At 36.6% G+C, this 51,845-nt stretch overlaps 11 protein-coding genes across 14 annotated transcripts; 6 read left to right on the forward strand and 5 right to left on the reverse strand.

Moving 5' to 3' along the window:
* Window positions 1–4,950: 4,950 nt before the first annotated feature.
* Window positions 4,951–9,284, reverse strand: LOC145239578 (palmitoyltransferase ZDHHC16A-like). Of its 2 annotated transcripts, XM_080102938.1 has the most exons (7): window positions 8,968–9,284; window positions 8,715–8,909; window positions 8,489–8,606; window positions 8,235–8,426; window positions 8,071–8,173; window positions 7,802–7,996; window positions 4,951–7,052 (listed from the first exon to the last, which is right to left on the reverse strand). In XM_080102938.1, the coding sequence occupies exons 1-7, from the start codon at window positions 9,139–9,141 to the stop codon at window positions 6,926–6,928; spliced, it is 1,104 nt and encodes a 367-aa protein (XP_079959064.1). In that variant the 5' UTR covers window positions 9,142–9,284; the 3' UTR covers window positions 4,951–6,925. The 2 variants fall into 2 exon arrangements, with proteins under 2 accessions (XP_079959064.1, XP_079959065.1); XM_080102939.1 differs by lacking the exon at window positions 8,235–8,426.
* Window positions 9,170–13,000, reverse strand: LOC145239577 (N-sulfoglucosamine sulfohydrolase-like). 2 transcript variants are annotated; one of them, XM_080102936.1, is made up of 3 exons: window positions 11,750–13,000; window positions 11,120–11,451; window positions 9,170–10,657 (listed from the first exon to the last, which is right to left on the reverse strand). In XM_080102936.1, the coding sequence occupies exons 2-3, from the start codon at window positions 11,409–11,411 to the stop codon at window positions 9,408–9,410; spliced, it is 1,542 nt and encodes a 513-aa protein (XP_079959062.1). In that variant the 5' UTR covers window positions 11,412–11,451; window positions 11,750–13,000; the 3' UTR covers window positions 9,170–9,407. The 2 variants fall into 2 exon arrangements, with proteins under 2 accessions (XP_079959062.1, XP_079959063.1); XM_080102937.1 differs by lacking the exons at window positions 11,120–11,451; window positions 11,750–13,000 and adding an exon at window positions 10,818–11,102.
* A 1,608-nt stretch (window positions 13,001–14,608) lies between these two features.
* Window positions 14,609–15,376, forward strand: LOC145239003 (uncharacterized). Its single transcript, XM_080102300.1, has one exon. The coding sequence runs from the start codon at window positions 14,609–14,611 to the stop codon at window positions 15,374–15,376; it is 768 nt and encodes a 255-aa protein (XP_079958426.1).
* Window positions 15,377–15,926: 550 nt separating this feature from the next.
* Window positions 15,927–18,049, reverse strand: LOC145239228 (PRELI domain-containing protein 1, mitochondrial-like). Its single transcript, XM_080102519.1, has 3 exons — window positions 17,893–18,049; window positions 17,147–17,372; window positions 15,927–16,404 (listed from the first exon to the last, which is right to left on the reverse strand). Exons 1-3 carry the CDS (start codon window positions 17,988–17,990, stop codon window positions 16,075–16,077), a joined length of 654 nt encoding a protein of 217 aa, XP_079958645.1. The 5' UTR covers window positions 17,991–18,049; the 3' UTR covers window positions 15,927–16,074.
* A 4,015-nt stretch (window positions 18,050–22,064) lies between these two features.
* Window positions 22,065–28,441, forward strand: LOC145239004 (H(+)/Cl(-) exchange transporter 4-like). The gene is made up of 12 exons (XM_080102301.1): window positions 22,065–22,089; window positions 22,556–22,816; window positions 24,644–24,828; window positions 24,952–25,077; window positions 25,149–25,436; window positions 25,505–25,753; window positions 25,819–26,172; window positions 26,238–26,424; window positions 27,444–27,653; window positions 27,712–27,897; window positions 28,028–28,253; window positions 28,351–28,441. Exons 1-12 carry the CDS (start codon window positions 22,065–22,067, stop codon window positions 28,439–28,441), a joined length of 2,388 nt encoding a protein of 795 aa, XP_079958427.1.
* On the reverse strand, window positions 27,889–29,779 carry LOC145239277 (uncharacterized). Its single transcript, XM_080102580.1, has 3 exons — window positions 29,550–29,779; window positions 29,052–29,189; window positions 27,889–28,898 (listed from the first exon to the last, which is right to left on the reverse strand). Exons 1-3 carry the CDS (start codon window positions 29,699–29,701, stop codon window positions 28,643–28,645), a joined length of 546 nt encoding a protein of 181 aa, XP_079958706.1. The 5' UTR covers window positions 29,702–29,779; the 3' UTR covers window positions 27,889–28,642.
* Window positions 29,780–30,128: 349 nt separating this feature from the next.
* LOC145239732 (uncharacterized) lies at window positions 30,129–32,427 on the forward strand. Of its 2 annotated transcripts, none has more exons than XM_080103127.1 (5): window positions 30,129–31,223; window positions 31,283–31,422; window positions 31,612–31,763; window positions 31,854–31,982; window positions 32,081–32,146. In XM_080103127.1, the coding sequence occupies exons 1-5, from the start codon at window positions 30,420–30,422 to the stop codon at window positions 32,083–32,085; spliced, it is 1,230 nt and encodes a 409-aa protein (XP_079959253.1). In that variant the 5' UTR covers window positions 30,129–30,419; the 3' UTR covers window positions 32,086–32,146. The 2 variants fall into 2 exon arrangements, with proteins under 2 accessions (XP_079959253.1, XP_079959252.1); XM_080103126.1 differs by having other exon boundaries at window positions 30,132–31,223; window positions 31,854–31,978; window positions 32,081–32,427.
* Window positions 32,428–33,818: 1,391 nt separating this feature from the next.
* On the forward strand, window positions 33,819–36,067 carry LOC145239731 (putative methyltransferase-like protein 25). The gene is made up of 3 exons (XM_080103125.1): window positions 33,819–34,787; window positions 34,887–35,019; window positions 35,504–36,067. Exons 1-3 carry the CDS (start codon window positions 33,869–33,871, stop codon window positions 35,913–35,915), a joined length of 1,464 nt encoding a protein of 487 aa, XP_079959251.1. The 5' UTR covers window positions 33,819–33,868; the 3' UTR covers window positions 35,916–36,067.
* Window positions 36,068–36,121: 54 nt separating this feature from the next.
* On the forward strand, window positions 36,122–38,180 carry LOC145239735 (DNA-(apurinic or apyrimidinic site) endonuclease 2-like). Its single transcript, XM_080103129.1, has 6 exons — window positions 36,122–36,236; window positions 36,305–36,388; window positions 36,448–36,637; window positions 36,724–36,867; window positions 37,190–37,259; window positions 37,329–38,180. Exons 1-6 carry the CDS (start codon window positions 36,122–36,124, stop codon window positions 38,178–38,180), a joined length of 1,455 nt encoding a protein of 484 aa, XP_079959255.1.
* Window positions 38,181–38,250: 70 nt separating this feature from the next.
* On the forward strand, window positions 38,251–43,646 carry LOC145239730 (sodium-dependent multivitamin transporter-like). Its single transcript, XM_080103124.1, has 13 exons — window positions 38,251–38,396; window positions 38,465–38,666; window positions 38,741–38,858; window positions 38,924–39,030; window positions 39,092–39,207; window positions 39,279–39,419; window positions 39,564–39,776; window positions 39,839–39,919; window positions 39,981–40,108; window positions 40,168–40,340; window positions 40,406–40,480; window positions 40,539–40,659; window positions 40,717–43,646. Exons 1-13 carry the CDS (start codon window positions 38,257–38,259, stop codon window positions 40,833–40,835), a joined length of 1,734 nt encoding a protein of 577 aa, XP_079959250.1. The 5' UTR covers window positions 38,251–38,256; the 3' UTR covers window positions 40,836–43,646.
* Window positions 43,647–45,493: 1,847 nt separating this feature from the next.
* Window positions 45,494–51,210, reverse strand: LOC145239733 (charged multivesicular body protein 3-like). The gene is made up of 6 exons (XM_080103128.1): window positions 51,052–51,210; window positions 49,293–49,353; window positions 49,039–49,218; window positions 47,158–47,279; window positions 46,198–46,309; window positions 45,494–45,969 (listed from the first exon to the last, which is right to left on the reverse strand). The coding sequence occupies exons 1-6, from the start codon at window positions 51,094–51,096 to the stop codon at window positions 45,842–45,844; spliced, it is 648 nt and encodes a 215-aa protein (XP_079959254.1). The 5' UTR covers window positions 51,097–51,210; the 3' UTR covers window positions 45,494–45,841.
* Window positions 51,211–51,845: the final 635 nt, after the last annotated feature.

Genomic DNA, 51,845 nt, shown 5'->3' on the forward strand with positions numbered 1-51,845 from the left:
ATTGCCAAAAGAACTCTATAAAGTTGATACTATAGGCAGCAAAACTTATAAAAACACCTAATATTTTTGCGGACAACGTTTTTTTCATTTACGATGTTTTCATTTGGCGATATTAAAAGTTAAGGCATTAATTTTACACACAGAAAAAGCTCGGTTTTTGCGTTTTAAAAAAAAGTTTGGGCCAAAAACGAAATATTGGCAAAACTGCTTATTCCCCCGAATGTTGAAGTCAACCGGAAACTTCGGTGCATTGCTAGTTATACCAATTACGTTAAACTACTTTTTACTACACAGTGTATACGAAATAATTACCTGCAGTATTTTATTAAAACCTCAAGATTATCTGTTTGAAACTCAACACAGCGCAGTGTTGAGGCCCAACTTTGATGCGTATACGTGGTATAGATATATACCGCGGTCATGGTTTCATGTGTTTTGACATTAAAGCGTGTCAGTTTTGTGTTTGCACTCCTGGTCCACCCTAACAGCTCTCATGGCTATAATTATTGCATCCAAGTCTATATAAAATAAAAAGGCTTGACTGTCATAGCAGACATTTGCTGGACCAAAAACATATGTTTAATGAGCAAATACGTCTACTCTAGATAAGTTATTTGCGTCCATTGATTCTAAACTCTAAACCAGGGTTCTTTAACAGGAGCGATACGCGATATTATTATGTCCACCGAGGGGGGATTGTGACAATTTTGGGAGTTGGGGAGCGATTTCACTTCAAAGGAGGGCGATTTCAACATTAGGCTACTTATTGTTTTAAAAATATACAAGAACTGTAAAGATCAACTAACTTTAACTTACAAGCAGATTTTATTCGTCTTGCAAACAAATACAAAGCATATGGGGCGCATAAACTTAAACATAGTGCTATTTGAATAAATTAGTTTTTCTGACGATTGTTTGTGTTTTTGTAATCTTTTTTAAGGTTATGTACACTGACAGGCCATACCGTTTACATACAACTGTTACGAGCTTTTAAACCTCAGACTTGTTTCGCTTTCACACAGTCCTATTAGCGATTCCCAAACTGCGAAGTATTTGTATCATTTGAATTTGGTAAATCTGGTGTGAATTGATGTGGAATGTGTAGGATTCTCCTATATTTAGCTCTTTGCGCAACCTATCGGGATATATCTAAATGTGAGGCTGACGAGTTTGGGGTTGGTGAGTAGCTCTACCTTTACTGTTTACACGTATAAAAATCGCATGATCTGGCATAAAGCATGGAAGCAGAACATGCAACCCCACGAAATTTGAACCACAGGGTTACACAAATATGCGCAAAGAGCGCTTCGTCAAAACAAAACTTTAGAAGGGAGCAAAAGTTTTGAGGGCAAAATCTTATACATCGAAAAAAATAGATATATCTATATCCGTGGTATAAACACCGCTACATGAAACGCAAAAGGTGCATTTCTAAAATTGGTCTACCCGGAAACGCGGGTAAAGCACCGTATTAGCAAAGAATTCTATGACTATTAGGGCTACCGACCAACAAACTGCAGGCAAATAAAAAATGCGAAGTGCGCCGGCCGTAATACTGTGTATTGTGTAAGAGAGTGTGATTTTCACGCATTAATGGCTAACGCAGGTCAAAAAAGCAACGCTGACCCTTTGACCACATTGTCTACGTGAGGGGTCCGCAAATAGTGGGTCGCGACCGATATTTGGGTCGCGAGACTTTCCAGTCTGGGTCGCGAAATATTTTAAATTTCCCATGAATATAAGCATCGCATCTACAGTATTAATGAATTTCGGCTTTTTTCAACCTTTTAATCATTATTGCATTGTTACGTATCACTACGTAACTCTGACATACAGTCTATGTAACAATGCAAAAAGTTAAGCGCACCTATGCAAGCATGCGTTCTCTGATTAGCTGTGTTCCCAACACAGAGCTCACAGTTCTCATTTGTTAGAATAAATACGTTCGTTTACCTACTGTTTTATGTGAAAATAGCAACTGACAATAGCATAATAGCAGTCTTAATGTTAGTATTTAGTTGATTAGTATTTTCCACAAACTTGATGCTCGGGTCGCGAGAATTTAGAGCAATTTTTTTAGGGTCGCGCCAAAAAGAATTTGCGGACCCCTGATCTACGTCATGTTTGGTTGACTGCTAACGAGTTGTCAAGGCTAAATAATATGAAATCCGTCACTTGTAATTTCCTCACATGCCAATTGCCAAGGCAGAAATATAAAATCAATACTTTTGCTACTTCGTTTAGTAACTTTATGTTGTAGCTTTCTGCTATACTTAATTCAAGTCAGATCAAGTAATGCAACTTCATTAGGCCATCTGAATAGCCATGGTTTGGGGCAAAACTCGCGTCTTGATCATTTTTTGGAATTGCTAGCGGTACGGTTTTAGAAATAGGCTGTCCTAGTCAAGAACAACAAGCCCCCTTTATAACAGGGCTGGGTGGTACGCGAAAAGCATAGGGTTGAGAACTACTGCCCTAGAGAAATGGGTTTATTTGGACAAGAGAAATGGATTCACTACACAAGTTGTATTGTAATTGCAATCAAAGGCTGGAAGCGGACAAATATTACATGCTGAGACTCGATCCATTTAAGTAATATTTATTCAGTTGGTAAGGTTGTCTAACATTGCAAGAACTCTGTTAAATAAATAGAAAAGAGTTAAACAACAAACATTACAACAACAAAAACAGATGCCGCAACAGAATAGTTTACACAGTAATCACAATAATACAGCTGAATAAAGTTTTAAATCAACCAAATATGTGGCTGCATTTTTTCAGAGTTAAAATAGTGTAAAATATAACATGACATCGTTTGGGATACATAACATATATCAATGACCAAAAATATTCAGTTTTACTAACATTAACACCATGTGGTTCAACCCCAACACAGCAAATTCGTTCACGTTTGCCTGCACGCGCTGCCCGGACAATGGAATAAACCGCGATTTTGGTTATAAATGCCGTTTTAATGTTAACGTTTGGATAGGTAGGAGCTAAAGGAAAGTGTCAGGTTAGATTAGGCTGGAAAATGACAAAGTGTTTGACTTTAACTTGAAGCGCTGGGACCAGCGGCCCTTAATTGCCGGCCAAACCAAAATGGCGGCCCCGACCTCGAGCCTTCCCGCGGACATTAAACATATGCTAGACCAGTGGTTCTCAACCTTTTTTACTATGCGACCCCCTTTAGAGATTTTCTAACACCACGTGACCCCTTTACACACGCACACACACACAAGAAGTTTAACTACCAGCATGTGTTGATTGTGTTCATCACACATTTGCAATCTAACGTGTCTGCAATAGTTCGGCGTTTTGCTGTATCCCGGAAAACCCCTATTTTTCACTAACCATTTCACTATTTCGTGTTTTTTTTATGTTAAGAAAAACCAAAACCCGCAATTATAGAAGTATACAATCGCCAATATTGTTGCGCCCGTTCTAAATCAAACGGTCGTGTGAGTTACTATATGCTAAAGTCACAGGGAAAGTTTTCATGTTAAGGATAAACTCATTCCCAGTTGGGTTGCGTCTTCGCGACCCCCAGGTTGAGAAACACTGTGCTAGACCGAATAGACATAATTAATTAGCCGGCAAATATACGTCGTACTTAGAACTGAAACATAGAGTTGCAAGTTAATACTTCACTGTGTTTGTGAAACATTACCTTTACAGTTCAAAATAAAGTTTTGGATTGTTTTATACTTTTGCGTTAATTGCTAATTAGCCTACCGTTTTTCTTCAATTGCGATTCTGTTTGAATAAGACTTCTTCAAATATATCTGTCGCTGATAACCAAATAAACCAACAATGTAGTCAACGGATTAGGCTACACAAGTGGTGTTTTCTGGAGTTTATCTCCAAGGAATCTTGAGACAGCAGTTTGAACTATAAACTTAGTGAGGCTCATAGCGCAAACCTATTGCGTTGTTAATTCGTGAAAGTAGCATTCCCAGTACCTTAAAGCAGTGCTCTTCAACCGGGTATACTGTATACCCAAGTATATACCACATTAAAACTAGGGTATATGACTGAAGAAAGGTATACGAAGGGAATACAGCTGAGGTCAGTGTTACTAAACGTCGCTATTTTTATGAAATGCAGGAAGACATAGCATGGTGACCTATGTGAGACTGACCTACTTGTTGTAAATATTATTGCGTCAGGTTGCGATTGTTGTATCAATAATGGGAATTATGAAGCAAATAATCACATACCTGGAGTATCAGTTAAGGTTGAACAATGTACTTTCTGAAATTTTACTTTTAATATTCCTGGAGTAAAGGATTGTGAATAAAAAAAATGAGAACACGTCAACACCACACCACATGAGAACAAGTCAACACCACACCGCATGTCCAAATCGCTGAAAGAATGCAGCAACAAGCCAGCCATTAAATCAACTTCTTACGTTTACACACTTTTGTATGCTAAATTTCCTGGACGTAGCACAGGGGTGCACAACCTTTCCGCTGTGACGGCCGCATCGTAAATCTTTATTAACAGTGCCTGATAGCCAATTTAATTTCTAGCTTGTTACGTAGAACAGTCTAGGGATCAGACTTTACTGTTTATAACGTCACCATCTAAATTGTGACGCTAATGATGCCTGTTTTCGCATTGTTTACCCATAATAGGCTCACAAAAAAAGTCTCAAACATGCGGCTTCTGGGCTGTTAATATTTTTTCCAGCCCCTCAAACTAGTTTTGCAAATCCAAATATTTCAGTTTACATGTTCACGGCCACAGGTTGTGTACTCCTGGCCTTGCATAACAATAATTCACGCGACCAGGCAAGTACCTATTGGTTGACTGTTACTTTCTGTGCACATTTATAAATTGCTATGTGTAGGGTGTACAAAGTTGCTCAAAAATTGTAAAAGGTATACAACGGGGAAAAAGGTTGAAGAGCACTGCCTTAAAGAACTCACACGACCTACAACTCTGTCTTGTTTCCAGTCGCCTTTCATTTTATGCCAAAATAATCAATTACAGTTTTTTCTGTCAAAAACACACTCAAAGTTCGGTGCAAAATAAAAAGTGAAATATCACTGACGATGATTGCCCAAGCGTAATTGTTGCATGTTTGGTTAAAAACAATATGTCGTTACTGCAGACGATAAGGGCCAGTACATTTATCAAAGTTAATAGTTCGAAGAAAACTCTAATACTATTAGATAAGTTCAGCTGTAACAACGATTACGCTACATTTCCTGTTCGAGTATGAATTTGGATTACTTGAGACTCAAAACCCAAAGTCCTTGCAAATAGGCTCCATACATCGAGACAACAATCAATGGACATGGTGTAGAAAAACGTTTAAATCGAAATACTCGATTTTTGGGCGCAATTAACTATAGGCTAATGGTGTTAAGCCAAAAACAGAGGAAAAACAATTTCAAACGATTAAGTGTTTCACTCACTGCACCACGTTATAACCTGTGTTAAGGGAAAAAAATGTTCTAAATCAGGGGTGGGCAAACTTTTCAGTGCAAGGGCCGCATTCAAAAGTTTATAATCTTACCGGGCCGCATAGTATTTCACCAACGACCGCCAATTGCTTGCTTGTTGTTTTGTTTTAAAACAACTGATGCAAAGAATAAGGTTTGTATCATATATATACCATTTAAAGTCGCCTAATATGCTCTGATTAACAATTTCTAACTTGTGCATAAATTTAGCTGAACGGAGCTAACTGTTTATGACGTCATAAACTGTATTGTGACGATTCCAGTGCCTTTTTTTCGCATTGTTTGCACATAATAAGCGGATAAAAAGCCTGGCACATATGGTTGTTAGACTGCTAATCTTTTTTCCAGTCCCACGAAATCTGTTTCAGCAGTTTAAAAATCAAAATATTTAGCAAAATATATTGCGGCCGCAGGTTGTGCACCCCTGCGCAAAATTATTACATAGTATATTTTCAGCTTTATGCAAATACGTTTGTTCATGACTGCACAAACATTGGTTGAAACGCTACAATTGTAATTGTTTAAAAAAAACAAGCGTTTGTTGCAACAAAGGCTGAACCACGTTTTTTGTTAATCAAGTCCGAGTGCCAACATTAAACAAAAAGTACTGCAACGACCTAAACATGATCCAAAGTGACCAAAGTTTGGGCGTCAACAGTGCAAAGTGGGCTGTTTTTGAAAACGTGAATCGCTTTTACTTTTATCGAACGAAGAAATTGTGTCAAGTGACGATTTGCATAATAACGTGGCAGAAACAACAGGCTAAAGCACGTGAAAAGTATCTGTGTTTAGTTCCAAAGTATCGAACGGGTACAGATACTGCATATGGCATTGGTATCGGCAAGTCGCACCCCCGGTATTTTTAAAACTCGCGCCTGTGCTCATAGTACTATTCAGCGTTACTCGGAAACATTTGGCGGGCCGCATAAACTCCTTTGGCGGGCCGTAGTTTGCCCACCCCTGTTCTAAATGTATGACTTCAGTCACCACACTCAGGAGAGGTTTGATTTGAATAATCACAAAGGTTTTATTTTTTAATTTTACAGTAGAGATGTACCGAATCGGCTTAATTTGGCAGTTTTGCCGAATGAACCAAATGATTTATGACGACACGCGAAGCCGTAAGCTACGCGTTTGACATGAAAATATAAGCTTTTCTGAGAGGCAAACAGAGGTGCTACACAACAGGATAGGTGTGTTTCATTGTCATTTCAGTTTTATGGGGTTAATGGTTGTTTTGGTCATGACTGCCAGCTTGTCAATGAATTGCTTTTTGTCTGGAGTGGATAAAACGGCAATGTTTTACAAATTATAATAGCTGACGCGACTTAAGTTATGCAAAATAAGCAAAAAAGACACGTTTTACGCTTTGACTTAGCGTTCGTAAAATGGCGTATTCGGGCGAATGAATTTGGCAAACCGAATATTCGATACCTCTTCAGTTTTTAGCATCATACGCATGATGACAAATTATTCGTTTCAAAGTGCACTGGGTCAACTGAGGATGCCATCGTCCAAACTATTCCGTCCTCATTTGGGGCATGTGTTGATGGCAGAAGTACATGTAACACAAACGATCTGAAAATATTAGCAAATCATTCAAAGTGCTTTTCTATTGAATTTTGTCAGCAATAAATACAAACCAAATAGTAGACTATTAGTATTTTGACATTACAAGCCAGTGCCATAGAAAAAAAATCATGGCACCATCTTAAATCTATTTCAAGCAACATATAATGATGAATCCAATAAGACAAAAAGATGTAACAAAATTTAATGATCATCCATGGAAAAAAAATTGTTTGAAAAAGTGTCTCATATGTTTATATATAGCATAATAGCAGTCTTAATATTAATATTTAGTTGATTAGTATTTTCCACAGACTTGATGCTCGGGTCGCGAGAATTTAGAGCAATTTTTTTAGGGTTGCGCCAAAAAGAATTTGCGGACCCCTGATCTACGTCATGCTTGGTTGACTGCTAACGAGTTGTCAAGGCTAAATAATATGAAATCCGTCACTTGTAATTTCCTCACATGCCAATTGCCAAGGCAGAAATATAAAATCAATACTTTTGCTACTTCGTTTAGTAACTTTATGTTGTAGCTTTCTGCTATACTTAATTCAAGTCAGATCAAGTAATGCAACTTCATTAGGTATGTTTAGTACAACTCATATGTTTAGTACAACTTTATCTTGTTCTATTTTTAATACTGACAACACCATTTAATTTTGTACAAATTTAAGTAAATGTGGTTTTTGGACATTTCTTCAAATATTATTCAAAAATTTCAAAACTAAAAATTACACTAAAGTGGTAAAACTTACCTAAAATCAGTAAAACCAAGTAACTTTTTCCAATTGCCCATGTACCCAAAGTTGTAGGGGTTCAGAAATTTGAGGCGTAGTTTTTTAAGTCTGAATCTTTCCCGGTCGTTGATTAACTTTTCAATGCTAGTTTCACCCCATGTAATTAGTAAAATATGCCATACAGTTAGGCAACCTAAAGCCACAGTCACTGCACTGAAACAGAAAAGTACACAAAACATAACCAGTTGAAAACACAAATTGAATGTAAATTACAACAAACTACATACCTGCATAAAATCCATAAAAAAACTGTGCTACTGTTAAAAAAACGATCCTTCTTTGCACAGATGTTGATGTTCAATGCATGACGGAGTTTAACTCCATGAATGCCTAAAAAAGAGATGATGTGCTTCAAAGATATTGCAGAATCACAAAAAATATGATAATATACCTTCTGCCACATCAGATCCAAAAAACGAATAAATAGATTTTTTAATATCAAAAAGCTTTTCAAAAAATCGAAAGCAATCTCTGAACAAGGCCCAGCTTGAAATTGAGACATAAGTTGTTCCAAGCAACATAAATATGCAAAAGCAAATGAAATAGCGATGATTAAAGTGACCAACACAATTGTTCAACCATGCTGCAAGTACAAATACAGGTAATTGGACTTAACGCAAGAAAAATATACAAATATTGTCTTACGGCAGTGATGATCCATTTTCAATCTACATTTCTTACAAACGGAACAGTGATGTGTTCTTGCAGGCTTTGGTGCAATGCATCTTTTACAAATTGATGTGACAGGAATATTTGTTGAGTACTAAAAGCACAAGTTTATTGAAAGTAACTTATATATCAAAATGTAGCTAAATCATTTAAAAAAATATAGGTATCATATAGTATCATATATATATCATATTTCACTTACATTAGGTGGCACTCCTGGATCAGTGGTTACTGCTTTGTAATAGTTAAAAAGTATCATAGCCAATAAATAATGTCCATAAGCCACATGAACATATGCATATATTGGTGAGTGTATTTCAAACACAAATGGAATCACATTCATGTAGAATATGACTACAACTGAGGTAACAAGGCATATCACAACGGTCACAAATGCCTGAAAAACAAATTGGATGAAAACAACATTTTTTAGTTGTTCTTGTGCACCCACTTACCACACCAAACCATCGAACTGCAAAATCCACAAAGCAGAATACAGGTTCAAATAAAGATTCTGTGACAGAGCTGAAACTGTTAAAAGTCAATGATTTGTGACACAATCTCAAATACTGCAAATATTGTTTAATTGAGTAAAGACAGCTACAGCATGTGAAATGTATTTCACGCATAGCTTTTTCATGATATTTTTGTTGTCTGAAAAACAAATGTAAGCTTCATAGTTCACTGGCACCAACATTAAAAAACCTTCTCCAGTCAGTTTTTAGAAACAGTACACAATCAACATGAAATCTGCAATGTAACAGTGGCAAACACAAATGGTTTAATATAAAAAAAACTGTATGCAGTGCAGAAAAAATGAAGTGTATAAAATATATAGTATGAATTATTGCACAATGCTACATTTCATGACAGCAGTTCTGTACAACTATACTGCTTATAACTCATTGTGTAAGGGCATACACACTGGTTTGGAAGCATAAGGACCAGCGTCTTCCAAAACACCATCTGGGGCACATCGCCATGGGTCCCATGTTATATCCTGCCATAATTTTAATTTAGTTTCTAAGATGGATTTTGTATCCGCATAGACTGGATCCAAAGCCAAATTGTTTTTTTCCAGAGGGTCATTTGCCAAATCATACAACTCAACCGGACTTCTGTAATAATAGTCTTTAAGAGTTTTAAACCAATGTGTCTCTTGGCCTATTATGGTTCTGTTTAAAATGTCCTGAAATGCAGGAGAGATGTAAAAGTCTTGGTCAATAGGAAAGGGCATTAGATAGTTTAAATTTTGAATCAATGTGAAATTATCTTGCTGAATTGACCTCATTGGATAGTACATTGTCACTTCATGTAGACTGTGACTTCCGTAAACAGTGCTTGTAACATATTTTTTCAGTAACGACTTTCCGGTTAACTTCACATCCCGGCCTAACAGTTTGTAATCAGGATATTGCAAGCCAAACCAGTCCAACACAGTTGGTGTAATGTCTAACAGAGACACAGATGTATCTTCAGTTTTTCCCCAGGTTTCTTTTTTGGTTGGAATGGATACAAGAAAAGGTTCACTTCTTCCTGATTTGTAAAGATTTGTTCGGCCATTTAAAAATGGAATTCCATTGTCAGAGGTTAAAATAACCATGGTATTATTGAGGTGCCCAGCTTTTGTTAGCTCCTTTATTATCAAGCCAACACCTTGGTCCAATCTTGAGATGGTAGTGTATTGCGCAGATAGGTCTTGCCGTGTGGCAATAGTATCCTGGACAAAAGGTGGAACTACAACTTCATCAGTACTGTAATACTCTGGTTTCCAATCAACTATTTGCCCCATTTTAGGTTCACCATTGCCAAACTTTTCACAAAAAACTCCGTACTCTGGGTGAGTGTGTCCACATCTGTGCGGATCATGGAACCCAATGTAAAGAAAAAACGGCATGTTACTGGGCTGAGTTTTAAAAAAATTCTCTGTAAGCTGCTTCATGTGGGTAATATTACGCCCAACTTGGAGGATTGAGTTATTTTCCTCAGTCTCAGCAAAGTCAAATGGATACACTTCTAATGGTGCTACATGCTTTTTCCCAATAATGCCTGTTCTGACACCCCCAGACTTAAGCAACTTAGAAAGACTTTGAACTCCATCAAATGATTCGAAATGATGGTAACCATTGTGCAGTCCATACATTCCTGAAATATAAATTATTTAACTTAATAAAACCATACATTTTCTGGTGTTAATGACATAGTAACTTTCTGCGCTTTGAATTGTTATGTTATAATTTTTACTTGTAAAACATATTCTGTTAACAAAATTAAAACTATTAGCACAAAACATCTGCATACACACAGTATATAGAATACGGCAGTTTCCAATAAGACCTCAGGAATACAGGTTCAACATGTCCCGCATACTTTGGTGTGAAATTTCTGCATGCAATTCAAAAAAATTGGTGTGCAAAAAAGTTTCGAACAACTTGCACATGCTGTAACTGTACAAACTGGGTGTACACAATGATATTAAGTTTCAGGCAATTAAAACAAACTCTGTTGCATTCCGACCTTGTTTGTGGTAGTTACTTTTTTTAATAACATACTTGAAAGGCATGAACAAAACCAATGCAAACACATGTGTTATGTTATTGAACTTGCCATTTTGATGCTCAGGAAGTCCACTAAGAATTGTTGAACGACTTGGAGAGCAACTGCTCACAGTTGTGAATGCGTTGACATACCTAGTGCTGCGATGTGCGAGTTGAGAGATGTGGGGAGTACGTATAACATTGTTTCCGTAACTATTGAGCTCAAATCCCAAATCGTCAGCTACAAGAACCAATACATTTACAGCTTGTTTGTCCCTCGTAACTTCGACAGAAGTGACTAATTCCAAGCCAACAAAACAGACGCAAAGCAATCCCAATTGTGCAACCGAAACGTGTTTCATTTCCTAATCCCTTATCCTCGTTCTACGCAAAAATTTTAATCTGCAAGAAAAAACACATTATGTAGGTCGCAGAACGCAACATCACAAGTTACACAACTAGCATGCTATGGTTAACTTGCAAGTATCACACATTCTGTTGATCCGTTTGTAACAACATAAAACGTATAAATATCTGTGAAGTGAACTTGTAAGATACATTCAGGTATCCGTAATTGTTTTTTGTAGGTGTGTTGTCTTTATATTTTGCTGAATTTTGTATTTTTAAAAATTTCAGCTAACTTCGACAAGCACTTGTTTAACCAATAAAACCCGGGTGATGTGTGAACTAAAGAAGCTACCAGTGTGCTTGTTCGTTTTCCGGTAGCAAGAGAAGATGATCGTTGCAGTTTTTCCGCAACAACTTTATGTGAAATGTGACCCCAAGCCGGTAGACGTAGAGCTACTAATCAGGGTTGCCAGGTTAAAATTTTGCAAATCGACCAGACCGTAGGCCAGAACGCTTAAAATTCGCCCAAACTTTCAATTTATGCTAAATTTCTAAAACTGCTCGTTTAGCGCCCTCAAGTGGCGGAAAATGTGTATTATTATTTTTGAAAAACGAGACTCAAGTAAACATTTATTCAGAAAACATGGCATGCGCGACACCAAGACTATACGAAAAAAATAATACGAGTATCAATTGTCAAAATCAGTCAGCAGATTGTTAAACAAGTTTTGTGCTTCCTAATCCTAATGTACTACCTTTGCCATGCGCTGCAACAATTTCACCCAAGTGGTCAACTGAACGTATGGCACAGTAGCAGGCTATACCAACAGCTAAGTGTAACTCAGCTTCTTTAACTTTTGTGCTGACGTCAATACATTTGAATTTCAGCGGTCCACTTAAGGCAGCTGCTCCTATAAGACTTGAATGCTTCTTGGACTTTTCGTGGTCAGCCAGTCTACTATGCTTTGGAGTAATTTTTACCTTGCATAGTTTGCAGTACGCATCTTCTCCGGTAATTGTAGCTCTTCCCACCCATTTGAACTGCTTCTCCCATTCAGTCTGATACTTTCGGTTGGAATCATACTTAGATTTCCACTGCTTACTCATTTTGGACAGTTTGTTTGCAAGGCAATTTGAAAAATTACTCAAAAATGTAATACAGGTAGTCCGGACAAGGGACAAGTTATATAGCATTTTAAATTTGCCGGGGGGTAGAGGGCTGTTGATAAGTTATCCAGACAATGATAATGGCGCTAACCGAATGGAAACCATGAAGTCGGAGTAAGTATTACAGTTCAGACAATGATACTAGACACAAAACCGGATAAAGTCGGTGTTATTCAGCAGCGACGGGATTCAGAGCGTCATGTTGCGCTGCAATATCGTTCGAGACACGGCGCTTATCGCGATAGCGAAGAGAACAAAAAGGTCGGGACCGAAAAGCGTCAAATCCTGCTGAGAAGCGTGCTCGCATGATAAAAGTGTGAGAACGCCCAAACTTTCGGCCAGACGGCCAGACCGAATTTTGTTCGCCCAAGGGCTCTGAATCAAGGCCAGAATGAGCGATTCTGGCCGAAAATAGGCCAACCTGGCAACCCTGCTACTAATACTGAGCTTCACCTTTGGCCCGACCTGATAACTTCTGGTAGGTGGCGCAAAAGAGCATAGGCGTTTATGGTGCTGACTCAGCAATTATTCTTACCATAAACCCAAATTGCTGTAACAGCACCATAAACGCCTATGCTCTGTTGCGCCACCTACCAGAAGTTATCAGGTCGGGCCAAAGGTGAAGCTCAGTGTTAGTAGGTCTACCCCCCAGCCGAACCCCTCCCGATGACGCGACAAACTCTGAACTAATTTTTCTTTCTTTTTGGTCTTTTTGATACTTACTGTGGACAGCGCCCTTTCTTCCTGAAACTATCCTACAGGTTTTCTTTTCCTGTTAAAGTTTAACAGTTAAACCCCACCCTCTATCCCTAACACGAGTGTTTTGATTTAGGTTCCAGCTTGATTGGTGCTCACTGCTCAGTCATATATGCAGGGTTGACATCGCCATGCATTCCAAAATTAAGGACAACCGAAAAATCAAGTTTTCATAGGAACGAAACAAACGCTTTTAAAATAGGCCTTACCATACGTCCTCTTTTTGGTGGACGTGTCCTCCTTTTTAACAAAAACCAAGTTGTCCTCCGAGGACAAGAAAAAGTGCCCAAATGTCCTCCTTTTTAAAGAATTTCTGATTTATTATATACATCTGTGACAATTATGCCTTTGAAAACAGCCAAATATACATTTTTAGCATATTTTTTTGCAGAATGCACGTGAATATTACATTTTTTAAATACAACCTTATTTTAGTGTTGTGGCGTGATAAACTTTATCCAAGATGTTGTATACCGTCTAATTTCTGAGGCTTTTTTGGGGGGGGAGGGGCCCTTAAAGTATTTTTCATGTTCTTTTCAACAATGTGTCCTCCTTTTGGGGGGATGGAAATATGGTAGGCCTATTTTAAAACAAACCTTTGTATTATCTGCGCCATGCTATATCATATGCCATTTTTTGGCCAGAAACAATCTGTTCCAACAACTTCTTGTTTGTAGAAAATACTTTGTGCATCTCACGACTGCTCAGGTCTAGGTTTCTTAGTAGCAATCTGACGTCATTTTATTAGGTTTGCTCCTTGTAATTGTTGAAAAGGACTCAATCCACAAACAAGGACATTTCTTCAAAGGACAATAAATTTTCCCAAGAATTGCTCTTCTAAATAAGGACAAATCTTAGAAATAAGAACGGTAAGGCAACCCTGCATATATGTGAGTCATATTTTACTGTCAACAATGCGGGCTAAAAATCAGGGGGCACTAAACTACAGCCCGCGATGTCATTTCTTTCGGCCCGCGAAGGTATTTGGTCTTACATAAATCTTAGAAAAACTAAAGCTTGATGTAATCGTAAAGTTAATTTACTGCGAAAGAAATTCCGAAACATGTGGGATTAATTTCACCTATAGTTTCACGGGACGCAAAAAATAAATCAAGGGCTGTTTGTTACATCACAGACAATTGAGGCCAAATGTTTGTATATTTTTCAAATTATATTAATGCTTAATCATAAACATTACTGCCAAGGTAGTGGTGTATATAGAATACATCGTGTAGACGTTTCGACAATCTCTAAGACCAGTGTTGAATGGTGCCACTTTCTCGACGTCATGGTAGAAAAAACAAGTGTAGGAATTAATACCTGTACCTACCGGAAGCCAACCAACACTGGTCTTTACACCAAATGGGAAAGCTTCGTACCGGCTCGTTATAAGCGGAATTTAGTACTGTGTCTTCTCAACAGGGCGTACGGAATCGCTAATTCATACACAATAATGCACGAAGAATTTAAGAAGGTCAAGAAAATGCTTGGAGCGAATGGTTATCCCCACAACTTTGTGGACGGGTGTATCAAAGGGTTTCTGAACAAAAAACACCAATCGAAGGTATTAAACAACGACTCAAACGAGGAGAGATACGTGGTTGCAAGACTTCCATTTCTCGGCCCAGTATCTTACAACATTACGCGTGAATTGGGGCATTTTGTTCATCGAACCGGGGCCAACATCCGCTTACGTCTTGTCCATGAAACGAACAAACTTTCACGGCATTTTCCTATAAAAAAGCGCCAGGAACACATCAAAAGAACTAACGTTGTTTACCGGTTGGTTTGCAACTGCGGCGCTTCATACATTGGGGAAACGCGGCGAAATCTCGCTGTAAGAATTAAAGAACATCGCATGGACCAAAAATCAGAAGTGTGCCGGCACATTTTATCGAATCCGACACATAAAGTTAATTTTGCCGAGCCGGAGATTTTGGACGCAAACCAAGACCGCGTGAGACTGTTGTTTCTCGAATCGCTTTTTATTCAAAGGCATGAACCCGAGCTCAACATCGACACAGTTTCCATGCCCTTGCGTCTGTTCAACACCTGACCCATATCTCCGGTTTTTATCTTTTCGTCTACGCCACCGTTCTAAACGTCGTTCCACAGCTTGATTGAAAACATGTACTGATGATGACAACAGAGATTGTCGAAACGTCTACACGATGTATTCTATATACACCACTACCTTGGCAGTAATGTTTATGATTAAACTACTTTTCAAGTCCGTGCATAGTGTTCCTAAGTATATTAATGCTATTTTACTAAAAAATAGTGTTTTGATCGGTAGAATGCAACAGCATGCTAAAACACATTTTAGCGCAAGTTTGGTTACACCAATGGTATTTATTGAAACTGTTTAGCAGTTTGTTCACTCAGATCAATGATACTATATGTTGTATAGTATCATTGCTCAGATAGCGTAACCCTAGTAAAAACATTCAACTTTTGTTTTCAACAAATTTTGTTCAATCTCAGCAACAGGTTTCCATCGATTACAATGAAATTGTAAGAAAAAAACATTATTGACTTTGCCATTGTATATGTGCGAACAACTATTTTTGTAATTACGGTATATACGTATAAACAGACCACAGCAATAAAGTTAAACCCATTTTATTTGAACTGTTACATATTGAATGCACATTTTTAACTGTTTTCTAGTAATTGTACTACAAAACAATATTATTGGAATGGTGCACATGCACTAGTACACTTTAAAAACAGGCACTGGAATGCTACCATCTGTCATGACTTTTCAGTAACAAATTTTTGAGCCATGGAAGCAAGATTAATAGCCTGTTGCTTTGCCTTATCTTTCGCTTTGTCCTTTGCTTGTTTGATAGACTCCATAGTGTGTTCCTTGTTATAAGCATTGCTGTTATTACTAGTAGAATGCAACTGCAACATAGAAACATATCCCAGGTGTGCTTTCTTGGCATTTGATTTCCAGCGGGTTAGGCCAAACTGGCGCAATACTCGTCTGAAGCCTTTGTAGGATGAATCAATCCAACCTTCCCGAGTTATCATGGTGGATGACATTTCTGGCTCCCTAATTGTCATGCATTCCTGTACGTCCTGAACAATAGTTTTTTTTTTGTGATATCACTACAAATATTCATGTTTGAACATTTTTTAATTTACTTTGTATCAAATTTGTAACTTGTAATTCATACAAACTAGTAACTTGGGTGTGACATCATTAGTATAAGCATCTTATCAATCAACATTGGGGCACACTAAGATAAGATAAGTAGACTACACAAGGGGTCAGTCCACCCAAAATTATGTGCTTTGTTTGAGTTTGTTTGACAATTTGTTGTGCAAGGCCTTTAAATGTCTTTAATTTCTCATAATGTAAAGTATGCATTAATCCTAACATGTAGCTGAAATCAGTCAAAGCCTGTTTAGGCATCAACAATAAAAAACACATTGTTACTGCCAAACAAACAGTAAGTTACTGAATTCACTTCTGTTGTTATATAGTTATGGACATGAGAAGAACAAATACCACTGACTGGTCGATAGATGTAAGTTCAGAAAATCCACTTAGTCGTTCACCCTTTGGTTTCAATTACGAGTGTTGACTGGTCGATATTAATGATTTTGAATGTCTTGGTTTGTCATGCAAACCTTTTTTTCAACTGCACTGTTAACCCAACAGCTACAAAGGACAATATATATAATATATAATACCACATGCCAAATAAATCAGTGACATTGGACATGTTCATATACATCAATTGTGAGAACCCAGGATTATCGAAAACACATAGTATGTGCACAATGTTTTCTTGTTACCCCGGTCTCCTGCACTTACCATCATTTGCTTGTATGAAATATTCCATGTGTAGACTTTCATTGTTTTTGTTACAGGGTCAACAATTGATTCTTCAAGAATTGGAACCATTTGCTTGAGATTGGCTGAAAATACCCATCTTCCCCAATGTGGAAGGGGGTTTGTTTTGCTTAGAATTCTCCGGGTGTATAACTTTCCATCAGGAGTTATACTACGTTCCAATACATCCTCAGTTAAAACATGCTTGCTGAAAAACAGGAATTTTAGTGTGGATTGCTTTTGTCGTACTGCAGTTTGTATTACATCAAATGGAGATTTTTGTTATTTTACTTACTCCAGACCTAGGATGCCTTTTTTTACAATGAATGGCGTTGAAGCAAAAGAAATGACAGGAAATATGATAGAACATTTTATGCAACAATTTTTACACTCTTTAATATTGCCCACATGCAATTTGGGTTTTTGATTTTAACAGGTTTTTCATGAGAATGACAGAAGGTTAAGTTTATTCACAAATTCTGTTTCAATTAAATAATAAATCACAAAATATATTATTAGCTGAGAAAATATTTTGGTGGGTAGCAAGAAAAGAAAAGATTGGCAGATTGGCCATGATATTAATAAATTTGACACAGTCCAACCATATACTGTAGCTGTACTATAAAAATCAAACAAACAAAACAACACTGACCCCCCCAAAATAGACAAACAAGTCACTTTAAAAAACAACTTATCATCAGCTTCACAAAAGTTTTTTTTAATCTTACCTATATTGATTTGGGTATTTCATCCAAAAACTTGAAACAGCATTATGCCACGAAGTGCTAATTAGGTTGCAAATGGATCCATATTTAGATGTATCCATTATCCGAATTATTTTATTGTTGTTAGTGTGCAACTATTGAATCAAATTTAAGTTCACATCTGAAAATATTTAGACAATCTTTAGAAATCTAAACTGAAAGAGTTAATTCGACAGTAACACAACACCCAAACTCGCCTATTTGGTGTTCTGAAGTCTGAACACCATGAATCAGATTCACATCTCACAACACGGGACACGGATCTACAAACTAACACAAGAACTCACAGACAAGTTTGCTAATTTCCTAAAAAGTGGCGCAACGGAGCATTGATGACTTATGCCTTATGGCAGTGGTTCTCAACTCGTTTCGGGCCATGAACCTACGTAAACAAGTATCGGTTAAAGTCATTTCGTTGGCAAATATTGTTTAAGACCAGAAATGTGACTCTACGAGGTGAAACTTCTTGCTCGAACGTACATCTGTGCCAATTTATAGAAAAATATTAGGCTCGGATAGTCTTTTTATTTCTTTCGTAACATTGGATTAGCGATGTATGCATTTGTATATGTGCGACCTACGTAAACAAGTATCGGTTAAAGTCATTTCGTTGGCAAATACTGTTTGAGACCAGAAATGTGACTCTACGAGGTGAAACTTCTTGCTCTAACGTACATCTGTGCCAATTTATAGAAAAATATTAGGCTCGGATAGTCTTTTTATTTCTTTCGTAACATTGGCTTAGCGATGTATGCATTTGTATATGTGCGACCTACGTAAACAAGTATCGGTTAAAGTCATTTCGTTGGCAAATACTGTTTGAGACCAGAAATGTGACTCTACGAGGTGAAACTTCTTGCTCTAACGTACATCTGTGCCAATTTTTAGAAAAATATTAGGCTCGGATAGTCTTTTTATTTCTTTCGTAACATTGGCTTAGCGATGTATGCATTTGTATATGTGCGACCTACGTAAACAAGTATCGGTTAAAGTCATTTCATTGGCAAATACTGTTTGAGACCAGAAATGTGACTTTACAAGCTGAAACCTTTTCTCCCATACCTCAAAATGTCGATTTGTACGTACCTTGACCACTCTCTATGGTTTAAAAAAAAATGAAAAATTTTTTTTGGAAACTGTACGCAGTGGTGCGTAACGCTTATTAATAATTTTCGCACTTACCATTTCGGCGAAATGATGATGGTCATAAAAGCATAGATAACTTAATTTGAATTAAGTTATCTATGATAAAAGCCTATGCTTCGCTACGCTACCTTTTGGAAATTAGCAGGCCTGTCTGTGAGTTCCTGTGTTAGTAGCTCTACCCACAATACGCCGGTTTGGGAATTTTCGGTAAGTGGTGCAACGGAGCATAGGCGTTAACCACTGATCTATTCAACCACTGATCTATTAACCACTGATCTAGAATAGATCAGTGGCGTAAGCCGTTGACGGTGACTATAATTGCCGAGTCAGCAATTTGCTGAGTTTTTGTGTTGTTGTTCTTCGTCTACCCAGATTCACAGAGTTGTTTTATAAATTCCGTTAGTTGGCGTAAATAACACAGTTATTAAATTTGCACTTAGACAGGGATGGGAACTAATTTAAAAGTTTGTGTTGCGCTATTTTTTAGTTGGTAGAAAGTGTGACACTATGCGACAGCACACTTAAATTCATAGAACGGTTTTGGACGTGTCTCGCCTTTGCTTGCCATTAAAAACTCCAAAACACCAAGAGTCAAATTGACGCTTTTACAATACAGAAGCAGGACGAGCACATGTACTGATTTCGTACAGACGAAAAATAACGTCGGAATCCACTTATATAAATGGTTTTACTTATTTACCAATTCAAAGCGTTACTTTAGGTTTTTAAGCACACGTGCTTACCCTTAAGAAATGCACAAATCAGACAGGCAACAGTTCCTGGTAGTTGTACTCAAAACAGATGTAACCGGTGACCAGCCATGTGCGAATCTAGGGGGTGAAAATAAATAAAACTTATGCCGGCCGATAGACTGCAGAACTTACCTCGGACAGAAGTAATGCGCCATACACAAAGTATCCTTCACCTATCAGCGTTTTGACATTCGTTTGCCCACGCAGTGCTGTGGTACTTCCATTTAGTTATATTCTGTATAGTGACGTAAAAAGCTTGCTTTGTACGGTAATGGTCAACCGAACACAAAATAAGTTTAAATCAAATAATTTGACGTTTTTTTTTTTTTGCTTTCAGATGTTTTCATTTTGTTGTTTCTGATAAATGTTTGCTTTTTTAATGTTTACCAAAGGCCTTTGTGACTCCCAATAAAATGGCAAACGACCTTCACAGGGGTCGCGAGTCGCGACACAGGTTGAAAACCGCCTGCGCGTTGGAACTTCGTTCAAACTTGGTTGGCACACAGTAGCAAACTCTTGTTTTACAAAAACTTTGCACTGTAGTAGGTTAGTAGTGCGTTTAATTAACAAAGTAAAAGGGTTTAGGAATATTTTTATTGTGTACTTTTACATCAGATAAACAGGAAATGGTCGCAACTCCTATACACGAGTACGCTTTGTTTAATCTAAGTTTGTTTTTCAATAATTTGACAGTTTCATCGGTCTGCTCTAGTCTAAGATACGCCATTCATTTACACTGAAAAATATTGACGGTTAGGGCTAAAAATTTGTTTTTAAGTATTATAACATTATAATTCAACATTACATTATTATTAGAAACTAGCCCTATTGGGCGGAAAAACCGCCACCCGAAATATTTTGCAGTAAGCCCAAACGTGACATACGAAGCAGCCGATTAAGCGAAGAAAAGAAATGCTTCCACTTGCCTTTATTATGTGACGTGATAAAACGTAAAAATGCAAATGCAAGTAAAAATGCAAGTAAAAGTAAATTGGCACATTACAGTGCAATGCAAATCGTCCCCACTCTGGCACTGCAAAGAAATAAAAGCAAACAAACACTGATGCTCCTGCAGAGCCATTAATGGTACAGCTCACATATGAAACAACAGAAGAAGTTTGCTATTACCGATAGGTGGTGCAAAGAGCATTTGCAAATATTTGAAAGCAAACTGCGTGAAAAAGCTGATGTTTAGGGCTATTAGGGTTGGTGTGAGGGATTCTAAGAAAATAGCAATAAACCCAGCAGATAAACATATAGTTCACAAACCTATATTTCGTTCCTGGCCCCTTCCAGTCACTAACAAAACACAAAAATGTCGGCTATTTGTAAAAAGAATGGTCTACAATGGTTATATAGAACACATTTACCTCGCTGAAATGCTCTATTCGCCACGAATGATGTGAATGTGTGGTTATTAATGAAGCTATCTTCCGGTTTCCGCATCTATGGTGGCATTCAGAGGCCGTTAGTGTAACTTCATTCGTTAGTGTAACATCATTCTAGCCAGAGAGGTCGCTTTCTAAAGGCAGAGAATAACATAAGGTACAAATAAAAAAAAAATACAATCGTATAAAAAATGCCAGGACTTGAAGTAAAAAATCGAAATGTTTCTTTTAACTCATTGGGGAAAGAAGAAACTATACCACTTCGCAATTTTTGGACCCAAACTTGTAAGTAAAAAACAATAAAGCATGTTATGTACGCCGTTGATTTAAAATGAAAATATTACCTGATTTAAAAACTATTACCGAAAATAAAGCTGAAAACCTACTGCAGAACTGTGCTCTATAATGATATAATGAGTATGCTGCGAACTGTTTCAATTATACATGCTGCAGCAAATAATAAGAAGTTGCAACTATCTCCAAATTTTAAGTGAAATTTAAATTTTGCCTGGAAAATCAATTCATTGAAATTTTTCAGGCAAACCTGAAACATTTATATCAAAATATATGATTAAGTCAGTGGTACTGATGTAGTGCGATTTGCTTTTTATTATTTTATCGAACCAAGCTTTGACTTATAGATCAATAGAAAATTAAATCCAGAAAAACATCGTCATAGGAAATTATGAACATTTAGAAATGAGGTACTTTTTCGAACCCGATTTTTATTTATGGAAAAAAGTTTGTCTTTGTTATTTTTTATAGCAACATCTTTGACTATTGAAGCAACATTATTATTTGTCTTAGAAAAATATGTGACAAGTACGTCATGGCATTGCTTGCAGCCTAAATGCAATACAATGCGGCACTAACAGGTACTAACATTAGAACTCACAACAGACAAGTTTGTTATCTACAGATAAATGGCGTAAAGAGCTCAGTTTTTTTAAACTAACAGCGAGATTGAGATAGGGTTAGGAATTAAATGAAAGGTTATGAACAAGGTTTATAAGTTGGTTTTATTCTTATTTTGATTATAAAATCTCACCCCAACTCTAATAGCCCCAACAACCGTCAGCATTTTTACACAATTTGGTTTTCGAAAATGCTTTTTCCCATACCTAGCGGTATTTAGCACCCTTTGTTTGATATAAGTTTTTACGTTAGTAGAATTTGCATTTATGCAGGGTTGCCACTCATTGCGATTTTTACCAAAATTTTGGGATTTCAAAAATGAGCTTATGATCTATGAAAAACCCTGCGGATGTTTGGTATTGTTTTGCTGGCATTTTATGCAATATTACTAGTTCCAAACATATAAACATGTTTGTGTTATCCAAGCTATCACCAGTCCACCACCGAACATAAAAACCTTTTCGCAATCGACCAGCAACTCCAGATGTGATCATGGCGATGATATTGATGACATTGGAACATACGATGATTTCCACACGATTGATTGGCTTCGGGAAATGTCGCGTAACCGGTTGCGCCACCGACAAATATACCAGAGCACGAAAGAATCCTGTTTTGATAAAACTAAAAGTTGGCACGACGCGTCTTCGGGTTGGATTTTGGTTTTGCTTATTGGCCTTGCAGCAGGTAAACTTTCACGAATTTTACATTTTATTTCAAACTACTTTAAAATTTTAACAAGAAAATGGTCGAACGGTTTTATTTGCCAAAATTTGCAACTTGTGCCACTGTATTGTCAATAAATCAAAAAAGCCCTGATTTTCTCAAAGATTAATGTTATACTTTTGCAAAATAAAGCTTGATTTAACAAACAGCAGGATATTGACCCATTTCCAACAGCAAGATGCAAATTTAAGCTTGCTGTTCACAATTACGCGTAATAATCATCCAAAAGCAATTTAAGACATTGCAGCAGTGATTCCCAACCCTTTCTGTGGTCGCGTGCTACTTTGAGGTTACGCATCGTCACCTCATACCTATACTTAGAATGAAGTATTTTTAATCAGACTATTTTCATTTAACTGCTGCATTCTGAATTTAAAAACGTAGTGCAACAAAGAGCACAGCACACTAATGTGCAATCTGTTAACTGCTTGCTTGCCATCAGGCTATTAATACGGGGCAAAACATCTTTTGACACAATATTACGTAAGTCATGTTTTAGCTTCCCTTCGACATTGTACGAAACTAATTTAAAATTTAATACATTCAATTCGCATTTTGCGCTTGTATTGCACCTTAATTCCATGGAAACCAGTGAACTGATTGGTGAGCGCCTAATCGCTTTGGTTATAACTATGACGAAACAATTCCAGACAAAACATTTTCTTCACAAAAAGCGATCAGCTTCCTAATTTTGCTCCATTGTAGCAAGTGATACGCAACCCCGTGTTATAAGTCTAACACAGGGGTTCTTAACCAGGGGTACGTGTGCCCCTTGGGGGTACGAAGCACTAAAGCAGGGGTACAACATGCAGGGTGAAATCATGCCGTATTTAGGCATATTTGTAAAGAATGCGTAACAAGTTACTTTGTTATATGTGTAAAACGGTTTGGTTTTGTACTACTTACAATACTGTTTTAATGCATGCATCCAACACGCAAGTTATAAATAGCTATTATTAAAATTATGTTAATTCCCATTATTACAATTTATTAACTTCCGTCGGCTATTTTAGACAGGGGGTACGAGAAAATTTTATGAAAGCTCAAAGGGTACGAGCGCTAAAAAGGTTAAGAAACACTGGTCTAACACGTTTAACAAACGTTTTACGTCAGAATAAGCGGTTTGTGTGCAAAAATTCGGAATGAATAAAATACCAAAAGTTGTTCGCGTACCACCGGTTGGGAACAACTGTATTACAGACAAGTAAAACACACCACAGGATGGTTTTTGAACAGGGGTATTTTTGTTACGTGTAATGCAAGAGGTAGAACTGCTAACACTGGAACTCGGCTGACGCCCGGTTTGGTAGGCGGCGCAACAGAGCATAGGCGTTTATGGTGCTGACTCAGCAATCATTCTTACCATAAACCCAAGTTGCTGAATCATTACCATAAACGCCTATGCTCCGTTGCGCTACCTACCAGAAATTCCCAGACCGTTGGCCAGCCAAATTCCAGTGTTAGTAGCTCTACCAATGCAATAAAGGGCATTGTTCAGCAATGGAACTATCCATTTTAAATTTTGCTTTGTTTTATACATTTTCACAATTGGTGCTGTTCATTCGCGGTGTCACTTGTGAGATGTTATATGCTCTTGCCCCTCTAGAAACACATCGTGACCAGTATGAGGCGTTGAGAAACGCTACATTTAGGGCCGTAATTGCTACCGTTATCAGGTTTAATTTTAAGACTTATAATTCGCGCCAACTTCGAAAACGTAGTGGCTTTAACAACCGCAACACATTGACATATTTTGGTTAGGATTTATTGAATACCTTTTACACTTAGGTGCGTTGGCTGGAATTATTGACATTGTAACGAAATGGTTGTCCGACCTAAAACTGGGAATATGCAGCAGCCACTTTTGGTTTAACCAAGCTTCGTGTTGTTGGAATTCTTTAAGTCCAACTGCTACAGCAACGAACTGTTCGGATTGGAAAACTTGGGCTCACATATTTTCTCTCAGTTCCACGGTACAGTTTAAAATATCAGACATGTGTATTTCTTTTAGTACAATTTTAAGAGAAGTTTGTAGTATAGCATTTTATTTACATACATTTCGTAATTTGCTAATTTGATGTTGTTTTCTGATTTAGAGTCCTCAAAGTATGTACGCTTTTAATTACGTGGCATACATCATTATTGCGATCTTTTTTTCAACTTTGGCTGCTGTACTAGTAAAGATGTTTGCTCCCTATGCTTGTGGGTCTGGAATACCGGAGGTAATTGCTGATGATTTTGTATTTTTGTAAAAAAAATTGCTGTGCAGATATCTTATAAGCACACATTTCAGGTCAAGACTATTCTGAGCGGTTTTATTATTCGTGGTTACCTAGGAAAATGGACGTTGCTCATAAAATGTGTCACAGCTCCGTTGGCTGTTGCATCGAACTTAAGCTTGGGAAAAGAGGGCCCATTGGTTCACATCTCGTCTTGCTGTGGAAATGTGTTTGCCAATCTTTTCCCAAAGTATGCCAAGAACGAAGCTAAAAAGAGAGAGGCATTATCTGCAGCAGCGGCGGCGGGTGTGTCAGTTGCTTTTGGTGTTCCCGTAGGAGGCGTTTTATTCAGTTTAGAGGAGGTAAAAAATATTTAATTGCATTTTGTTAAAATTTAAAAAAATACAGTCACTTTGTCTTTAATTCTTAGGTCAGTTATTATTTTCCAATGAAAACGATGTGGCGTTCATTTTTTGCTGCACTGATTGCGGCGTTTATCCTCCGGTCACTTAACCCATACGGAAGCGCACATTTCGTCATGTTTTATGTGACCTACAACCGGCCTTGGCTTCTTTTTGAACTGATTCCTTTTGCACTGCTTGGAATACTTGGTGGTTTATATGGTGCGGCGTTTATTCACGCCAATCTGGCTTGGTGCAGATTCAGAAAAACTTCCAGGGTAAAGCATAAAAATGTGTTAATAAATGTAATGCACATGTGTCATGTGATGTACTTTTTTTAAAGTTGGGGAAATACCCGATCATAGAAGTGATGTTTGTTACTCTTATAACAACAGCGGGTTCATATCCGAATCCGTACACAAAAATCGACGCCAGCACCATGATTTTTCAGCTTGTGAGCGAATGCAGTCCTTATGTTAGAAATAACCTGTGTGATTATTCTATAGAGGTAAGTTTCGATATGCTCAGTATGTATTTGAAAATGTGCGGACAAATAACATGTTTTCTCGCACAGGGTGTAAACGTCACAAACATACACACTGCCCCTGTTGGTGTTGGTTTGCAAACAGCACTAAGTCAACTTTCTATTGCCTTTATTTTCAAATGCATCATTACTGTGTTTACGTTTGGCTTAAAAGTAAGTTTGTTTTTCATCCAATGCCACACAGAAAACGGTATTTGACAGTGTCATTTTCGCTATAGATTCCAACCGGACTGTTCATACCAAGTTTGGGCGTCGGTGCTCTCATGGGACGCATGGTTGGGATCGGAGTGGAACAGCTTGTGAACAGATATCCACATTGCCCATTGTGGGAAAGCAGTTGTCATTCAGGTCACACTTGCATTACGCCTGGATTGTATGCGATGGTTGGAGCTGCTGCAACCCTGGGTAAATCATAATTGTGCAGATTTTTTTGGTCAAAATGGATCACGGGTCACCACACTTTAGTTCGCAAATTTTGACCATTCTTCTGTTTATGTATACCCAACTTTTTTAAATGTTATTTCTATCCTAAACAATGAATCAAAAAAGCAAACACTAGTTTGTGATTCAGTGGGTATAGTTGCATTAGCCTTTGACTAATGCATATCAACGTACAATGCAAGAAAACCAAAATTTTTGGCATCACCCTTTGGCAAGCAGACACTTTTGCTCGTTTTCTATTTTCTGCAGTTTTCCTATTGTTGTATTCCAGCGGTTCTCAAACTGGGGTCCGCGGTCCTTTAGGGCAATGGTCGGCAACCACGAGGAGTTCGTTACCGGGCCGTATAACTTTTCCTGTGGAACGGTTTAAAACATTTTGCCCATGTATCCCGGGAATGATAAACTAATTTAGGTGTTTTTATTGCTAAATATTTGTAGTTTTTTGAAGACCGGTCCGCGATAAAATTTCACTTTCAAAAACGGTCCGCGGTGCAAAAAAGGTTGCCGACCCCTGCTTTAGGGGTCCGTTAGGCATTTTTGGGGGGACTGCGAAAAGGTTAAAGTAATTCTATAATCTTATTTGGCGTCAATTTGTGCCACTAAATAAGTTTAAATCAAAATAAAAGTGAGAATCGACTGTCTCTATCGCTAAACAATAGCCTTTAAACAGCAAAGGCAATTGTTGGCGCACAATCGTAATGCGTTTTTTTGTCTTGTCTGTGATGTCATAAACTGTCTTTTGATCATTATTATGCGCAAATTTTCGAGCTAAAATCCAGCAATCAACTTTCGTTTTTCTAAAATACACATTCAGGCTTAAGGACCGCGAGCCCTCGAAATAATGGCAACGGTTTTAAAATAATGGTTTTGAAAAAATAATGAAAAAGTTTGAGAACCTCTATCGGTCTATCCAATGAAGTTGATTTTGGTGGTTTGCAATTAGCTGTACTTGAACATGAGTGATTTAAAACTTTGACGCTCAGGTGGAGTGACAAGGATGACGGTTTCGCTTGTGGTTGTTATGTTCGAGTTGACAGGCGGTTTGCAATACATAGTCCCTCTTATGCTCGCAGCCATGTGCAGTAAATGGGCTGGTGATGCATTTGGTAGAGAGGGTATATATGACGGTCACATCAAACTCAACGGGTACCCATTCCTCGAGAACAAAGAAGAATTTACATACACAACCTTAGGTAAGAACTACTGTTGCATTGCATTATTTTCTCGACATTCTACAATGTGTATTTTTAGCTGATGACGTAATGCGTCCTAGAAGAGGGGATGCCCCATTAACAGTAGTTACTCAAGAAATGACCATCGGAGAGTTGGACAATCTTGTCAAAACAACTAAATTTAACGGCTTTCCAGTTGTTTCATCCAGAGACGACAAGCGATTGGTTGGATATTTGTATAGAAGAGATCTTATACTCGCCCTTGGTAGGTCATTTTTATTTGAGTAGTGACTTCGTGCAACCAATAAGAATAAGCATTATGCAGTAGCGTTAAGGTGGCTTAAATCAGCCGAAAAATAGAATATCTTGCTGACATGCATTGCGATGAATTGCAGATAATGCTTGGACTAACAATCAAAATGTGAACCGAGATTGTAAAGTTTTCTTTACACTCAACGCACCAACGTTATCTGGAATGTCAAAACATGATCCAACTCCTATTCGATTATTTAATATAGTGGATTTGAGTCCAATTACAATTACTGATCACACTCCGATGGAAATAGTTGTGGAGATTTTTTCCAAGCTTGGAATCAGACAAGCACTTGTTACACACAATGGGTAATTTCATTTTTTGTAATCCTGAAACGGCGTTACGCCAACGTCGATCAACTTCTTTTTGTAAGCTCAATTTATGATGTAAAAACTATTTATATAGAACTCTACTGGGAATTATTACGAAGAAAGATATTTTGCGGCACATCGCGGAACTGAGCGGAGAGGATCCTGACCATATTATGTTTGACTGAAATAATTCACCAAGCACGTCTTGGTTTTGTTCTCCAACAGATGATTTTGTCAGAGGTTTCTTTGATAAAAATGAAGTGTGCAAAATTATAAATACGTCATATGGAAAGAAGACATTTTTCTCAATTCAAACGTGAAGTGTTTAAAGCAAGGTTTTAACACAAGACAAATTTACGCCGGAAAAATATTGTTACCAATGAACATCATAGCAACGCTAAATCGCATTCATGTACAGTGTGAACACGTCGTCGACCGGTCTTTTTTAAACAAACTTGACAACTGTGCTCTAATACACAATCGCGACCAAGTTGACATCTTCCTGTCAGATAAAAGCGGCGACAAAAATAGATAGTTGTTGTGATTGCTTCCGCTTGTTGTCGTTCAGATGCTCCGAGACGAAGAGGAAGTTGTTTGGGTTCTTTTCTTTTATCTGACGCTTCGTCGTCCTCAAAATATCTTCTGCAAAAATGTGAAACAATTGTGTCGAGGGTTTTAAACTATATAGATTGCCGATTCGCTTAAAACAAAAGCAGCAAATATTTGCTAAAACAAACATCTGTCTGTGCATTCCAAAATTTGCATGAACCGTTGTTAACAAAAAGCAGTTCTTACATGGCGATTCGCGAAAAATCATCACCAACAAACATTTCATTGCGATCCAGGCTTCTTAGAAGCGCAAAGAAAAAGTCCTGCACTATAGGCCAGTCGTGTCGACATAAACCGTGTCCCATAAATTCCAATACAGAACACCTGTCAGCAAAATATTGTTTTCAATCACTACAAATCAAAGTTCATAGAGATCACATACCAAACCATAACCAAAACATGTAACCGCACATTTCTGCATTTTTCATCACTTACGCATAGGACTTATATGACTTAAATTATTCTTAAGTAAGCTTAAACGTTATTATGGAAAGATTTAGACTTTTACATATATTACAATGAATAAAGCTATATTTATTAGTTGTACGATCTGACATAATTAAGTGTGGGCAATGTTACACATTCTATCAATAAAATGGACCAGCTTTTTCGTGTTTACGTTTACCATGCAAACCAGATTAGGTTTTAAAATAATTTACAACGACAAATCCAAATCACATTTACCACCAGTCGTGTGCTTCTTTTGACAAAGTTGTGTCCTGCAAAGCTGCAACAAATCGACCAATTACAACTTCCTTTCTACTAACTACTCCAGCAGAAGAAGCAGTTCGTCTTAAATCAGCAAAATTAGAAGAAAAACTATTTCTCGAAGTCATTTCGCAGTCACTCCTTTGTATTGCGCTAGCTGTAACAGCAATATACAATCATTAAACTCACTCTTACAAACGTGATTTGATAATAGCTACAGCTAACGATATGAAGCGACGTGTTTCTGCGACACCTGTTCTGCCCGCGGGCAACAACGTTTAATGTCGTCAGAACCGATTCTTTTATGCTTGCCGCCATACGTTTAAACTAGATTTATGCAAATTTATTCAAAAAATGTTTGTGTACTGTTATGTTAAATGTAGCCGTAGTTTATTTATGGATTAAATCACTTTTATGGACTAAATTATACTATTCGGTCAATATCGAGTAACGTTTAAATTTAGAAATTTATTTTACATTAGTTCAACGATATGTCTATATCAAGCACAAAATTTAAGTTGTCGAATGAATTTCGAGAACGAATATGTGCAAGCATCGATCGATTAATCCGATCATAACGAATCAACATTACATTTATTGTTTTTCGTGGGCGCAAGTTGCGGTTCAGCGAAACGACGATGCACTTCGGCGGTGTATAATGTCTTCTTAATACACGATTACCCTGCAGGGATGAGTGCAACTTTCACGCTCTGTTTTTCCATCAACGAGATTAGATCTTCTGGCATTTTATCTACATTATCTCATTTTGCGAGAAAATTTTTGTTCGACTTCTTTTCTTGAGCAACACACCCCGAAGCATAATGCATTCATAATGCGTGATTTCCGATGGTCCAAGTACTTGACGACATTTTACGGACGTTGTTAACCATTTTTGAGCTCATTCAGGACGTTGTTTATTACAAAATGCAAGCACTTGCGGTTGTTGACGGGTCGGTTTGGTCACTTACCAGCAATGAAGTTAATCGGGACTTGCTGAACCGCCACCGAGTTATTGTCAAGTACAAGTATTATTTAAGTAAGGACGAGGATAGTCTTGGCAACACTTTGGTGTGGCACAATTTTTTTGCTACAAGCCAATCAAAGCTGATATGTTCATCATCAATGAAACATCGTCAGGATAGATTGACATCAGTGGACAGTGGTTATTCATGTCAGTCTGATATGTCAACAAACGACATGGATTCTTTTGATAACAAACTACCACGCGCGCTCGGTATTGCATTTCAAAACGCTCCAGATGAACAAAAACCAAGTCTAAGGCAAGCACTAAATTTGTCTTTGCAAGAGCAAAATGACATATCAAGGATAAAACTGGGATACGACGAATCCGGAGAAATAAAGACTTCAAAAGCTTGTCTTGTTAAAAACACATCTAACTGCCTCTACGACAACAGTGAGGATGGTAAAGGCAAAGAAAATTGTTTAGTTTTTCCCGTCAAGCAAAAACCCGAAAACAAAATGGTGGTAAAGTATAAATATTTACTGAGTCGCAAAAAGGACTGGGAAGGAAATCCTATTACATGGGCAAATACTAAAGATGAAATCGACAATGGGGCAAATGCAGACAAACTGATGCTTCTGGAGTACAAAGAATTATCCCCAGTCAAGCAGTACACCTCTTCTGTATTGGTAAAAGTTTAGGCCTAATTAATTCTTATTAGCCTAAACATAATTTAACTAATGTTTAGACGGAAAGAATATTCCGAAACTGCGACGTTAAATCTTCAGCAACAAGTGTGTTTTCACGTGGCAGCGTACAAACCGACAAGGAGTGGCAGCAAATAACAAATCACAAAGAAAGATGGGATAGTTCTTCAGCCTCGCACAAGTACAAAATTTGATTACGTCAAAATGGTTACCACGTGCAAAATTTAAGTTTACTGGAGTCGTACTTGAAATATTGAGTATTTGCTCATAACTATCTGCACAAAAAATTAGTGAACAAACCATCGTGCCATGGAAAAAATAATGAAACGCTGGGAACATTAATAGATACTTCAAATAATTGTTTTTGCAGCGCAAGCAGTGGTTACGAATCGTGCCTAAACCTTTCCAGCGTCGATCAAACATTCCGCAGTAAATTATATGAAGCATATGTCAGTGAAGATGTAACGAATTCCATTACAACTTCGACGCCGATCAAGCCAACAGCATGCAAACAAAAAAAAGGTTAATATGTCTAGTTTCTTTACATTATCGCATTATGCTTTACTCGTCTAACAACTTAAAAAAAGGATTTGATTTTTGGTAATTCTGCAGATAAAAATCGATGTGAGTCTGAAAACGTCGATGCAAGTACTAAATTTCAAACTGCACAAAGTAGAAAGAAAGTCAAACAACTTCAGTCATCTAGCCATTTCGCAAAGGAAAAGGTTACTTTCACGGTAGGTCAGTGTTTGAAAGCTTTTGCTATTTATAATTAATCTCAATGTACATTAAAAAGCTTTCTAAAATGCCAACGTTTTTGATTTTGTTTGTTTTTCCAGGCTAAACTTGGTTGTATTCCATACTCCGCCATTTTTCGACTTGATGATCACATCGACCATTTAAAGACTTTTATTCATTTAATATCCGGACTGCCCGGGAGCAAGCAAAGGTTTAGCTCCCTTTTTCGAGACTATACAGAAAGCAAGAACTTCAAGCAAAAAAAGAAGATACAAACTCTTCGTGATCTTGGATTAAGTGATGGACAAACTATTCATTTGATGGTCACTGAAGCATAACACGATATGTTTCATTGCAACCCGCTGTATATTTCTTTGTCTAAAACCATTTCAGTTTCGAAATAAATGTTGTAACATTTGAAGCCACAATAAACGGGTTAACCATTAAACACGCGCGAGGGCCACATGGCTTACAAGCCCAGACGCAGCCTTAATTTCCAAAACTGGAACTCGCCAGGCAGTTTTGACGGGACGGCCAAGGGCTTACGTTCTTCACAATCTTACTTTTATTCAGATGGCACCACTGTTAAATTAAAAAAAATATGAAGAATGTATGTGTCTCATCTACCAAGAAATGCTCCTTTATTCTATCACAAGTACCAAAAGAAGGCAAATGTTCGCGCACAATTACTATTCTTTGCTCTTGTCTGTGACGCAACAAACCGCGTTTGGATCACACTTAAACTTATGCGTTGTAATCGTGTTAGGCCTGGTAAAGTTAGTCCTAGAATTCATTCTGCAGGTTTGTTCAATCTTGAATGATTACGTTATAAAAAAATCTATACGTTTTGTAAAACCAAAAAATACCTTCGCGGGCCGGATAGATAGACGCCGGGGCTATATAAGTTTGGTGACCTCTGATTTAGGTCATACCTCTTCAACCGGGTTTCTGTGAACTGTAAGGGTGCCACAGGGATTCCCTCTTTGTTGTAGCAATTTAAAACTCACCTTTACAGTCTATTTACCGTGTTCGTAATGTTATAGTTTGGAACAGTCACTAGATATTTTGCATGCTTGTCCGTAGGCTGAATTTATTCATAAATAACTCTAAATGCATTGAACTCAATCAAAAGTCTAGTCAACTCAAGGCCAAACCCAGCACGTGCCTACAGCAGGCCAGTCAAAAATCCAGGCCACTTTAAAATCAGTAGAAATTCAGTCATGATTTGGCAACACTGATAATTCTAATTTTTTAGTTGGCACCCCTGATGTTCGGGCCACTGATAAAATGTGCCTACAGGCCAGCAGATCCTTAATCCGGCACTGGCCAAACCGAAATATTGGGTCAAATAGACGAATAATTTTTGTGATGTGATGTCGGTGACGCGTGTGCTCGTTTGCGCAGCATCTAGTACGGGGATTTTCGAACCGTGGGTGTTATTCACGCACGCCACATGTTGTCTTGTTGTAAAACGATTTGTGAATAGCCAATAGGGTTGACTCATGACTGGTGTACGGATTTAACCTGTTTTACAAGTCGTTTACATGTAACCGATTTATTGCACATAAAATTTAATGTTGAAAGCTTGGAAACCAACATTTCAACACCGGAAATAAAATGGGAGAATCTTTTTCCTTGTTTCTGTTATGCAGGAAAGGCTTTCGTTTACATTTTTCGTTATAGACTGATCAAAAAAATGTTTATGCGTGAAATTTTAAATTTTACTAACTTTTGACATGAGCTATGGTGGAAAATTTCCTTTGTAAAAGTAATTGTGCCTAAGTTTGTAAAATAGAAAATATGTTTGTTTTTATTACTATTTCACATTGTTTCCTGTTATATGCACTTATTTATTTATCAGATTTTTCTTTTACCATGTTCAGGACAAAATGAAAACCATTGCTGAAGTACAAAATGCCATAATTGCAGTCATAAATTTCATTCAAAAGTATGAATTAATCGGTGATGTCCACATGGTGGAATATTTTACCAAGGACCATTGGAATGTATTGCTAAGTGGGAATTGTCGAGCTGAACTTTTAAACAAAAATGTTGATGACCTGTACCAGCTAACAAATATTGATAAGCCTTATAATGGTGATATACATAGTGCTTCAGAAGATGAAAAGAAATTTGTTGTAAATGATTTGCAGCAATACATATCTGCTGCACATGACTCTCACCTTACATCTCAAAACATGCTGACTCCAATTAAAGATATTTTAGCAACACTAAATAAAAAACAAGAGGCAACACAAACAGTACAAATCAATTCAAAAGAATATATGTCAGGCAAAAAATCACATGAAGTTGAGAAAATGTCTTCTGTGGTTGACATACTAGCTCAACATTGTAACACTCATCAGGTCTTAGATATTGGATCCGGAAAAGGATACTTAAGTACTCATTTGTCTTTAAAGTACGGAATGAAAGTAACAGCAATTGATTGCAATGATGACAATACTACTGGTGCATCCCAAAGGGCAGAAAAATTTCTATCATACTGGAGAAAGCACCTAAATGGCAGACATACGAAAGAAAGTGGTGCTGCTGCTGCTGTTATTAATAATGATAGTCTCAAACTTGAATCTGTTACTGCATATGTAGCAGCATCAACTGATCCCAGTAAATTTTTGCCCCAAAGTTGTGAACACAATATTGAGGACGCTTGTATTGTAACAGGCTTGCACACATGTGGTGATCTTTGTTCAACAGTGATCTCAATGTTTGTTACCAATAAACTTATAAAGGGGCTGTGTGTCGTTGGATGCTGCTATCATCTTATCTCTGAATCCAATAATGAAACTGGTAAGGATGAAACTGGTATTATGGGTCCCCTTCCCTTAAGGGGACACATATTGTTTTTGTCTTTGAGGATTTCTACTACTGAAACAAAATGTTTTTCAGGCACATTTCCCATGAGTGACTTTTTAGCAACAAAATCTTTCAGTTTGGGCAGAAATAAAAGAATGTTGGCTTTGAAAGCCCCAGAGCGCCATGCTGTCATGAATCCAAAACAACAAAGGGAAAAATCAGAAAGGTAGTGTAGTTTGCTATGTCAGATACAGACAAATCTGATTGATAACTGATTTGCCAAAACAATTTTATATGTGACTAACTAGGCAATTTTAAAAAAAACAAATGGCTACAGTTTGGCTGATTCCTATGCAATTAAATATTATGTGTCCAACTAGTACAGTGGTTCTCAACCAGGCCCATAGCCCCCCCAGGAGGGCACAAGCTCTGTTCCGGGGGGCACGGGTGTAGATTCACCAGAAACACCCACTACAAGCCATTTTCTTTTTAATTTTATTTCCAACACAAGATAGCAATTTACATTTTTAAGGGGGCCCCAGGTCCTACAGGGTTACATGAAGGGGGCCACAAGGCCCAAAAGTTACTTTTAGGGGGCCACGGTCCACAAAAGGTTGAGAACCACGGAACTTGTACATGATCAAACAGGTTTGTCTGTATTGCTAATAAACTCTGTTTTATGAATAAAATGTGTTATCTTTGTATTTTAGGTCATTGTTTTACAGAGCTGTTCTCTCTGTCATCCTTAAAGAAAAGTATGGGTTAAAAAGTGACAGCAAGGATGCTTGTATTGGAAAAATATTTTCTAAATCCCACAGTTTTTTAGACTACATTCGGCGTAGTTTAAACAAACTCAGACTTGACAGTAGTTTACTTTCTGATGAGGAAATTGACAATTATTTGCAATCATATGAGCCCAGGTTTAAGGAACTTGTTGCATTTAGTATGATTCGACATCAGTATGGACCAGCTGTGGAGTCAATTATTGTTCTTGATAAATATCTCTATTTGTTAGAACAAGTTAAAAACACAGGAATTGAAAAGTGTTTTATTGGTGAAGTTTTTGACCCAATTTTGTCACCACGTTGTTTTGCTTTGATAGCATCAAAATCTATTACATAATTTCTGTTCTTGGCTTTTTGGTGCATGTATTTTAAAGGACTTTTTACTGTGATTTTAGATTTTTTTATACTGTATTTGTGAATATGGTAATGTCATTTTTTTAATTGATAAATGCAAGAAAATATTACTGAGATTTTATGTTTTATGTACAGCTATTTTGTTAAGTTGGTGTGTCATGCTTAATGCTGCAACTGTAAATTTGCGACATGAAAATTGTTACTTGGAACATCAATGGGATTCGGTCAACGAAAAAGCCTTTAAAGGAGTTATTGGACTCTTTGGAAGCCGATATAATTTGTTTGCAAGAAACTAAAATAACAAGTAATCCTTATTATTTCTGACATGAATGTATATAATGTACTTCGCTAATGAAGAAATTTGTAATGCAGAAGATCTCCTTGAAAGTGAAATTGCTTTGATTGAAGGATATAACTCCTATTTCAGTTTTTCTAACGCTAAAACGGGATATTCTGGTATTTGCAGTAAAAGTGGGCTTGTTGACAGAATCATAATTGTCATCAAATATGTTTAGGTGTTGTTACATATTGTAAAGACAGCTGCACTCCGACATGTGCCCAAAGTGGACTGACACATTTACACAAATCTGCCACTGGAAAAGGAAGTATTGTAGGTTATGGCAAACAAACTGAAATGTTTTCAACATCTCGGTTGGAACAGTTGGATAAGGAAGGCAGAGCTGTCATCACACAGCATGCTTTAGGGTACAACTAAAAAATATTGTCAGTGACTATAAAAAAAAACTTTTAATACTTACATTTTGAGATTTTTATTGAATCGCATATTGTAGGGATGCTGGTGATATCAAGACCTTGACTGTCATCAATGTGTATTGCCCACGAGCGGATCCAGAAAAAGAAGATCGAAAAGTTTTTAAGTTGGACTTTTACAAAGTTTTGGAGGAACGAAGTAGAGCACTGCTGTCACAAAACAAGTAGATTTAAAAAAAAAATTAAACTTTAGATTCTCTAACAAGATTTTTGTGTGCAAGATCTTTTTCTAACTTTTACCAAAATATTTTTTTTTAAGAATTAGAGTATATTTTTGACAAACTCAGAAATTAGATTGGGGAGATTTGAGAAGCTTTACGTATAGTTGCTTTGACCCTCATTTAATTAGGCAAGCAAACTTTATCAAACACAAATTAAAGCATTTGAGGCCTTGGCTTACGGATTTACTGTTGCTTGCGTGTGTGGGATGCCACAAGTCAAATGTTGGAAACCAATACTAAAATATATCCTATTTTATTTTCACAGTGCTGTTGTTATTGTTGGAGATTTAAACACATCACATCGACATATCGATCACTGCGATCCTTATGACCCAGTCAGTTGTGGTCTACCATCTATACCTTACAAGGATTTTAAAATTTGACTTAAGAATTTTTCTTTACAGGTTGTATTTTATGACAATCCTGCTCGGATGTGGATGGATCACTTTCTAGTTGATGGGATTAATCATTTAGAACTAAAGAAAAACTGTGATAGATTAAATATTGTGGAAAATAAAGGAATGTTTGTGGATTCTTTTCGTTATTTCTACCCCCAAAAGAAAGATATGTTTACCTGCTGGTGCACTTCTAATCGAGCTCGGCAGACCAATTATGGAACCAGAATTGACTACATCTTAATAGATAGACATTTCATTTTGAACTGTGTTTCTTGTAAAATCATGAGTGATTTTCTGGGGTCGGACCACTGTCCAGTCATAGCTGAACTGAATGCCCACATTATTTCTGCCAAAGAATTCCCACCACTATGTTCAAAGTTTTCAGAAGAATTTGTTGGAAAGCAGCAAAAATTATCATCATATTTTGGTACCTCTCAAAAGTTAATTGAAAGTCAATCGGATAAACATACACTATCAGGAAAACTTTGCAAGGTGAATAAAATAAAAGGAAACAAATCATCACAATCTACTTTAAAAACCTTTTTCAAATCTAACCCTAAAGTTGACAAAGCTCCTGCTTTGGAGGTTGCAAAATTTAAACCAGTTATAAAAAAGACAACTCCAAGCATGACCCAATTTTGGAAAACAGTATTAAAAGGTCCAGAGCCACCACCATTGTGTAAAGGTCACCATGAACCCTGTGTCCTCCGAACTGTCAAAAAGAAAGGACCTAACCTAGGAAAACAGTTTTATTGTTGTGGAAAACCTGAAGGCCTAAAAACAAATCCAGATGCAAACTGCCAACATTTTGAGTGGAAATCAATAAGAAAAAATGAATCATCCGCTTTGCAAAATTGATAAAATTTCTAACTTGACATATGGTTTTTTTTGATTTATTTTGTTTCTTTTAGATACTGTATAACTATTTAGGTATATGATGGATAAACAGAATTTTCAACCATGGGATTATGTAATATTTATTAGTTGTTTGGTCATATCTGTACTGATAGGTGTGTTCTCTGCATTTTCTGGGGGTCGACAAAAAACAACCAAAGAATATTTAATGGCCAATAGGTGGTAAAGATTTTTTTCTGCATTATGCCCTTCAAGCTGTTTATGCATTTCAATTGCATGTTTTCCAGAAATGTTGGATACGGTCCTGCTTCACTATCATTATTGGTCACTATTATGTCAGCAATAACAATTCTGGGTGTCCCAGCAGAAATTTACTTACATGGAACTGGATATGGGATGTTTGCCTTTTCATATTTTCTTTTTATTCCCATAGCTGCCCATGGTATAATACCCGTTTTGTACGACTTGCATATTATTTCAGTGTATGAAGTAAGTGTAAAATGTTTGAGTTGAATTTGTGATGTTGCTAGGCATTTAATAGTATTTCTGTTGATTACTTGTAGTATCTTGAAATGAGGTTTTCTAAAGCTGTTCGACTTTGTGGTACAGCATCTTATATTGTGATGATGGTTGTGTACATGGGTGTGGTGATATATGCCCCTGCTTTGGCTGTTAATGCTGGTAAGTGACAATGGCTCAAAACTTCTTTGATGTTAAACCTTAAAATGCTTTGTTGATGGATTTAGTCACAGATCTAAATGTATGGGTGACAGTGTTTCTACTTTGTGTCATATGTACACTTTACACAGCAATTGGAGGACTTAAGGCAGTCATTTGGACAGATGTTTTTCAGGTTTTTTTCTTTACTGGCTTTGAATTACTTGTGTTTTCATGTTTTTTTGTTTGTTTTAAAGGCAGCTGTCATGCTTATTTCTCAACTTGTTATCATTGGAATTGGTTGTCATAATTTTGGAGGACCTTTAAAAGTATGGAATATTGTCTATGATGCCAAAAAAATTGCACCTATAAAGTGTGTTTTACATATTTTTGGTGTTTTTTTATTACAAAGTAAGCATTTTTTGTGTTTTGTTTGTTTTACAGCCTAAACCCATCACCGTTGGTCCCACATACATTTTGGTCAACTTGTATTGGTGGAACTTTTCTTTGTTTAAGTATTTATTGTGTTAATCAGGCTGCAGCCCAAAGATTTCTGTGCTGTAGATCCAAAAAACAAGCGAAATTGTAAGTGAATAAATCTTTCAAAAATTATTTTACCACCTTTTTTGTTGCAGAAGTAAATTAAATCAGTTTTTTTCACTGTTTAAACATTGTATGCAAATTTTTAAAAATACTGCTAATACTATAAATTTCATACTATTTTAACAGATCCATTTATTTGAATTTCCCCTTGCTGCAGATTGTTATGATAGTTGGCTGTTCTTTAGGGTTGTTGATTTTTGTGCAGTTTCGTTGTAAAAACCCTCTTGCATTTGGAGCAAGACCGGATCAACTACTTTTGTATTATGTGATGTTCATCTTGAAAAACTACCCAGGCTTGCCTGGTTTGTTTATTGGTTGCCTATTTTGTGCATCTCTAAGGTAATCAAAGCATTTTGTTCCTCATGCAAATACTCACAAGTGTAACCGGTATATTTTAACAGTACTGTTTCTTCCTGCTTCAATTCTTTGGCAACTGTTACAATTCAAGACCTAATTCGGCCCAATATAAACATGTCTGACAGGTAACCTTTGTAAAATACTTGTTCGTAGGAACAAATGTAATTTACATCTTAATAAAAATAGATCTGCAACAAAGTTGGCCAAACTTGTTATTGTGATTTATGCTTTGCTGAGTCTGGGAATGACAGCCATTGCCTCTCAAATGGACAGTATCCTCAAAGCAGCCCTGAGCATTCTGGGAATAATTGGGGGTGTGTAATAAATGAATAAAAAGTATCTTGGCAGATCTGTCAACTTAACAATGTTTTAGGACCAGTTTTAAGTTTGTTTCTTCTTGGGATTTTTGTGAGAAGGGTCAACTCAACTGGTGCTTTGGTTGGATTCTGTGTTTCACTTTTGACCATTAGTTGGCTCGGATTCGGAAGCATTGCATTTCGCATGAACAACTCAAACCACCAAGTGCACTCTGTACATCTGGACACAGTCTGTTTAACATATTTAGTATTTAGTAAATGTTACAGGATAATCATTACTGTTAATTGACACAGAGCTGTAATGTTACCAGTGGAACTGAAGAATTCTTGAGCACAACAACAACAGCATACAACATCACAAGTACAAGTGTAAGTTTAGGTGTGTTTTGCTACTTTAATTCATTTAAATTGTTCATTATTTTTTCAGGTAATATCCACAATAATGTACTCTGGAATGAGTGACATTTACAAGATATCATACATGTGGTACAGTGTAATCAGTGTTTTAATTTCAAGTATATTTGCCATTGCAGTTTCTTTATGCACAGGTACCTCATTTTAAAATTCTCATTATTTTGTAACTAATTGCTATGTGTATGTTGTAGAAAAGCCATTTTTCGATGAATCCACAGTTCATTTCTTATTTCGTAAAGGAGCTGTTTTGGGCCCAAAGGCTGATAGAAAGCAAATTGGAAATTGTGAAATTGATTCGACGTTACTGTGATGACAACGTATATTATTAACTGTTTTGTAATAATGTTGCATCTAGTTTTTTTGGCTGTGACTACACAGTGTGATCTGAAATATCTTTTTTTTTTTGGTTTGTGCTGCTGCTTTTTTCAAAATTTTGTGTACTAAACTGTTTGACACTGTCAATGCAAAAACCTTTTTTGGAGCAAATTTTTTTACCTAACTTCGTACATATGCACAATAAATATGGAGAAAAGGGTTATGATTACATTCAACCAAGAAATATAAAAAATGAATTCTAAATCTACATAACGCAAGGCAGAGGCTAAAAAACATATCCATACGAGTCATGGGACGAGTAGGCCTACCCAGTACCCCCTATCGAACGATTTTAGTGGTATCGATATATTATTGGCTCAGTTTTACATACCAATGCCAAATGTGTCCGCTTTTCACCATAAGAAAACCATCAACTTTCTGGCCATTTTTTCCCGCACAAACCGAGTAAGCTCTGGTTAAGTAAGTTTGCTGGCATGTCAGGTCTTTACTATCGGCGTTGTGTTTTATTGCTCATGCACCCACAACAGAACGCACATTATTGCAATGTAGCAATGCGTATTTATATTTTTGTGTATTTTTATTTTAGCGGCACATCTGACACGTCAAGGCAATTTTGTATTTCCTTTAAAGTCTAGCGGTCTTAGATGTCCCGTTTTCTAAAACAACACACCCTAGCACTTACGTAATCGTAAAATCGAGTCTTGTAGCCGCCTTCGTTGTGCAGTAATTATTTCTATTGTTTTGGAGCGACACTACCTTTGCCCCGAGTTACAATGCCACGTTGTTGTTTACTATATATTCGCGTTTGCTAACCAAGAACGGGGATATAGTCATTCACTTGCTTATTCACTTTAGACGAAGTTTTTGCCAACGTTATACTTTACGTTTGTTGCAGTTTTATATTTTTTGTTTAATAAACCTTGTTTTCGCTCTAGTAGTTATCAGTCAGGAGTCTTTAGAGTTTTTATTTGTGTAGTCAGATCGCGCATTTTCTTTCCTTAACTTCTAAGTTGCTAACCTAGTTACACAGCGATATAACTTATTCGTAACAGTACATTAAATCGCAACACTGGTGACCCCGACGTGATTTGAACACGCAATTAACCTTCTGAATATAAATCCGTTATAATTGTTGTTCGCCTTTTGAAATCTCTGAAATAATCGTTGTTAGCCTTTCATAATTTTACGGTTGTGTTGTTTTTGTGCTGCAAAAAGCATGGAAGTTCCTCCTTTCGAAGGAGAAAGTCAGTTATGTTGTGCTTAGTTTTATAATTCATCTCTTTTTAAGCTACGCCTAACCTTGTGTTATGTGACCTTTAGTGTACATGTAGAGTTGTAACGCCTACCCATATTTGGGATATGTATATTATCGCAAGCTTTTATAAATACGCCACTGCGCGTCTTGCTAACTTTTGAATAGAAAAGAGCGTCATGTCAGTTAACTTTAATTGTTTAAGAAATGTGTAGCGTGTGAGTTTGATACGGTCGAATAGCAATCTACTTGTCTTTCTATTAGCTTTAGAAATCCTCCATTTCCTATGCTATGCTGAGGTGCGATATTGTGGGCTATCGTTTGGCTTTTCAAGGCAGCCACTATTTTCATTCATTATCTTTATTTACTATTTTTACCCCACGGTCTGTTTGGAGTTGACGAGGCCAGTCCTCCACAGACAAACTGCCTAGAGATGGCTTAGCCGTAAATCACCGGCAGATACTTTTAACGAAGAATCCCGAGGTACGGTGACCGGCACACAGCGCTCGGCAGTCTTATTTAAAGTCCTTGAATTTTAGGGTATGACAGCTCCTCGTTACTGCAGTTTGACGAGCTGAGTTTTGTCCTAGGGTGTAGATTGTTTTGCAGACCGTTATCAAGCATAACATCGCGAATATATTCTTGTTTGGCCCATTACTAATATTTGACATGACAGTTTGATTCTACTAAAAAGTTAGCGTCGCAAAGTAAAATGTAAATAGTCGTTATATTACATAATTAGTGCGATATTTTTGTTTTCACTGTTACCTAAGCCCTCTTTGAGTTTTAACAGATCGCCTATACGCAACAAAAAGCCAAGCCGAAGAACATCCAACTTCCTTGATGCGCAACATGTCGCTTGATGTACGTTCGAAAATTCCAGAAGCAGTCGTCATGCCAACAAGCAAGTTCTTCAAGATTAGCCAACTGCTACAAGGTCGTCATTGACGAATGAACGACATATGCTGGCAGACTTGCTTCTGATGAACGTTGACGATTGTATGGAACATTGCAACTTGCGCACCATGAACAATAGACAATGCATTTGGATGGTTGGAATCACGAAAGAAACAAGAAGAAGACATGGAACAGGAGGACTTATAACTAACAATCAGGAAACCATTTTAAGCGAGGGGGGCTTCTGTAGCAATGTGTATTTTATATTTTTGTGTATTTTTATTTTAGCGGCACATCTGACACGTCAAGGCAATTTTGTATTTCCTTTAAAGTCTAGCGGTCTTAGATGTCCCGTTTTCTAAAACAACACACCCTAGCACTTAAGTAATCGTAAAATCGAGTCTTGTAGCCGCCTTCGTTGTGCAGTAATCATTTCTATTGTTTTGGAGCGACACTACCTTTGCCCCGAGTTACAATGCCACGTTGTTGTTTACTATATATTCGCGTTTGCTAACCAAGAACGGGGATATAGTCATTCACTTGCTTATTCACTTTAGACGAAGTTTTTGCCAACGTTATACTTTACGTTTGTTGCAGTTTTATATTTTTTGTTTAATAAACCTTGTTTTCGCTCTAGTAGTTATCAGTCAGGAGTCTTTAGAGTTTTTATTTGTGTAGTCAGATCGCGCATTTTCTTTCCTTAACTTCTAAGTTGCTAACCTAGTTACACAGCGATATAACTTATTCGTAACAGTACATTAAATCGCAACAGCAACATCAATTTTGCCATATGGTGGTAAATGCTTGGTGACCAACTGATTCGGTATGGCGTACTGTGATTTGTTATACGACGATAGAAAAAGTCATCTCAGGTTTTTCTGATTTCTGAGCGAGCAGTTTATTATATTTTAATGCAACAGAAGTGTTGTGCGCGCAGGTAGCTAAATATAATTCAAACTGTAGCAGCTTCTGGATAAACATCGATTAAAACACGTGTATGGTAATGAAACATAGAAACGATTAATGTAAACCATATTATCCTGATACGAGGGAGGAACTTTTGTTGCCTGTTCTCCTCTATCTCACCAACTAACTTTCCACAATATATGTTGCGTTTGAGCTGAGAACTATTTCTTCTGTGGTAGTGATGCTGTTTCACCAAATAAGTTGATCAGAATGTAAGAAAAAATGGTGATGGTTTTATGAAAGGTATTTATAAACGTTTTGCAAAGATTTGCTTGTTTAGACACATTAACCCAGGCGTCAGTGATCTTAAATTACTACCTGCTATTTATGGGTCCCCTTCTATGATGGGGACACATATTGTTTTTGTCCGTATTTTTTTTCTGTCTAACGCTGGTTTGGTAAAGAAAGAGTGCGTAAAGTTTATTCAAATTTTTACATATGGTATCCTCCAGAAGTTTGACCTCGATTGACCCAGCGGTTTACTCACAGGCCCCCGAAACGTAAAATTTTTAGAGTGCTTCAAATTGATTCAAATTTCAACACATGTTAGTTATTAATTCGGATTTGATCCTCCTAAAGTTTGACCCCGAATGACCCAGCGGTTGACCCACAGGCCCACATTCCCTGACAAATTTATTTCAGTTGCGTTAACTTTTTTTGCGATTCAAAAACTTCTATTGCGGAATAAATTTAGAATATTTGAAAGTCACACGGACGGGCGACACGAAAAAGCGTTAGCTACGTGTCAATTACTCTGATCCTTGTCAATTAACGTTCTGCGTAGGCTTCTGTTTAGTTGACTATATTAGAATAAGCTCAATACTATCACTATCCCTAAAACAATTAATTAATTGTTTTAGGGATAGTAAGCACATACCCTATATCTAAGGTCGCCAACCTTTACCACTCAAGAGCCATGCGGACCAATTTCACATTGTAAAATAAAACACTGGGAGCCACAAAGAACTTTTTAAATTTGAAATCAAACGCCACTGTAAAAACGTTTTTATGTCTTACGACATTTTGTTCTTAGTTAGTTCCTTGCATATTAGGTAGCCTACACCTGGCAAACCATTTCGTCAGTAAGGAAAGCAAATGTAATTTTCCTTGCATTTTATGTCGAATCGGCGCTAGATGCATCCTGCGGCGATCAAAGTTTGTTTACCGCAAATCCGCACAAACATGAGTGTGGGGACCCATTCGTTTTTGCTTGCAAAAACAATCATATGTGTAGATCAAATTATGTGCATAGTAAATTGGTAAATAGGACATAAAATATATTTTATGGAAGTATATTCGAAAGCCACCTTTCTAGTTTTATTTTTTTACCATTTTTCATTTTCATTAATCTTTTACTTATTACAACTCTATTTTGTCATTGGTCCATTAAAACTTACAGTAACCGAAGCCAGTCAAAGTCAAAGTTTTCAAGTAACTGTTATGTTTGTTGTTCAGTACCTTTCAGGAAACTGAAATGGGAATCTGTTTTGCTTGGCATCAAATAAAATCAAACACAGTTCTAAAAAGCCTACAATTTTTTTCATGCAAGCATACACACAATTACAAACAAAATCAACAAGATAAATGACTACACTGGAGAACACATTTCAGCCATCCTATTTAGTTTGGCAGTTACATTTTCTGGGACTTTTTCATGATTTAAGTGCAAAATCATAATCTATGTCTTGAAAATTTAAAAATGTATTAAGATCAGCAGCTTTTAGAACAGAAATGGGAACTGTTTGTTCATTAAGGCTACCCAACAATACAAGCTTCACGTCCCTCATCCCTATTTTAGGAAAGCTGAATATAGAAGTGTACGAAACTACCACAGAGTGCATAGAAATAAAAAGGCATTGGGCAAGTTAACTTCGGAGGGCCTCAAGCCTCTGTTGCATTTCATCTTCTTCTTCTTCATCTTCCACCTCATCCACCACCTGACTTGTGCTTGGAAGTTCATGTGGTTCAGCATCAGGAAGTTTACCAAGTACTCCTGCCATGCAAGGTTTTACCATTATACATCTTTATAAGATTATTTTTGTTTTTATTATCTGGATACTTTCCAATACAAAGCAAATTTCTTCCTTTATCAGTAAAAACAACGGATTTTAAAATTCATTAGGAGATGGAATTTTAAATGTTTTAAGATATAACCTCATTAAAACCTTTGTTTTTTTGGTGAACCTTGGAGCTACATAGTACCAATTAACACAAAACATGCCTGCTGTAATTTCATGAAGAACTTTGTCAATTTCATCCTGAGCAGCATCCTCCATATCATCTCCTTCTAATGATTCAAATGTGTCTTCCATCATTTCTTCCATGATTCCCATCTGAAAAAAAGGTTGAGCAATAAAAACATAATGCCAATGCACAGTACTTACTAATGTTGAAATGTAAATATATTTTGAAAACTTATTATGTATTGGATTTTAGTTTGTTTCTGCAAACAAAAACTCATGGGTCAAAGTTGTAAATAATGCATTTTAAAAGACAAACATGAGAAAGTTCGGTGTTGTTGGGCCAAACACAATGATCAGTGGGTAAGGTACAAATTATCCATGTCTTGTTCAATTCAAACAGTGTTTAAAGTTTGTCTTCATGTTCAATTTAAAGAAAAGAAGGGTTAAATAGTGATACTATAGGGTAAAACACAAAAATGACATCTATCAATGGCAAATTGTACAAACTGTTCAAACTTTATCCAATTCAGATATAGTTAAAAAAAATTCACCAATTTTAGGGGGCTGGTGGGGTAAATAATGGAGCAACAGGATAAAACACAACAATTGTCGACTCCAACTAGCATATTCTATACACTGTCAAAATTTTATATAATTAGGACACTGCAATTTTCGGGGGCTGGTGGGTTAAATATTTCAAAACCTATAAATGGCAAAATCTACAAGCTATCCAAATTTAATTTAATTTGGTCATTGGTTAATAATTCATCCAATTAAAGCGGCTAATGGGTAAAAACAAATGGCACATGTACATGAGTATATCTACCATCAGTGAAGTTTCATACAAATCCATTAAATATTTCATGGCAAAAGGTGTCGGACAAACTTCAGGGGGGAAAAAAACAAATCGAGTAAAAATCAAAATGAGTCCCCCAAATAAATCAAAAGAATCACAATGAGGGGACTCATAATTACATTTACTAAATAGGTTAAAAAACCTTCATCATTTCTTTGGAGAGGTCCATCATCGTATTTCGTACTTCACCAACTTTAACAAGAGACTGCATCATCTTCATAACTTCAGTGCTTTTTTCAAAAGCACCTGAAACTCGAGCCATGGCTTAAAACAATTTATGTCTTTAGAAAACAGCAAACTGTCAAATCAAAATTTTACATAATGTTAATTAGACGTTTAACAACCACATGAAGGCAAACCAAACTAGAAAGGTGGCTTTCTGATATGCTTCCATTTTATATATTCTACATGCTATTTACCAATTTTCCACATATTTGATCTACACATATCAGAAAGCATTAACCCAACTTTAAAAGTTTTGTCTGTATTCTTTTTGCATCATGATTGTCATATAATTACAAAAAAACAGTAAATAAGAACGGATATTGTCGTTCAAGGTCAGTTTATAAACACGATTTTGAAAATGTGCGTGATAACTTAATAAAACGACATAGCATAGCTGCACAAAAACAGCTGATTTCTAATCACCGAAACGACTGTATCGTAAAATGTCTGTCCGGATATCAAGGTGAGCACTCCCGCTGCATTCATCCGCCTTAATTGTAAACCAGTGAGGGTTAAGACTTCTATCAGACTGACAGTGTACACATATTATGGGCTGTAAAAGTCACTATTTGGCCGATTAAGGCAAACTTCTAAATACTAAACGAATAACCTACTGCAAACAATTGTTTAACATTTCAGCACATTAGGGCTTGTATTTCTGGCCTAAAACTAAAACTTATTATTTTGGGGTTTAAGGGATAAAAATGGGTGAATCCAATAAAAAAACAAAATTCTTTAGAATACCTTATATTGCACCAACAACAAAGCATGAAACTCTCAGATTATGTACTTTAGTCATACAGCCGTTTTAATTTTTTTCGTTTAGGGGGCCTGTGGGTGAACCGCTGGGTCATTCGGGGTCAAACTTTAGGAGGATCAAATTTGGATTAATAACTAACATCTGTGCAAATTTGAATAAATTTAAAGCACTCTTTCTTGACCAAACGCATATCACAAACCAGCGTTAGACAGAAAAAAGGAAAAAATGAACAATATGTGTCCCCTTCATCCTGTAATAACAACCAACTTCTGCTAACAAAAGTATCCAATCTACTCGATTATTTTAAAATAACGTGATAAATAGGGCGTGATGAAGTAAAAAACCAGCCTAGTGTATCTAACAAAAGTTTCATTTGCAAACTGACACTGGCCAATAAGTTGTTTTTGGACTAATTTTGGCGAAGGTGAAAAATTGTCCTGATAAACCAATGGTTCCCAACCTTAATGGATGAATTCCTCCCTTAACAATTCAAAACATTTTTATTCCTCCCCCAAAACTGGGAATGCATTCCCACACATGTGTACGTGCAAACTGGCAACATTGTTAACATGGTCTGATCATTTTTAGATTCAGAATAATACTATAAATGTAAAAAAGCAATAAATGCCTTTGCTAACTTTAACACAACCTTATTATTTTGTTAATGTTTCTTTGGCAATGTTAACATGCTTTGCATCATGAAAGAACGAAAAAAAAGATATACACCAGACAAAAAGATACACCCGACGGTTTGGTTTAACTGTGAAGCTATAAGCACTATTAAAGACAGTCACTCGATATCAATATTTGAAAGTTGATTCACAGATTCATCATAACATGGTCGTAAAAGAAAAAAATGATTCACAGCAATATATGTCTAACCCTTGTGTGTAAACATTTAAAGGAATGTACTGACCCTTTTCCACACAAAACTCAAACACAAGTAGGAAAGAGAAACACTATACACATATATATGTACATACTGTACATATATATAAATGCATAAGACGAAGGGATCTGTAACAGATGTTTTCATACCAACTTGGTTTTTGATGCTCATATCAATAGAGTTGATCTGGGCCTTGGATGCATGAATTCTGCTGATTGCCTTTCGTGAATGAACAATCTCCTTTGCTAGAACTGCAGAAGTTGATTTGTCGCCTTTTTTTGCTGCTTCCTTTAAGCTTCTTTTAACCTTTTCTTCTTCTCTCTGTATTGCTACAGCAAAGAGAAAAGTTAGGTTTACTATCTGTGTTTTTTTAAATTATGGTACAAAATTAATTAACAATTACATCGTATTTGGCGGTCCAAAACCCGTTGCTCTTTTCGCAGGGCACTGGATATTTGACGACCCTAAAAAACAAAGATCAATGTTTAATAAAACTAGAAAGGTGGCTTTCTGATATACTTCCATTTTATATATTCTATATGATATTTACCAATTTACTATACACATCATTTGATCTACACATATGATTGTTTTTGCAAGCAAAAACGAATGGGTCCCCACCCACACGTTTGTGCGGATTTACGGTAAACCAACGTCGTGGTTATTTTTAGATTCTTAAGAAAAAAACTTAACCAACTTTAGCAATAAACCAGCTTTAAAAGTTTAGTCCGTATTCTTTTTGCATCATTATTGTCATATAATTACAAAAAACAGTAAATAAGAACAGGAAAAATACTTTTAACTCCCGCTGCATTCACCCGCCTTAATCGTAAACAAGTGAATTACTCCCCTGAGAGTTGACAGTGTACACATATCATGGGCTAACTATTTGGCCGATTAAGGCAAAATTTTTAAATACTGAATGAATAACCTACTGCAAACAATTGTTTACATTTCAGCACATTAGGGCTTGTATTTTTGGCCAACTTATTATTTTGGGGTTTAAGGGGTAAAATGGGTGAATCCAATAAAAAGTTACAAAATTCTTTAGAATATCTTTCATTGCACCAACCAACAAAGCTTGAAACTCTCAGATTATGTACTTTAGTCAGTACAGGCGTTTTAATTATTTTCCGTTTTTGGGGGCCTGTGGGTGAACCGCTCGGTCGTTTGGGGTCAAACTTCAGGAGGATCAAATTTGGATTAATAACTAACATATGTCCAAATTGGAATAAATTTAAAGCACTCTTTCTTGACCAAACGCATTTAACAAACCAGCGTTAGACAGAAATGAATATTTAGGGGTTTAAGGGGTAAAAATGTGTAAATCGAAAAAAAAGATACAAAATTCTTTGAAATATCTTATATTGCACCAAACAACTAAGCATATCACTCAGAGATGCCAAAATTCGTTTTGGGGGCCTGTGGGTGAACCACTGGGTTATTCTGGGTCAAACTTCAGGAGGAACAAATTTGGATTAATAACAAACATCTGTCCAAATTTGAATAAATTTGAAGCACTCTTTCTTGACCAAACGCGTATAACAAACCAGCGTTAGACAGAAAAAAGAAATAAGAAAAAAAATACGGACAAAAACAATATGTGTCCCCTTCAGGGAAGGGGACCCATAATAAAATATGAAATGTGTGCAAGTCAAACCTATATGAATCATTTGAAATTAGTATTACAAAAAGAACAGTATTGTATTTATACGACATTCCCCGGAGGTAAAATTTATTTTCAGATTGAGTGGCATAATGGCCCAGTTTTCTCATATTTTGCCAACATATTTTGTCTGTAAAATGACTTGATTCTGTAAATTCCAATACTACACATAACACACTTGTGTGTTTAACAAACGAATTATAATCATATCACTGATGATGGCATGAGCATTTGCCGAAACGTTTGAACAATAAAGCATGTCGCTTTTTACGTCTATTTGGGCTGTTATTTTCACCATTAAACTTATGAACAGATCCGTAAATAGTGTTCCGAATTATAATCAGATTGTTTAACAAGCATTTAGGACTCAAAAAAAGGATTTTTGTTGAACTGGCAAGTTACATTTATCTGAGTTGTTCAATCCCATCAAAGTACAAGGGCAAGACATGATGAGAAAGTTTAACATGGAAATAAAAAAACTGCACAGAAAACCAACCTTTTCTCTTGGGTCAGGAGGAGGCGTCTTTCCAAACAATCCCATTTCAGCTTTGTTTTATTATATCAACAAGAAATTTTTTTTTTAATTCTCTGTACAATTAAATCATTTGTTTGTACAGATAAAAGATATAACTTACTACCTATTTAATGCCAAAAACTGCAATCACATGTAACATGTACTTATATAAGCACTATAGTGCTTATACCTAAAGTTCAGGAAAATAAGATCTATCTGGTAAATTTGAATTTCAACTTGATGGGCAAGGCCAATGCCTTTTAAACAAACGAACTGATTCTTTTCCAAGACAGTTTTGCCACGGCAGACCAGGCACTAAATTAAAAAATTCACAACCATCACGATTTGCGATTTAGGCTGCTCTATTTTGTTTTGTAATTACGTCACGTCACGTGACTCCATTTCTGCGCACATGCACAAATCCAGGTTCTGCAACCTCAAAAAAACCTCTAAATCTAGAATCATCTATATTGAAAAATAAAACATCTAAACATGAATTCAATTTAAATGTAATATATTAGCCGAACAATAACACACATGAAGGTTTTTTTTAATTTAAATTGCCTTATATTAGATGTTGAAGAAGCTAATTAATTCTTTCTTGTAATCACTCTATTTTTTCTGTTGCAGTTGATGTTGAGGCTTTTGTGCTTATCTGGGTGGAACTTTTGTAGGTTTTTAAAGTTCCTTGGGTCTTTACAAAAGTTAAAGGAACTGTCAAGATTTTATAGACATTATCTAGAATTCTAGAACCCAAATTTCACATCCCGGCTTAA

The sequence above is a fragment of the Phallusia mammillata genome, chromosome 7 (genome assembly GCF_965637545.1).
Source record: "Phallusia mammillata chromosome 7, kaPhaMamm4.hap1.1, whole genome shotgun sequence".
NCBI lineage: Eukaryota > Metazoa > Chordata > Ascidiacea > Phlebobranchia > Ascidiidae > Phallusia > Phallusia mammillata.

Bases quoted from the DNA above. Each gene is read 5' to 3' on its own strand.
- LOC145239578 (XM_080102938.1), bottom strand. From the start codon at position 9,141: ATGCGTGAAATACATTTCACATGCTGTAGCTGTCTTTACTCAATTAAA. The intron at 8,607-8,714 runs GTAAGTGAAATA...TTGTGCTTTTAG, and splicing joins ATCCAGGAGTGCCACCTAAT to TACTCAACAAATATTCCTGT. The intron at 8,427-8,488 runs GTAAGACAATAT...TTGTACTTGCAG, and splicing joins GAAAATGGATCATCACTGCC to CATGGTTGAACAATTGTGTT.
- LOC145239577 (XM_080102936.1), bottom strand. From the start codon at position 11,411: ATGAAACACGTTTCGGTTGCACAATTGGGATTGCTTTGCGTCTGTTTT. The intron at 10,658-11,119 runs GCAAGTTCAATA...TTTATATTTCAG, and splicing joins ACTTCCTGAGCATCAAAATG to GAATGTATGGACTGCACAAT.
- LOC145239003 (XM_080102300.1), top strand. From the start codon at position 14,609: ATGGTAGAAAAAACAAGTGTAGGAATTAATACCTGTACCTACCGGAAG.
- LOC145239228 (XM_080102519.1), bottom strand. From the start codon at position 17,990: ATGGATACATCTAAATATGGATCCATTTGCAACCTAATTAGCACTTCG. The intron at 17,373-17,892 runs GTAAGATTAAAA...CCTGTTTTTCAG, and splicing joins AAATACCCAAATCAATATAG to CAAGCATGTTTTAACTGAGG. The intron at 16,405-17,146 runs GTAAGTGCAGGA...ACTATTGTTCAG, and splicing joins TTTCATACAAGCAAATGATG to GACGTACAGGAATGCATGAC.
- LOC145239004 (XM_080102301.1), top strand. From the start codon at position 22,065: ATGCAATACAATGCGGCACTAACAG. The intron at 26,425-27,443 runs GTAAATCATAAT...TTTGACGCTCAG, and splicing joins TGGAGCTGCTGCAACCCTGG to GTGGAGTGACAAGGATGACG. The intron at 27,898-28,027 runs GTAGGTCATTTT...GATGAATTGCAG, and splicing joins AGATCTTATACTCGCCCTTG to ATAATGCTTGGACTAACAAT.
- LOC145239277 (XM_080102580.1), bottom strand. From the start codon at position 29,701: ATGACTTCGAGAAATAGTTTTTCTTCTAATTTTGCTGATTTAAGACGA. The intron at 29,190-29,549 runs GTAAATGTGATT...TTTTGCTGACAG, and splicing joins AAAGAAGCACACGACTGGTG to GTGTTCTGTATTGGAATTTA. The intron at 28,899-29,051 runs GTAAGAACTGCT...ACATTTTTGCAG, and splicing joins GATTTTTCGCGAATCGCCAT to AAGATATTTTGAGGACGACG.
- LOC145239732 (XM_080103126.1), top strand. From the start codon at position 30,420: ATGGTCCAAGTACTTGACGACATTTTACGGACGTTGTTAACCATTTTT. The intron at 31,423-31,611 runs GTACAAAATTTG...TTGTTTTTGCAG, and splicing joins AGTTCTTCAGCCTCGCACAA to CGCAAGCAGTGGTTACGAAT. The intron at 31,979-32,080 runs GTAGGTCAGTGT...TTGTTTTTCCAG, and splicing joins AGGAAAAGGTTACTTTCACG to GCTAAACTTGGTTGTATTCC.
- LOC145239731 (XM_080103125.1), top strand. From the start codon at position 33,869: ATGAAAACCATTGCTGAAGTACAAAATGCCATAATTGCAGTCATAAAT. The intron at 34,788-34,886 runs GTAAGGATGAAA...AATGTTTTTCAG, and splicing joins TGAATCCAATAATGAAACTG to GCACATTTCCCATGAGTGAC. The intron at 35,020-35,503 runs GTAGTGTAGTTT...TTTGTATTTTAG, and splicing joins CAAAGGGAAAAATCAGAAAG to GTCATTGTTTTACAGAGCTG.
- LOC145239735 (XM_080103129.1), top strand. From the start codon at position 36,122: ATGAAAATTGTTACTTGGAACATCAATGGGATTCGGTCAACGAAAAAG. The intron at 36,868-37,189 runs GTAGATTTAAAA...TTATTTTCACAG, and splicing joins GCACTGCTGTCACAAAACAA to TGCTGTTGTTATTGTTGGAG. The intron at 37,260-37,328 runs GTCAGTTGTGGT...TTTTCTTTACAG, and splicing joins ACTGCGATCCTTATGACCCA to GTTGTATTTTATGACAATCC.
- LOC145239730 (XM_080103124.1), top strand. From the start codon at position 38,257: ATGATGGATAAACAGAATTTTCAACCATGGGATTATGTAATATTTATT. The intron at 39,208-39,278 runs GTGTGTTTTACA...TTTGTTTTACAG, and splicing joins AAAAAAATTGCACCTATAAA to CCTAAACCCATCACCGTTGG. The intron at 39,777-39,838 runs GTAATCAAAGCA...ATATTTTAACAG, and splicing joins CTATTTTGTGCATCTCTAAG to TACTGTTTCTTCCTGCTTCA.
- LOC145239733 (XM_080103128.1), bottom strand. From the start codon at position 51,096: ATGGGATTGTTTGGAAAGACGCCTCCTCCTGACCCAAGAGAAAAG. The intron at 46,310-47,157 runs GTTTTTTAACCT...CCTTTTTTTCAG, and splicing joins TCTCCAAAGAAATGATGAAG to ATGGGAATCATGGAAGAAAT. The intron at 45,970-46,197 runs GCATGTTTTGTG...CTTGCATGGCAG, and splicing joins TCTTCATGAAATTACAGCAG to GAGTACTTGGTAAACTTCCT.